This window comes from Wyeomyia smithii, chromosome 3 (assembly GCF_029784165.1).
Source record: "Wyeomyia smithii strain HCP4-BCI-WySm-NY-G18 chromosome 3, ASM2978416v1, whole genome shotgun sequence".
In the NCBI taxonomy this organism is placed as follows: domain Eukaryota; kingdom Metazoa; phylum Arthropoda; class Insecta; order Diptera; family Culicidae; genus Wyeomyia; species Wyeomyia smithii.
In genome coordinates, this window is record NC_073696.1 from 143251326 (window position 1) to 143323414 (window position 72089).

Sequence of the window (72089 nt, forward strand, 5' to 3'; positions counted from 1 at the left end):
TAGATTTAATAGAGAGAATGAAAAAAACTTTTGTTTTATATATACATGTCAGGGTAAAACACCAGTCACAAACTACGTAACACGTTAGTCTGCTCCTCAACATCCCCTTTCAGACCAAGCGTGGAACGATGCTCCATGAACTGACTTCTCGGGAGACTCTTCGTGAAGATGTCGGCAACTTGCTTCTCCGTAGGTATGTACTCAACTTTTACCAATCCACCTTGAATACACTCTCGAACGTAATGGTATCGTATATCCAAGTGCTTTAACCTCTTCTGATCGCGGGGTTCGTTGTCAATATGGATACAGGATTGGTTATCCTCATACAGCGTGGTGGGAGCACAGCAAACTATTCCGAAGTCTCCAAGTAGATTTCTGAGCCACACTGCATCGCAAGCTGCTAGGCTGAGTGACACATATTCTGCCTCAGTAGACGATAAAGAGACAGTCGATTGTTTTCTTGTTGTCCACAGTATCGTATTGCCGAGAGCAAGAAACACACTACCGGAAGTTGATCTGCGGTCATTGATGTCACTTCCCCAGTCGGCATCAGCATAGCCAACTAAAGATTCTGCATTTTTGTTGCGCCGGTATACAAGGCTATAGTGCTTCGTGCCCTGTAGATAGCGCATCACACGTTTTAAATGTGACCAGTGGGTATCCGTCGCTCCACTCTGGAAACGACTGAGAAAGTTTACTGCAGAACTAATATCAGGGCGTGACGAAAGCATCAGGTACGTTAGGCAACCTACAAGTTCTCGGTACGGTTGCTGCGTTGTGGTTCCTGACTCGCTTTTCTGTAGTTTCAAATTTACTTCCAACAGAGTAGCTACTGCCTTACAGTCCTGCATGCCAAATCGCTTCAACAGAGCACGGACGTATTGAGTTTGGTTAATCGCTAAAACTCCTTCATCCATGTTTCTGTCCACTTTCAAACCAAGAAAATATTTTAACTCTTGCATATCGCCCATTTCAAACTCTCGACTTAAACACTGTTTGATTCTTATTAGCTCTGCTAACGAATTGCACGACAAAATAATGTCGTCCACGTAGAGGATCAAACACACCACCACATCATTTGTTTTACGCACATACAAACAACTATCGTATTGCGAACGTCGGAAGCCAACCTTCAGCATGTAATCGTTAAAGCGTTCGTTCCAGCTACGAGGCGCCTGTTTCAACCCATATAAGGATTTGTTGAGTTTACATACACCATTTCCCCTCTCAAATCCTGGAGGTTGGTGCATATACACGGTTTCCGATAGACTTCCATTCAAAAAGGCGGTACGGACATCCATTTGATGGACGTGAAGATTCTGTTGAACAGCTATTGCTAATAACGTACGGACGGTACTGATGCGGGCCACGGGTGCGTATGTTTCCTGGTAATCGAAACCTTGGCGTTGGGAACATACCTTTGCAACAAGACGTGCTTTATACCTATCAACGCTTCCATCAGCTTTGTGTTTGATTTTGAAGACCCATTTACTTGATATTGCGCGCTTTCCAGGAGGAAGATTTACCAGATCCCAGGTACAATTGTAGAGTATATCCTACCAGGGACTTCTTTTTCTAGGTATCCCTGTACGCGCAGTCGGCGCGGAATTAAAACACCAGATTAGAGCTGATGATAATTAACTTTTATTTTGTACATCACTGCTTAAATATACCCTGCAGGTAACTCAGAGCGAAAGGCTTTTCCCCTTCGATCCGGTCACCACATACCTAGCTGTTCTATACTAGCCTATGGCATTTCTTGGCCAGTCTCTTTCTTGTGCTTTACATTTAGTACATTTTGTGCATTCCGATTGAGAGCGCCATAACATGTGTTTCCAAACACGTGCGCTAGCGTGAGCGCAAAGAACCCGCGCGTGAGCATGGGCGACGCTACCGTTTGTCGAGTTCTTTATTTTTGTTTATTCAATGCCTCGGTGGCTTAGTGACTATTCATCGCGGAAGGCAAAGTGTTTTCGCCAACGCTTGCATAGCAGAACCGTTGGCGGTCTTTCTTCTAGATTTTTCCTGTTTTCTTCACAAATGGTCTTGTTTTTGGTGGACAACGGCAGACGGCCGTGTCCCGCTTTTACACTCTACCTGTTTTTCATTTCTTTCAACGGAAGGCTTACTTTCTTTCGGACTAAGCTAAAACTGTACTTTCGGACTAAGCTAAAACTGTACCGTATGACAAAATCCTACGTGACGGAACATGAGATATTTCTGCGCAGGGTGTGACGTCACATCTGCCACCCCGCCTAGTTGGCCATTATCTAGAAGAGATAATGGTCACATGTTCCGTTCTGACGGCCGATAGGTGTGTTTTTCATAACAATTATTTTTCGCGTTTGATGCTACTATATACATATCCGTTTTCATAATATTCCTTCTTTTCTTTGCACGTAAAATTCAATTAATTACAATGGTGCTACATATCATTTCTATATAAATTAACGTTTTCAGACATGAATTTTCTTCATAACAAATTGACAAATGTTCGCTCGCCTGGTGCGCTGCGTCTTGAAGATATCTGCTGCTTGGCTGTCGTGTTCAAATGCCGGGTTACAGGGGGTTTGAAACGGGGAGGTGCGTCTGGTAGTAGAGGTTCTCATCGGTTGGTTGTGGTGTCATCCGCGCGAACTCATTCTTAAGGCTTCATCGGGTTATTTACAATAGTTACCATTGCACTTTAATTAAGGCTGCAGTTCAGCTGGTTGTTTTACGATTGTTCAGAGTGTGTTGTTGAACTTCAATGTTGGGTTAGCCGTGTCCCTTTGACATAGATCGGCTGTATTTTTGTTTAGCTTATAGCATTGTTACGCGCCGTGTGGCGAAAAGATTTGCGATTGCCACTGGCTCTGTTGCATAATGCAGTCACTTGGTTTATCATCTTTAACTGTCTGCGCGGGGTGTCCAATTACCCGCTAACATATGTGCTCACATTTTCAAATCGTAGTGCGGAAAGAATATAGTTGATTAAACGAGAGCAAAATTTTATAGCGTTATTTTGCTTGTTCGGCTTTGACCTCGAATCCTTATTTGTAGAAGTCAATAACTCTCAATGAGTAATATATATTTGGAACAAATTATTACGCCCTTCGCTGTGTAGTTTGCTGTATCCGTCTTCGCGCCGAAGTCTCGATTCTGGCTCGACCATGAGCCGCATTGATTGAGTTCTGTTGCACATCTGGCCTCTTCAGGGGTCAAAAACTGGATACTGCTCGTCTCCTCTTGGTAATATCGTTTGGCTCTACCTCCATCTCGACCATAGACACCCGCCGTTCAACTCCCCTCGCAACCGTCTGCTTTCCTTTTCGCGCCTTACTGGGCATCCTGGTATGCCCCATCTCACCATCCGTTGTAATATCCTCGGTCGTCTTCGATGATCGGGAACTCGTCTCGTTGTCAATTCTTAGATGCAAGCTGCCCTACTCAGCAAGTTGTGCATCATTTTTTTGCCATTATTTCATCAATTTTTTTGCGTTTCGTTATTTTTTCCGCTTGCTGTTTAAAATTACTGTTCACTCGCGTACGGGCTTCTTACATACTTACGCGTACGGGCTTACATCTAGGCCCGTAATTTTCTTATTTTCGGATGACATAATTCGGTTTTTCTTCCCCTACTAAGATGTACATCATTTTTTGTATAAGATTTATCCGTTTTTACATACATAGCCTTCAAATGTGCATTGTTTACTTTTTTTTTCACCATGCATTCTCTAACTTTTATATTTGATGTTTTTTTACATTAAAACTCATTCCGACACATATCAATCTGTTTAACTGTATTAGGCTTTTACTTTCCGCGTTAAAATATCAGTCTAACAAGTCTTGCCCATTATTAACCCCTTTTTCTCGAATAATTTTCTTCAATTTTATAAATGGCATTAATGCTTCTCTTTGGTAACATATTTTCTTTATCTCATTGCTTTTCCTCGTTAAATATCTTCTTTCATTTTTTTACAACTTTTCCGATTTCATGAAATGTAAATCTGTTTCGACATGATATATTATTCTTTAATTTCTTTATCTTTGTTTCATCATGTTTTCTTCAACAAACCACATCGGTTCAATCTTTTTTCCCTTTGTCAGGTATTTTCTGTCTGTTTCATAAATACATCTTTTCATTGTACAAACCGCGTTGATAAAATATTCATCGTTTTCTTCTGTCTTCATATACAATACCTGGCGTCTTCTTAACACCTCATATCATTTTCTATTTGCACTAAAAAGTCTCATCACTTTCTCTTCTGCTTTATTCTTTAATCTTTTGAACCTCTTTCTGAATCTGTAATTATTTAATTTTCGAATCGTCCCTTGCTACTGTCATACTTACATTACTTACACTTCACCTTAGTATGCAGTTGCCTGCATAATACCTCTCCTCCTTCCGTCCGAAGGTGCGACCGCCCGCTTTAGAGATTCCTGAAAGATAAGAAGGTTAGGAAATAAACGAAAACTCGCACACTCAATCATCCTGGGCTGGTTATTCCCTTGTTTTTCATTCACTTAATTTGCACTCCCGCCAATCATTCTGGGTAACCACCCCCGTTGTCTACATTCGCTCGTCCTTAACTAAAATTAGAATAGTCTGAATCTCCTAAAGTCAGCAGTCTCCTTGTCCGGTAGGTTTAGCCTTCTTGTCCAAAGTCTCTCCTAGTTTTATTGTCGTTATCTCCATCACAAAAAAAAAATCCCAATACTTCATTAATCGGTTTTCATTTCTTATTGGGCCATTAGCCATTTTTAATTAATCAAACCCCGTTCTCATGCGGTCTTTTGTGCACTATAATTTTTTTCTCATGTTAACATTTGCATTTAGCAAAAGAAAACAACTGATGTTCTAATTTCTTTAAACACTTTTTTTCCATTACAATCTTCCAGATCATTGTAGTAATTTAAAATCCCCAAGTTTTTTTGTTTATTTAACTCTTATCGGCAGGGTTTCTCGTCCCTCACGCCTCCATTCGTATTTTAATTCTTCCAACTGTGTCATACCATTATCCTCAAAGGCTGTATATCTCTTTCGACAGACTCTTCGTATTTTTTCACGTCATTTCCTTCTTTAAACTCTGTCAAGCCTTTTGATTCCTGTCATACTAAGGCTCTTGATATTTTCGGCGACTTTTTCTATATTTTTTTTCTATATTTTTTTTTTTTTGAAGCTTTTGGCCCGCACCAGTCGCTACGGCCTTCACTAATATTTGTTCACCCCACATGGGTTTGTAATCATTAGATGATCTGTCGTAAATTTGTTTGCGGTTCTCTTTACTCCTTTTCAGGTTGGCTTGGGCGTTTGCATGTAAATCGTAGAATATTTTCTTCATTTCATGTGTGTACGCGTCATATGTCATCTTTTCCACTCCGTTCCGCTTATAGATTGAAGTCGGGATGCGAGCTATCCGCCCGTACAATAATTCGAACGGCGTATATCCTGTGGACGAGTTTACTAATGTATTGTATTCGAACGTGAAAAACGGTAACAACTCGTCCCATGTGTGCGGCTTTCCGCCAATAAATTGTCTCAAATACCTTTTTTAAACTCGCGGTTCGATCTCTCTACCAGGTTAGCCTGTGGATGATACGGGCTAGTAGTAATTTTCTTGATCTTCAATATTTTGCACACCTCTTTCATCAGTGAGCTCACAAAATTTGCGCCGTTGTCTGTGACTAGTTCCAACGGGGCACCGAATTTACAAATATAATTTTCCACGAAGGTCTTGGCTACCGCCTGGCTTTCTTGATTCTCCATTGGAGCGACAATTAGGTATCTCGTCAAGTCATCCTGCATGACTAGACCATAACGGTTTCCCATATCGGACTCGGGTAACACCACGATATCCATGTATAATTTCTCAAATGGCTCCGATGCGGTCGTGGTGATCTGCATCGGTATCTTGTTTGATCTTCCAATTTTGTTCTTTTAGCAGGAATCACACTGCCGAACGTAGTTCTCGATATCCCGTTTCATCGTAGCCCACGTAAAAAGTGTGCCAATTCTCTGGCGCATTCGTCGCGCTCCTACGTGCCCTCCTAAGGGTGCATCGTGAAATTCCCTTAAAATTGTTTCCACTTGATCTGGCGCAATTACTGTACGCTCGCTATTAGCATTATATAATACTATTTGTTTTTCTAGCTTACCCGCTAGGAACTGAATCATCTGCAGAACTTCCTGTTGCTTGATTTTTCTGAATGATATTAGGTGAATGACCTCGGCTGCCTTTACCGCCGCGGGGCACTAATTAAAGCTATCTAAAAATTGTGAAAGAAATTTCCGGCAATCGATTAATGAATTTTCGCTGCCGTCTACTATGAAACCGCCTACTTTCTTGTCTTTAAATTTGAGTACACCATCCTCGACGTATTCTTTCAGTCCTTGTGACAGCTGATACAGTGTCTGAAGTTCTCTGTATGCTGTCCGACTGTTTAAAATGATAAGACGAGCTTCGATATTTCTCTCGTCCAATATTCTCTTCGAGACTTCCACCGTCTCGCTTGGTATCAGGCCATTTGATAATGCCTGTGAAAAGTCATCATATGAAATGTTGACGAGTTGTTGCTCATCCTCGTCCTCAGCGATGTCCGCAATGTCTATGGCACTCAAATCTTGTATTGTGCCGTTCAAATCATCTGAAGCGTTCTTCTGCTGCTCTAGCAGGCGTTTCTGCTGGCGCGTAATCATGGCTATCTGCCTACGGGGTGAACTTTCTTGCCCCTGACACGTCCCATCTGACAAACGTGATAAAAAATCTGCGACTACATTCTCGCTTCCTTGTTTATACCTGATGCTGCATTTCAAACCCTGCAACTTCAGTCTCAATCTTGTCAGCGTTGGAGATGTCTCTTTGAGCCTCCAAACCGCTATAAGTGGTCTGTGGTCCGTGTAAACGATAAACTTTTGACCAAAAATGTAATGTTTGAAATATTCTATGGCCCATACAATTACCAATATTTCCTTTTCTATGATATGATACCTGGTCTCTGCACCTAAAAGCGCACGACTCGCGAATGCGATCGGCCGGTGCATGGATTTTTCATTCGACAGGACGGCTCCAATAGCATAATTGCTAGCGTCTGTCGTAATAACAAAAGTGTCTTGATAATCTGGCCGGACCAAAACTGGCTCTGTAATCAGCGCGTTTCTAAGGAATTCGAACGCTTCCTGACATTCTTTCCCCCACACAAATTTAGCGTCTTTCTTCAACAAGTCATCAGCGGCTTGCGCTTCTCCGCAATGTTGGGAATAAACTTCCCGTAAAAATTTACTGTTCTCAAAAACGACCTTATACCTTTTACGTTTGTGGGTGGCTTAAGGCTCTGAATGGCCTTAATAATTGCATTGGTGGGTTTTATACCTTCTTCATTAACGACATGACCCAAATACCCTAGTTCCTTTTTCAAAAACTGACACTTGGACGGTTCTATTTTTAAGTTATGTTTACGCAAAGCTTGTAATACTTTTCGCAAGCTATCATTATGGTCGGTGATAGTGTCACCGAAAACTATAATATCATCGAGGTAGACAAATGCTTTCACGTCCCCTATCTCAAAAAGAACAGTATTCATAAGTTTTTGGAATGTTGAGGGACTGTTCTTTAACCCCATCGGCATTCGTGTAAATTCGAAGTGGCCTTTGGGAGTGGAAAACGCCGTTTTAGCCGCATCTCGGCGGTCGATCGGGACTTGATAAAAACCCGATTTTAAATCAATTGAGGAGAAATATTTTGCTCCTCCAACATTATCCAATATCTCATTTATAAGAGGTATTGGGTATACAAGCGGCTTGGTAACTTCGTTCAATTCGGTATCTCCACCACAATTCGGTATCTCTTATTACCGTCAGCATCCGGTTTCTTTGGTACACATAACACCGGTGCATTCCAGGGACTAGTGCTGGGTCTAATAATACCCTGCGCCCTCATTTCATCGATTTCTTTATTAATGTGCCGTTTTGTGGCCTCCGGGAATCTATATTGCCGTTTATTGATAGGCAGCTCCGATGAAGTTTCTATCGTGTGTACGGCGGCGTCAGTAGTGGTTAACCTGTCGCCTTCGAAAAAGAAAATATCTACATAGCTTTCAACCATATTCTTCACTGTCCTGAATTCTCTATCAGGCAAGAACGCCAGATTCAGCACTTGCCGCAGTTTTTCTATTCTTGCAATACCTTTTGACTCTGGTGTCAGCTTGTGCTCCAACAGGTCATAGTCAAGCCTCGAGTCTAGGTCTAACTCGGAGCATTATAATATTTTTCGAGTCAAGAAAATTGTTCTCCGTCTCTTTATTCCGATATGTTTGGTGCTCCCTATTCATTTCGTTTTTGTCTACGTCAGCCTCATTGCGGGCTGTGTTGCTAGTATCTCGCAACTCGTTCTGCACCATAACTCTATTTCTGGCTGCCACATAAACATGTCGACTAAGGACTTCCTCTTTGGGCATACTCCACGGACTCGAGTCCTCCGGACTTCTGCTTCCGTGTTTTTTGAACACTATGTAATCAAAATTATTTCCTATTTGAGGCGTATGCTTCTTTAAGAATTCTGCTCCGATTAATCCGTCGCTTGGCAAATTTTCTAATATATGAAATTGCGTCGGGATCAAAAAGTCTCCGACTATTAAATCCAATGTAATTGTACCTGAGGTTCGCACAATGTCTTGGCCGATACCTCCAAAAGTGGTTACATCCTGTGTATTTACCGGTACATTCAAAAGATTCACAATGCGTGCATCAATTATATTCGCACATGCACCTGTATCTAAGATCAGGTTCAACGTAAATTTGACATTCTGCTTAGCCAGTAGGGTTAACATTAAGTGCCCTCTGACATCGTAATATACTCGCTTAGCCACACAAGCACTGTTGTCTCTTATGTGATTGCATGCGGTCCTCCAATCGGCTATTTCTATGTTGCTGGGCTCATCGGTACATCTCCGCCAGTCAACATCTTCGCAAATTTCTGCTAAAACCTCGTTAAAATACTCCTGTGCAACAGGATACAAAATACCTTCTTTTTGAAAATTACTACTTCTTTCATTACTGTTGGCTACCATAAGCATTTTCTGAGGCACCCGGGTATACGAATTCTTGTACCTCTTATCAGTTGGTCGATTTTGACCATAGTAATTATATTTCCAACCATGGGCGTAGTCCCCTTGGCTCCGCCGGTATAAACGCGCTGTGCGATAATTGTATTTGGATCGATTACCGCCGCTAGATCCACATATATTGTTATGATTGTTCTGCTTGTAAATTATTCTATCCCTATTTTTATAATATTCATTTATTCCAAGACGACTGTTGCTATAATCAGCGTCTGTGTAATTTATTGTGAAAATATTTCTGTTACTGTCAAATTGTCTAAGCGCATTGCGCCGTTTTTCGACCCATTCTACTGCCGGTAACCACAAGTCAGTCCCATCTGTAAAAATGTTAAAACGAGAAAACAGCTTCGAAAGATATTTCATTCACGCTCAGTTATCACTTATTTAAGATGAATTATTTTGACAATATTCATGCTAAAATATAGTTTGCATACTAGCCTGCACTAATTACGTTGTAAAAACCATTGATATATTTGATTTTATGATAAAAACCTTGAGTGTGACTGACTTGCCATTACATTCTACACCGAAGAGATAAGTAACCGCAAGTCAGTCACATCGCCATGTTGAAACTATAGTGCGTGTTGACGTGTTGTTATTCGTTGCCGTGGAAAACTGTCAATCCTTCGCTGTTAGGAAGTGTATATCCATGAAAGTCCTTCTAAGAAATGTCGACGTTGGAAAATCTCATGATGTACGGAACCGATGAAAGCTTACCCGGTGAGGACTCGGATAAAGAAACTGAAGCCGGGACTGCAGTTGGCTCATCCGACAACAAATGTCAAGATAATCCAAATCCATTTGAGGTTCGAGCATCACCTTTGGAGATTTCTTGGAACGACTCCCTGGATTCTGATGGAAGTTTTTTCGATACTCAAGATTTTGCGGATAGATCCACGAAGAAATGAACCAAGAAAAAAAATTTACTTGAATTCGTATTAGCAGAAAATTGCTCCACATAAATTCATCACCAATTCAAACTAAAAAATAATCCCAATAATTGATAATTATTACTAGATAACTTATTTTCATCTAAACGGTCGTATCGAACTCTTTTTTACTCCCCATTCATTTCACTGTTGTATTATGCATGTTTTTTTTTGTGAATCGGGACTGACTTTCGGTTATTTTTCTTCTGGGACTGACTTGCGGTTACTTTGCCTAATGTGACAATTCGACTTGGTATTGATTTCCACTTTTGTTGAACAAACCACTATTTTTTATCGGTACATCTGAAAATATACTCAAAGCTAGGCCAAAATACGATGCTAACTCAAAAGTGACAAAATTACAGATGGGACTGACTTGCGGTTACCGGCAGTCTAGGCCCTGTATTCTATTTTCTATTTCCGAGATATGATTACGCTCATGGTAGTAATCCTCTAAGTCATCCAGCAGCTCTTCTAACTTCAATGTTCGTTTACCTTGAGCAGCTTCTTTCCATGCGGTGTCACACAAACCCGCCATAAAATGTAATCGAATACTAACTATCATGCATGACTTCGTACAGTTAATTTCGTAGGAGTCGATTTTCTCCTTAATTTTCAATATCCTCTTTTTATAATCAGGAAAGGTCTCATTCGCCTTCTGTTTCAATGTTTCTACTTGATTTATAACTGCCTCGATGTGTATAATATCCCCAAATTCCTTTAATAAATTCTGCTTAACCTGTGGCCAAGCGTTTGCGTTAATTCTATGTATTGCGGTAGCAGCTCTGCCTTTCAGTTTTAATAGAATGAGATAAACCAGTGGAGCGTGTGATACTCCTTCTGGTATCTCCCGAGCAAAATGCTCGATATGATAAACGAACGCTTCTAGTTCGTCTAGCGATCCATCAAATTCTGGGATGCAATGCATGGCATCTGCTTTTGGAAACGTGTACTCCATTATGAATATAAAATTTTATATATATTTCTTAAAAAACAATAAAAGGTACTGCGGAATAAATACTATATGACTATGATAGGCTTATGTAGCCTTCTTCCTCTTTTTCCTAGGTATCACTAACGATTCTGTCGACCAGATGTGATAACGTAGCGTGACCGACTCTAATTTCTTCGTCGCGCCATCAAAAAATCTGAGCGCCAAGGTTCGAACCATTTGGTATCAAAGCTTCAACGTTTATCTCTATTAATTAATTAATCTACTATTATTATAAAGTTTTTTCTTGATATTTCTGAGCTAAAATAATCATTTTCGTATAGTGTAATTGAACCAGTTTTAAAACTAATCAAAAATGGTAAATGTTCAAATTAGATGGCGTAGGTGCCCTTCTTATCCATAATATTGTAACTTCTGTCTCCTTACGACAACATTCATCATAACATATCTTTTCAATCTGTTAACATTCTCCCCCGGCGGATATTTAAATTTGTTGCTGCGCGCGTTGCGCTTATTGATCCACTTTATTCTTTGACCAACTTAACATTTCATCGCTACTGGATTCGTTTTGCTTATGCTAGCAGAACGTTCTACCATCGGCCATTAAAATAGATGCTTACAAAATACGACCTTGGCCGTGGCTGGCACAGCTGATTGCAATAACACTGCAAAATTCATAAACAGAGACAGTGTACCCGAAAATTAGTACAACTGACTAGCTTTTGCAAGCAACGTGTGTGCGCGCTATTCGTAGTTACGCTCTTTTTATATTTCTTTATTTTTGATAGCGATAACGTAGCCTCTAATTTCCGTACTTGCAGTATGACCACTCGTATGCTAGAACTCTCACTTTAAATAGATATGTGCGCAACTCTGCGAGTGTCCGTTTTCGTTCTATAATTCGTTTTGCCAGCGGTGTTGCCGTACGTTTGCTCCCCGCTTTGCCGCTTTTATTATTACGTAAAAAAAAAGTCTCTAGCGTGCGCTCAGGCGTGCCGAGAGCTTCAATGCTTGTCGTTAGTGAAATGAAATCTTCTCCAGCGCATCAGCGGCGCGATATGTTTTTTTTATGAAAATTGGCCTTTCGACCTAAGTAGACTTGATAGAACCAGTAAATCGAAATAATTATGAACCAATGAGGACCCCTGTTGTAATTATGGGGAATAATCTGACACGATGTATTTTACCTAATGTAGTGTCCGAGGTCACTTGTGCTTCTTAATGTGTGTCTTTCCGTCCGTTCTCTTCTATCGTCAATAGCTCCTGAATGGCTTAAACTTGGTTAAATTTATCGCTCCCTTCGTCTTAAATGTAAATTCCTAAATTTAACTGCGTCGAACGATATATCACTTGTGCATTGGACAGCTATTCAAGTCGAATATAGCACGTCACGTAAAAAAAATGATCCTGTTTGAAAATTATGTGCGATATTGTTTAAACCCAAATTTTTCTAATTATGTGTTTCTGAAAGAATTACACCCGCTTTTTTATGTAAAAAAACCTCAACTCCAGCTTTTGCAATGTGCTGGGTGTCAAAAAGGAAAAGACTCACTCACCCGAGTATCCTTGGAACAGAGGCGGTCATATTCGTTGACATCTCACCTTTAATTCTCACTATGTAATTTCGGTAATCCACAGTTGTCTGGCCGATCGTTCCAATTTGATTGTTGATAAGTCACTTACTGCCTGTATTTATATGTTTTCCTCGTGTTCTTTTTTTGAATTGCACAACTTTGAAAGTGTCTTCTAATGTACGATCTCACTCACTTCACAGCTGTTTAGCTAATTAATATTAAATTGCAAACTGCGGGTTCTTTCTTCTTTTTAATTTTTTCCACACCTCCGTGATCCTTTTTGAGGGGTCACGTGACACTACGACGGTTTATAAGTTCTGTAAATTCACTTAACTTTGAGTTCTACTTTTTTTCCCTTTTTTTAAACTTTTCACTGCATATACATAAAGTGACCAGACAGTTAGGGCTTAAGCGCGGGACACCAATTCAATTCTTAGACGAGGGGGAGAGGGTTGTGTGGTTTGGTTTGAATACTTTTCTTCGAGATGATCATTGGTGGATTTTAATGTCACTCGATCCGAGCGAAATTTTGGGGGAGGAACGGTTATGGCATGGGGAGGTGATGACATTCAAAATCGGAATAGTTTTGAAAGAAAAATCTATGAAAAACATGGTGCGTCTAAACGAACGCATGTCACTGTAGTAGGGTGGCAATGACTTGACTTGTATGGGAAAAATTTGATGTTTGAATTTCGTTGTGCAGTAAGATTCAAAAGATTCGTATGAACAATTTTCTTGAACAATTTTCTCATACAACACAATTGGACTTCGAAAAGTTATGACTCAAAGCGGCCCAAGTTTCTCTATTTTAACTGATAAAGTTCATAAAATATTCATTTCGATATCAAACTGTAACTGGGACGGTTGTCGGTATCGAATTTTTTAATGTCAAATGTTTTAAAAATGCAAAAACAGCAGGAACTGATGTTATCTAAAAAATCGAAAAATTGACATTCTGGGCTTTTTTCGAGGGAATATTTGGGCTGGAAAACTCTCCGTTGGCCCAACTCGGGAATTTCTAAGTCCCACGAAGTCTTTTTATCAGGATAACACCAGATCCCGACGTTTCATGTATTTTTAACACATTTGGCATTTAAAAGTTCGATACCGACAACCGTGCCACAGTGGAGCACTTTGAACATCAAACCTGGTCAGAATTATTTTGAAGGTTTTCGGACTAAAAATGTATCATGAATCGAAAATATTGTATAATTATTAGTTGTGACTGAAAATTCATGGAATAATTCATCTTTGATTAATTTGTTACTATTCAGATGATGTAGGGTAGGAAACGGCTTAAGCAGTAGCGCCTATTTTAATCAGTCGAAGTAAACAGGCCTCAAACTCTTGCATTTTAATCAATATCGACAATTTCAATTATGGAAACGAAAACTTTGATTGTCTAGCTGTCTTACGAATATGAGAAATACCGTTAATCACAAAGAAATCAGTGAATTTTTGCAATTGAAACAAATCGACCTATATTGCAGCCATTCAGGAGCCACTCGGGTGCTGAAAAAAACGCCTGCAAAACAGATGAAAACTGCTTAAAATAGGATCGGGGTGATTGGAATAGTGTCCCTCGAATGGTAACTTTGATTGATGATTGTTGAAGTTTGCTAACTTAGTTTTACAATCTGAAAACAAGTTCTGACAGAGAAAACGATAGAAAACAGATTGATATACTACTGTTTGAGTTTCACCCAACACATTTCGAGTATTTCGTCTGAATACACGAGCGGTTCCTAAAGCTGCTTAGAATATGTTCCCTACATAAACATAAAAAAAAAATAAACATACCCTAGTTCAGATTCAATGTATTTTTTTTTGTCGACAATAAATGACTGAACCATTATGAATGAAACATAACTATTATTCGTTCATTAATCAATCTGAGTACTCAAAAGAGTCTGAAGAGTCCCTAGTTTGATCATCATTGTCCGTGTACGAACATTTCACTCGCAACATTTGCATTGCTTCAGACGAAAAAGAATGGCCTTTTTTTTTGATTTTGGCCTAGAGCTCATAATCAAAGGATCCAAATCCATTAGCAACCTGTTGAAAATGTCTCAAACACTCATTTATAACATAAAACATAAAACACTACGTTGCACTTGATTGTTTTGAAAAACAGTGAACGGTACGGGAGCATCGAATGCATCAACAGACAACTAAAACTTTATCGATTTCAACCAGCTGTAGCAAAGGTTAACAATACTTCTGGACGCTCATGACCTTTCAAAAGATTCAGTACCTACTTATAATAAGACCATGCAGATCATGGTTAATAAACTTTTGCTTTTTTGACTTTTGATCAGGTTTTTACTTGAAGGACTCCTATATGCGTCTCATAGAAAACATGAGACATCTGGTGGTTCAATATTTTGAAACCGCGGAACTTTTCAAAGGCGCGTATTACACTTAAGATGAACGCGGGACATTTCGCGGGACGTTTTTCTACGCGGGACATTTTGTTAAAACGCGGGACTGTCCCGCGAAATGCGGGACGTCTGATCACTTTACATATACACAAACTTTCACTCGTTCTGGCTACTGGCCTATCAAACTTAATGGCGTAATTTCTTTTTTTTAACGCTGTCACCAATTAATGTCCTTGCAGGGTTCTTTTCCTGAACCGCCTGTCACCAAATATTGTAGAGTATATCCTACCAGGGACTTCTTTTTCTAGGTATCCCTGTACGCGCAGTCGGCGCGGAATTAAAACACCAGATTAAAGCTGATGATAATTAACTTTTATTTTGTACATCACTGCTTATATATACCCTGCAGGTAACTCAGAGCGAAAGGCTTTTCCCTTTCGATCCGGTCACCACATACCTAGCTGTTCTATACTAGCCTATGGCATTTCTTGGCCAGTCTCTTTCTTGTGCTTTTATAAATATTTCTTCGGAATAAATACTATATGACTATAAAAGGCTTATGTAGCCTTCTTCCTCTTTTTCCTAGGTTTCACTAACGATTCTGTTGACCAGATGTGATAACGTAGCGTGACCGCCTCTAATTTCTTCGTCGCGCCATCAAAAAATCTGAGCACCAAGGTTCGAACCATTTGGTGTCAAAGCTTCAACGTTTATCTCTATTAATTAATTAATCTACTATTATTATAAAGTTTTTTCTCGATATTTCTGAGCTAAAATAATCATTTTCGTATAGTGTAATTGAACCAGTTTTAAAACTAATCAAAAATGGTAAATGTTCAAATTAGATGGCGTAGGTGCCCTTCTTATCCATAATATTCTAACTTCTGTCTCCTTACGACTACATTCATCATAACATATCTTTTCAATCTGTTAACATTCTCCCCCGGCGGATATTTAAATTTGTTGCTGCGCGCGTTGCGCTTATTGATCCACTTTATTCTTTGACCAACTTAACATTTCATCGCTACTGGATTCGTTTTGCCGATCGTTCCAATTTGATTGTTGATAAGGCCTGTATTTATATGTTTTCCTCGTGTTCTTTTTTTGAATTGCACAACTTTGAAAGTGTCTTCTAATGTACGATCTCACTCACTTCACAGCTGTTTAGCTAATTAATATTGAATCGCAAATTGCGGGTTCTTTCTTCTTTTTAATTCTTTCCACACCTCCGTGATCCTTTTCGAGGGGTCACGTGACACTACGACGGTTTATAAGTTCTGTAAATTCACTTAACTTTGAGTTCTACTTTTTTCTCTTTTTTTAAAAACTTTTCACTGCATATACACAAACTTTCAATCGTTCTTGCTACTGGTCTATCAAACTTAATGGCGTAAGTTCTTTTTTTTTACGCTGTCACCAATTAATGTCCTTGCAGGGTTCTTTTCCTGAACCGCCTGTCACCAAATAATGTAGAGTATATCCTACCAGGGACTTCTTTTTCTAGGTATCCCTGTACGCGCAGTCGGCGCGGAATTAAAACACCAGATTAAAGCTGATGATAATTAACTTTTATTTTGTTCATCACTGCTTAAATATACCCTGCAGGTAACTCAGAGCGAAAGGCTTTTCCCCTTCGATCCGGTCACCACATACCTAGCTGTTCTATACTAGCCTATGGCATTTCTTGGCCTGTCTCTTTCCTGTGCTTAACATTTAGTACATTTTGTGCATTTCGATTGAGAGCGCCATAACATGTGTTTCCAAACACGTGCGCTAGCGTGAGCGCGAGGAACCCGCGCGTAAGCATGGGCGACGCTGAGCGACGCTACCGTTTGTCGAGTTCTTTATTTTTGTTTATTCAATGCCTCGGTGGCTTAGTGACTATTCATCGCGGAAGGCAAAGTGTTTTCGCCAACGCTTGCATTGCAGAACCGTTGGCGGTCTTTCTTCAAGATTTTTCCTGTTTTCTTCACAAATGGTCTTGTTTTTGGTGGACAACGGCAGACGGCCGTGTCCCGCTTTTACACTCTACCTGTTTTTCATTTCTTTTAACGGAAGGCTTACTTTCTTTCGGACTAAGCTAAAACTGTACTTTCGGACTAAGCTAAAACTGTACCGTATGACAAAATCCTACGTGACGGAACATGAGGTATTTCTGCGCGGGGTGTGGCGTCACACAATTTTTTTTCAACGACTGCAATTCATCCTCGATCGCCTTCTCCCACTGTGGCCAGTCCTCTCGACGTTGTAGCTCCTTCACGTTATCCGGTAGCTCTTCGACGTAGTTTTCTGCATTCAATGCATACGCCATACAGACTTCGTAATCCGCAAGATGTTACGGAAACTTTCGCTTTCGTTCGCTTCTTCTTAACGGTGCACTATCGTCTTCGGCACTTTCATAATTTTCGATTAGATCTTCTGCATCCTCTTCATCTTTTGTTGAAGACTCAATATCTTGAGCATCTCTGATTGGAACACACACATTCGGTTCTGGCAGACGGTCTGAAACTACATGATTGTTTGTATATACTTCCCGATGAATAGTTTTCTTCACAGGAAGTTCTTCGATTATCACGTCACGACAGATAATAACTTTCCGCTTTTCAGGACTCCAAACGCGGTAACCATTAATACCATAGCCGACCAGATAGCATACGGTACTCTTTACATCCAATTTGGACCTTTTCTCTATAGGAACATGACAAAACACTTTACTCCCAAATACACGTAATCTCGATACGTTTGGTTTTCGATCGTACCACATTTCGTACGGTGTTTTCGCAATTAACAAAGCGTTCGTGGGGCTTCGAATAATTACATGAACCGCTGCTTGTATTGCTTCTGTCCACAGAGTTCGGTTTACACCCGATTCATCGAGCATTGCTCGTGCACGGTCTAGGATTGTTTTGTTCATACGCTCTGCGACTCCGTTCTGTTGCGGAGTATATGGCACACTGGGCTCCATAACGATTCTCGATTCACTACAGTACGTCATTAATTCATCGTTCATAAATTCACTTCCCTTATCACTACGTAATCTCACAATTTTTCGTTCAAAATGCGAGGTAGCCATTGCAGTATACTTTTTAAATGCTTTCACAACATCACTTTTTGCTTCCAAGGTATACACAGCCGTGAAGTGTGTGTAATCGTCGACAAAAATTACAAAAACTCTCTTTCCGTCCCAAGGATCCGGTTTAAACGGACCACACACGTCCGTGTGTACTAATTCCAATGGACGCGATGAACGGGGTTTCGAACATTCTTCGAAAGACAACTTCGTTTGTTTGCCCATTATACATGGTTCACATATACTTTGAGCACTGGTGAGACGAAAATTGTTATCGATTCCTTCGACCATATCACTTCTAATTAGTTTCAGCATACCAGCATTTCCTATATGGCCAAAACGACGATGCCATAGTGACAGCTTAGTTTCTGATTCACCAATCAAAGCAGACGGTACTTCAGTGACACTGACGTTCAGTTCGTACAACCGATTTTTGCGATCTGCGGTGCACACAATATTTCCGTTTCTAGTAATCCGCGCACAGTTGTTTCCAAAAACCACTTCCATTCCGCGTTCCGCTACTCGTTTGACGGAAAACAAATTTGCATACAAACCGGGTACAAACAGAACATTATAAACGGTACAGTTAAGTTTCTTGCCATTCACCATAGCTCTCATTTTCACATCACCAGCATATTTACTAACTAGCGATACACCCGATTTCGCCACATTAATTACCGTCGGTACATCAAGTTTTCGAACGTTCATGAGGCAGTTTCTTGTGTTTACCATATGCTCCGAAGCACCACTGTCAAGTACCCATCGAAAATCACTACTACCACTATACATAGCATCTCTCTCGGTGTTTACACTGAAAGCAAAATCATCACTGTCTGCTTCAGCATTGTGTGCTCCAGATCTGTTCTTCTTTGTTTTCTTCCGTTCTTCAGTTGAACGATTTGACCACTTGTTCGTTGGGCATTCTGCTCGTTTATGCCCTAATTTACCACAACTATGACACTTATAGAGAAATTTGCCACTCTTTCCAGCAAATGCCGTTCCCGGTTCTAGACCAGAATTTCCGCTATACTTGCGCTTTATGTCTTCACTAAGCAGTCGTGATTTTACAAATTCCATGGAGCACTGCTACACTGGAAGCGTTTCCAAAACGGTAATAAGATGTTCGTACGACTTTGGCATAGATTGCAATAAGAAAAACACTATCACTGGCTCGTCGAACTTCATTCCTGCCGACTCGAGCTCCCGAACAATCTTCTCAAACGATAGAATGTGCTCCTCTAACAAAGAAGAATCGCTATACTTTATTCCAGTTAGTTGTTTGAGCAGAAAAAATACACCAGAAACACCTTTCTGTTCAAAAGAATGCTGTAGTACTGTCAAAATTGCTTTTGGTGGCGTTTTACCACGGATATACTCGAGCTGAGAATCCGCCATCTTATGTATTGGGACAGATTTGCACTTCGCATCTTCCTGCTTTCGCCACTTTCGTTTCTCCTCTTTTACAAGTTTCATTTCTGCTGAATCCGTAATAAATTCCGGAAAGAAATCTTCCTCTTCAAGCGATTTTTCAATACAGTGCATCAAACCCAATTCTTCCAAGTATGCGTGCATACGAAAGCTCCACGTCGAGTAATTCTTTCCGTCGAACAAATAGACGCGCTGCGTGCGATCGTCCTCCATTGTTACATGCGGCACGTTCTATCCTATCTTTTTTTTTCCCGCGACAATTTTCTTGGCACAAACGACCGAACTTTATTTATTGCGTCGCTTGATCACTTGGCGCATATCGAGAACTCTTATTCCGAATAAAACAAATTTTTATAGCTATGCAAAAAAAGGCATGACTGAGCCAATAACCTGATAAAATAAAAAGCCGAACACGTCCGATATACACGCAGTCATAGATTTAATCAGACTTCCTGAAATCTCGCTCGCACAAAGAAGAGACAGTGTGCTTTGCGCTACAAGTCTCGTTTCTCATTCAGTCGCTTCGTGCTGTGTGCAGCGTGCGAGCGAGAAAACTTACCATTCGTACGAGCCATGTCTCGTCGCATGGGAATTTTTATTGCGACGTACACGAAGATATCTCGTCTCTCAACTTAACGAGTGCGGTGCATGGGCGTCGCGTACTTGAGACAGCTTGCGTGCAAATTCTCGTGAGCTCGTCTCGCGAGCTTGCCTCGCATGTTGCTTTGCGCTAATGGTGCGAGAAGGAAATTGATTTTGCGCAGAAGGAAACAGGCAGGGGATTTTATGTTGTTTTTCATTTACGGTGTTATAGCAGCATGCATCAAAACACCGTTAGAATTATCAATGATATAACCTAGTTTATTTATTTATCAATTCAAAATTCTGTGATTAATTCATCCGACTTTTGTTAACATGAATTAAGAACGTTTTGTTACTATACTTATTATGCTAACGGTACGAAAATGCACCGGATGCAGAGTGTTACGTTGGTTAACAGAAGTGTTCCTTTCGTCGGTTTAGATGTCATTGACTATCTTATGATAGAACTCTGTTTTGTAGTTCTAAGGATAAAAAATGTGGTTTGAAATTACAACATAAGTTTTTCGGGAGTTAAAAATAGTAAAACCATTGAAATTGTTTATATTTTCTAGTACATGTTGATGTTGGATAGAATTTTCGAATTGAGTACACTAAAGTCGCTTTTTATGCGGGGATACATGCCGCGTAAAAAACCGCGTAAATTCCGGAATCCGCGTAAAAAAAACCGCGTAAATTCTGCAATCCGAGTGAAGAGGAACCGAAATCCGCAAGAAAAAAAAAATACCGCGTAAATTCCGGAATCCACGTAAAAAAACCGCGTAAAAGCGACCTTAGTGTATAGATATTGCAAATCAAGTTCTGAAGGTTCGTGATAATCTGATCGTAGTAATATAGTTTTGTGAATTCTTCCGATTAATACACCTTCAGAAGGGTCTGACGGCATATATCGTATGTAGGTACGGTAGGCAGCCTATACACCAGAGAGACGCAGAGACACTCACCGTTAAGGTAACTGTCAACATCAAAACGGATAACGGCAATGCAAAATTATACAGCTCGCCCGTTTTGATGTTAACAGTTTCCTCAACGGTGAGTGCTTTGTCATTTCTCTAATATACAGTTTCACTAAGGTACAGTACGGGCGTCTCGCTCAGTTCGTAAAGCGATAAGACAACGTGTGGTGCGCCGCAGTCTCTTACCGAAGAAAAAGAAGAAAAGAAACCTCTCGTCGTTTCAGCGCGCGTACAGGAAGTCTGTGTACACGAGAAAGTCTCACGAGCTGTAGCGCACGAGCTGTATCAAGTATGTACAGTACGGGCGTCTCGCTCAGTTCGTAGTGCGATGAAACATCGCCTTGCGCATCGCAATCCGAACCGAAAGAGAAGCGAAAGAGCAACCTGCAAATTGCATGTGACGTGTCTCGTCTCGTCGCACATGCATGGAAATTCTACGAGCGAGAGAAAGATTTCTCTCGTCGCTTAAAAAAAAAGCGCGTGCACGGGAAGTCTGGATTTAATAGAGAGAATAAAAAAAACTTTTGTTTTATATATACATGTCAGGGTTAAACACCAGTCACAAACTACGTTACACGTTAGTCTGCTCCTCAACACATAGTCGTGATAGATTTCTACTGTCGTTTTCGTTTTTGCGGTGTAGCTACACCGCGGATTACACTTTTTCCTATAACTGTTTTTTTTTTCCTGGACAGTCGGCGGAAGAAACAGAGTGCAATTTTGAAGACACGAACACATTCACACGTATGTGTCAAACAGGGTTGATATTTGTTGACACTCTTGCGTGAAAGTGAAAAAAAAGCATCCATAAACGTTATTATTTTACAATCCTTTCAGAGTTCTCCCTTCCCGCTTTTTGCATGAAAGTGAACTGTCAAAACACCTCATTATATTTCATGCGATGGAAGCAAGACAACAAAATCAGTTTATCAGTTTACGAAGATTGTCAAGGGTTGAGTGGACTGTTTGTTTTTCTTTCTCGCTTTGAAGTGAAGATCATTTGGTTGGATTTGTCGTCAAATTCTATTCCGTAACCGTGAACGATGCGCGCGATCTATTTCATCTGAGTATAACAGCACGTTACTAGGACGAAAATCTAGTGTATATGAAAGAGTGCTGCGATCATTGGAAGTGAAAATTGAAAATGATTGGCTGTAATTTTCGAAGAATTTTGCTGGGGAAAATGACTTTTATCAGCACTGGTGTCAAAATCAAAAACAAATGTTTCAAAATCGGTTTGCTTTTGATTATTGTTCTTCGCGTGTCAAACATCAAGTTGGATTTCATTTTGTCAAAACATTTGCGAAATAGAGGAAATTTTTAAGCTTTTGGAATCAATTTCAAATTTTTCGTACGATAGCACAAACGCGACAAAAAGACAATGGCGATAATGACCAAAACAAACAAAGTGACAACTACCTCTAGTATTACGCACACCATTGCAACTGCTCGGAAAGTGATTTTTTTTCAGCTGCAAAGTGTAGTCGGGGACGGTATAGTCCTGCCGTAAAAACGAATTCGACATATGTTATAGTTCTATGAGATTTGGGAAACAATATTTAAAAAGTCGAAGGTATAACGTTATAAAAGCTATATAATAGATAGCTATGAAGTAGGCGCTACGAAGTAGAATCTTCCATCGTCCATACGAGTGAATTAAATTGTGGAGTTTAGCTCGCAGCAATTAAACAATCGCCGAAGTTTCGTCGTCTAAGAAAAATTGTTACAACTAGTTTGCAACTTAGGAAGAAAAAAATCGCGGCAGCTGTAGCGTACATCATATTAAAAAAAAAAAGAACCAAGAGAACCCGTAAATGTTGGGTGAAATCTTGGATTGTGCGGCTTGAGTGTTTCGGGATCCAGAAAAATCTTCTCCAGGAATTGGGAGATGAAGATCCGAAGTTTTTCCATAATTTACTGCGAATGAGCGAAACAGACTTCCGATATGAGCCGTTGCGGACCAGAGTGGTCTATGTGCAGGGCCGGATTTACGATTGTGGGGGCCCGGGGCCCAGTTATAGTGGGGGGCCCAAAATAAAACGAAACTGTTTTTTATCGTACGAGTTAAAAGCATTTATTTGCTATTGAAAAATTACCAAAAATTTATTAGAATTTTTTCTTAAGCTCTATTTAGAGTTCCAAGCGAAGTGAAAATCTCATACAACATGTTCATTTTTTCACGCTCGTGAAAAATGCAACCTGCAAAAAATTTCACTTCGCTTGGAACTGTAAACAAATTCGATCCAGCGAAATCGATGGTTGTGGATCTCATCTTTTTCACTTGGGTTTATTTCTTTCACGCATGCAAGCGCTAGTGAAAAAAGGAGCAGCAAGCGAAAACTTGCGTGCGTTTCTATTCTGTCAGTTGCAGCCAATTTTCACTTCGCTCGGAGTGTAAACTCGTGAGTTTCACTTCACTTAAACTGTTACCTGCAGGGTGGTGAATTACCTGCGTGTTCCACAAACGGGTTTTCACGACAGATTTCGCAAGCGAAAATTTACGCTTTTTCACTTGTCAAATTTTTCACTTCGCTTGGAACTGTAAACTATGCTTTACGAGTTTTTTTGCAGAAAACTTATTAATTAAATAATCAACATTCAACTTCTTCAGTATACTCGTACTCGAAACTTAATAATGCTAAGTTTGACTGCCTTTCATTCTTCACAGTCGCACGCAACCTATTTATAATAAGTTTCATCTTCAAGTTTTTTTCTTGTTCCCTGAAAAAAAAACTACCGCAATTTGAAAAAAAATGCTATCCACAGGCAAAAATTTGCACACAATTTGAGAAAGACGGCGCAAATATAAGACGACTCTGACAATAATAGAAACTAGGAAAAAACTACACACATCTGCAGGTCAATAAAATCTGCACAAGAGCTCAGAAAATCTGCATTTTGAAAAGCACATCTGGTATCCCTGATTCGGACAAGTAAGCAAAAGCAATGCATTAAAAAAACTTGTGGGTTATTTTCTTTCTTTGCTTTACCTCCCATGCGCGCTAAACCTCTAGAGTTAAAGTTTGGCCGACTGTCACTGAAAAGTTCCAATCAAACAGTCAACAGTTTTTTCATCATAGTTTTAACATTGCTGATGTTCGATTGGAACGAGTTTTGACAGTTCGATTGGCGCTTTTAGTGACAGTCGGCTAAACTTTAACTCTAGGCGTTTAATGCGCGCTGGTCCGATTCAAATGGTGTGTTAATGTGTGTCATTCCAAGAGAATCCAAGGTGAACTCTTATGGATGTAGTTGTGATATTGGCGCTCGCGAAAAAATAACACTGAAGGAAAGTGTCAGATTGAAATGGTCTGTTCAGATTTTCTTACTGTAAATCGAACTTTTGATTAAATCTCATTTTAAAGAGAAAAATCTTTTTGTCGATTTGTGGGGGCCCTAAAAATGTGGGGCCCCGGGGCCCCCCCATAAATCCGGCTCTGTCTATGTGCCATCGAGAAAATTGTTTAGGAGAAGCAATTTCGAAAAATCTCTGAATAAAATTGTGTTCAACGGATTCTTTCAAACAAAATGTTCTAATATAAAGGTTATGAAGTGGTTTGACATTGGGATACATAAAATTACCAGTTTCTTTGCGAAATCGGTGATTTTATCTCACTAATGTACATAGACCACTCTGACTTCATATATATTTTCCCTGGAATCCTCGAATCGTTTCGTAACAGAGTGGTCCATGTACACAAACCCGGTAAATGACAAAGAGAATGACGGTAAATCGTATAAAATGGCTAGTGTCACATGTTATATGATACATATAGTATGTCACATGTAAGATGTCACGTGTTACATTACATGTACCACAAGATATTACATATTACATAATATTTTACATGTTACATTTTTCGTGTTACATTACGTGTAACATGTTACATATCACGTGTGACATGTACAAAACAAGTGGCATGTTCCTTATCACATGTAATATGCTACATGTTACGTGTTACATTATAGTATTACATCGATCTATGTACATAGACCACTCTGTTCCGAAACAAAACGGCCATTCTGTTTCGGACGAATTTTCAACATGGAATGAATCAGCTTTAAAATTCGATTTTCCGAAATTTTCTTATTCTCCCAACTTCAGCTTCTTTAGTAGATGCGGTTTATGCAAAAAACTAATTTTTGAAAACAATGGTCCTTAGACCACTCTGTTCCGCAACGGCTCAAAAACAACTTGTCAATTGCAGGAGATAGCTACACATTTTTTATATATTTATTCCGGTTGGGTAGATCAACTGTGAGCAAAATAATAGCTGAAACCGTCGATGCAATTTATGCAACACTGAAGTAGGGACGTTGCGATACCACCGATACTAATACAGAATCGATCTTTCTACTTCCGTTTTACCAACGATACTTCATCAATATCGATACACACCTCTCAGTATCGAAAAGACTCAAAACAACACTGTAAAGAAGAACGAAGGAAGCAGAAACCTAGCTGTTACCTGTGCCATTTTGATGCATCGTATGCATGCATGCCATCTCATCGGTAATGCCAATTTAACAGAAATTTCTGTAGATTAACCTACGGGAACAATCCTTTTTACAGTCATGCAGATCCGAAGGTAAAATCAACAGAGCCATGCAAGCGGCTCTTTTCGAAAACAGGAACAATTATTAAGGAAAAGAGTAATCGACTTTCGACTAAGTTTCTGCAGAAGCTGGTGTTTCTAGATTCAGTAAATTTATAGACCATTTCACGAACTGACAGGTGTCACGTATTCTGCTGTTGATGTTGCTTTTACGTGCGTTATGTCAGCGGTTCCGAGCTTTCTGTCAAAATTTCATTCATAGATTGAGTTCAGAAACGTCTCGTGAAATGGTCTCTTTAAAGGGTTTCATTGAATTAAACGTTTTATCTTGAGGAATAAATAATAAAAAAGAATTATGACTTATAATTTGAATGAACTGGTATCGCACAACGATACACTTAGGTATCGATACGTTAGCCTCGATACTATCGGAATATCAGTACTTGCTTTCGATACAGGTATCGATCCTAAGTATCGATGTTCAATGGTATCGCAACGTCCCTACACTGAAGGACGAGTTCTTGAAGGTAATGATGGTGATGTGTTCTTGACATTTTCCAGTTATTGATATTTTTTATTTCTTTATGTGTGAATGAATTTTTTTTCGGATTTTGTAAAAAAAAATCAAGAATTCATTGTTTTCAGATGCCAACAACAGATGGAAAGCATGTTAACGTAAAAGCTCTAGCCAGAAGTGCAAGTGACTACTTCAACTACAAAAAGCAATTTAGCATTGTGCTCATGGCTCTAGTAGTTGCAAATTATGAATTCATTTATGTCAACATTGGTGCCGAAGGTGAGCAGAGCAATTCCACAAAAAAGGCATAATATTAATTTTTTTTTTAATTGCATTTTTATTAGCCTGAAACTTTGCAAAGATGTACCTATGGGCTAAAAAAGTCATAACGATATTCCGTGATTACGTTTTTTTAGGATTCAGAACGATTTGTTCTACAGGTGTCATGTTTTCGGCAAAATTGTAGGTAATAATTTTGACTTTCCAAAGAAAATCTACACCGCGAAAAAAATGTTGTCAAAGAAAAGAATCAAAAATTTTTAAAAATTCATTGTCTTAAAAAGCTTTTTTCCTAATAATTTATTGTGTTTCCCAAAATCTGCAACAGTTTAACCTAACAGTGATAGTTGTGCGATAGTGGAAAAACAGTGTTGAGCTAACCTTTTGTAGGAAAAAAATTATAAAATTAAAACAAGATCTCTCTATAATAATTAGTTTTAAATGTTATTTTCATTTTTTTGCCGAAAAGAAAATCTTTTTTCACGGTGTATATATCTTCGAAAAGTCAAAATGATTGTCTAAAACTTTGCCGGAAACATTACACCGATCAAACAAACCGTTCTGGTTCTCAAAAAATTTATAATCATCTATACCATTCCTACATAACTGAAATCTATAGCCTATAGGATGAAGTGACCAGACAGTCCTGCGTTAAAAATATCCCGCTTCGAAATGCGTCCCGCGGTCATCTAAAGTGTCCCACTCGCCTTCGAAAATTCCCGCGGTTTCAACAAAATTGAACTGGGACAGCATGCCAAATTGAAAATGGTCGATTAAAATGCTTGTTCGTTTTTTCATGGAATTGCACAGGTAGGATTAGCGATGGTGGTGTTTTCGCGGGCTGCTCTTTTGCCAGACCAATGTATAGAGACGAACTCCATCTACCATCACCGAGACCGCTTAATCTGAGAACGACACCATTCGTCATTCTGGCAGACAACGCATTTCCCCTACATAAACATATCATGAAACAGTATTCATTTAAAAATCAAACCGCCAAGGAGAGAATATTTAATTACAGGTTATTCCGAGGACGGAGAAGTGTGGAAAACGCCTTTGGCATTGCTTCGGCACGTTTCCGTATCCTGCAACGTACATCGGAATTTACTTCAAAAAGAGCGTCGAAAATTGTGAGCGTGGTGTGTGTTCTACACAATTTCTTGCTTTCCCGAGAAAGTTGCCATTTGTACGCCCCTATAGGAACTCACGATTCATTGGCTGGAACTGATGGAAGCTGGCGAAGAGAATCTGGAGAGAGCATTCTTGACGCAGAAGATCTGAACCTTATCGAAACACGGTGCTCCCACAGACCGTTATTATAAAAAACTGCACCAAAGAATCTGAGTACACCATTCGATTCGTTATGACGTCCAGAATCTCTGGTCAAAATTTCAAAATCGTCGTACGGTACAATTTTTAGTAATGCCCTTTTGAAGGTCGTAAAGTACAAAAAAGTGATATTAATACGACGAAATACTCAATGTCAAGCACGTTTTTCAGCCACAATGTTATGAAACAACTTCCAAAATAGTTTTTACACATTCCAAGTATTATATTTCAAGACATTAACAATTGGAGGAAAGATTTATTCGAAAACCCACAGTGCACAGTGGTCTAAATACGAAAAATCGTGATCGTTCTAGATTTGCCTATAAAAAATTGATTTTATGTACTCAATGTCTTCAGCAAAACTGTTTCATAGAACAAGGCCTTACTTTTGGCGTTTTTGGTTTTTCGATCAATCCACCTAACAGTTAGATAAAAAATATATTTTTTCTAATTTTCAATATACCGGAATGCTGTCTTCAGCAAAGTTGTGGAAAATTTTGAAAGAAAAACAATTGCTGATGTCCTATCTGTACGTTGAACACGACAAAATAGAGTTTTTTGTGGAACAACCCTTCTTAAAATCAGTTTTTTGTCTATAATTTCGTCTGTAATGGTCAAAACAAAGCAAAATGTTCTAAGAATTTATGCATTCAACTAATCTTCCCTCAAGACTTTGTAAAATTTATTGTATATATAGTAAGTTAAGTATAGTTAAGTATTAAACATTGAAATTTAGGTTTTTTAAAAACTAAGAATGAAAAACGGACTGTTCAACCTCGACTCCAGTCTAAGACTGATTTATTTAAAAGTAATTCACCTACAATAGACCCTAGCTTCTGAAGGAACTGCTGATCTAAGCTGTCTATCCAAGCGCGTGTTTCCAGGTACTTATGGTGCTCCGGAATGCGATGCGTCTGCTGATGGTGTTGTTGCTGTAGTTGTTGTTGCCGCCGGTGTGGGAAAAGCACATTCTGCATATTTGAGTTGCAGCGCCTTCAACTTAACGTGCCCTTCCTTATGAAATGAATCGTCCCGATTTATATGCTGGCTCGATTTTAATTTTTCGTCCTTAAACTGGTTATTTGGTGTCTTGTCAGTTTGAATCCTGATTGTTTGCTGAATATTTCGTGATTTTTTTTTGAGAATGACGGCCAGAATAACAAGTATTCCAATGCCAATACTTATGCTTGACGTTGTGATCGACGTATATGTCACAATATTGTTTCGGTTGGTGAAATCTTCTATCGTTTGACGATTGATGATGTGGATTTCATCTAGCTTATTAATTGGTTCAAAATGCAGCTCGTTTATAACGAGTCCATCTAGAGGCAAAACAATCATTGGCTCTGTTCTGACAAGTTCGATATTTTGGTATAATGAACCGTTTATATTGACAGAGCAATTATGATATTCAATCAGAAATGTTCCGGAGATATTTCTATTGTTGAGCCCGCAGGTTGACGATATTTTGAGAGAATCGGCTTGTTTGATCAAAGTATGATTACCGGTAAGTTGCACAATTTTAGTTAAACTGGCTTGTTCTCCAAAGGTACAATTCCCCGATAAACCTTGCAACAACTTTGAAAAGCAATCATCTCCAGTGTAATTCATCAGATTGCTGTGAGCACAGAGGTAATTTTGCTGTACGCGCTGGCATTCCGTGTTTATGAAATAGGTGGCTTCCGTGTTGAAAATGTGTGTTGGTGTTGGTAACTTCAAACTTTTGTTCCCTACTAGCAGTGGTTCTACAAAAACATGATTATAAACTGTGTTTTCAATTGAAGGGATTGATACAATAAAAATTATTTTTGTTATGAAATGCTGTTAACTGTAAAAAATCGTAAACTTCATCCGCACTGTCCAACACTAAACCTCTAGTTTTTTGATAGCAAACCCTTATTCGTCGGATGATAAGATATGTTTTGAAATTAACTTGAGCTTCGCTAGTTTTACGGATTCGAAAATTTCTTGTATATGGGATGTTAAATGATCAAGACTGAGATTAATTCTAAAAACCTCACTTATCAAAGAAAAGCTTCTTCTTGAGTCGATTTCGTTCTTTGCTGCCAATAACCTATCGGAAATTTGCTCCTGCTGTTGCTTTAGTTGGTTGATAATCAAATTGATTCTGTCTTGGAATAGATCATTAATTTTGATTTGCTCATTATTCTGGGTAATTAACATTTTGTTATTAATTTGAAGGTTGTGAATATGATGCGATATGAGAACGAGATCATTATTATCAAGATTTCCGGTGATTCTTTTGATTCCCCTTCCGACGAAGTTTAGCAGTCCTCGCTTTGACCTTTTCATGGGCAACATTTCTTGAACTAAATTGCGAGAACGGCGAAGCTTCGTTTTTAATAGTTCTGTGATTCCAGTGAGATTCCCGATCACCTCAGTTTTTTTGATATTCAAAAGTAACTTTTCAAAAATAGGCTCGTACCGATCGAGATCAATAATATGAAATATTTTATGCTCGCCCATTTCTAAAAAGCCACTACCATCTTGGTGGATGAAAAGACCTGGATTGAGATTAAGATTGGTTAGTTGTTTAGTCTGAGGAGTAATGCAAGCAATGGAGAAGAAAGCGATGAGAGCCAATAAAATTGCTGTTCGTGTCCTCATCTGAAGAGGAGAGAAGAACAATGTTAGATTTTTTTTTTTGATAAATTATTTTCGAATGCGGCGTAGTTTTGTTTTATGTTATGTCCGATTGTTGTGGTCGATGTAGGTCTGATTTTTGTTCTGGGTGACTTGCACAGGTGAAAATTGATCCTTGGTCTTGGCTCTGATACCTTGTATTCGGTTAAAAACGGTTTCACCAGGTTCTAATATTGGGGGAGTTTCTTTATCTTTGTTGTGGTATTGATGCTGTTGAGTTTGTGTCTTACTGATTTGTAATACTACTTTATCGTACAGCTTATTTCTAAGCTGTATGATAGCGGCCTCTCCTGACCATCTTGAATGCCGAAAAACACTTCTCTAGGCTTCAGATTCATCGAACTGTGTATGCTGTTGTTATACAATGTGCACGCTATTAAAAATATTTCTTTGGTAGGTAAGTCCTCGTATCTATGCTTGTTGCACCGGAATATCTCGCTCAGGATGGAATGGAACCGTTCCACTAAACCATTAGTTTGACTGTAATTTGAGGGTGTGAAATATTGTTGAATGTTCAGATCGTTTAGCATTCCTCTGATCTCTATTGATTTTAGTGCTGGTTCGTTATCTGAGACAATCAATTTTGGGGTGCCAAAAGTCGAGATATATATTAAAATTGCTTTTCGTAGGTCTGGAATAGATCTTGATTTGATTGGAATGAGAGGAGCGAACCTGGATAATTTGTCTATTACTGACAGAAATAAATTTGGCTGTGCTATGTAAATGTCCATGTGAGCAATGTCCAGCGGTTGTTTGGGAGTTGGTGTTTCTCCTAGCAGAATTTTATACGGCTTCCTTTCGTATTTTGATTTATTGCACACCTGGCACGTTATAACAAATTTTCTTATTTTCTGTTTCATTTTTGGGAAGAAGTATTGTCTTGAAATTTCGGCTTTATTTTCGCGAATTCCCCTGTGTGCTAGATCGTAAGTTTCCTATACGATGTCATTTTGCTCTTCAGATTTTTATAAGTCAGTTAATAGTTTTTGGGTTATTTTTATTTTAAATGTTTTGCATCTGCTGAAGTAATTCTTATAAACCACTGGCAGAGAAGGGATCAATTGTTCGGGACAAAGTATGCAATTTGTCTCATTCGGACTCATGTGTTCTCTAAAGATTCTAATCAAAGTTGGTACACCAAATATTGATTTGGTTATTGTTCTTCTGTGAACTCCAGGAAAAACTTCTTCATGTTCCTCCGAATCAGGACTGCCAATTTTCAAAATTATCTGATTGTGGAAATTATTTAGAGGTAACTCGGTGCATGCCACGAACTCCGAATCATCGATGTCTGCTGAATGAACCGAGTCTGCGTCAGAGCTGTCCTCATTAATATTAATTTCATTAATTCTTGATAAGGCGTCGGCAACGACATTTTGTTTGTCGGGACGGTGCCTTATATCAAAATCATATTCGGTTAATTGTAGGCACCATTTCACCAGCTTTGAGTTTGGTGTTTTCAAGTTAAGCGCGTACGTTAGAGGCTGGTGATCGGTGTAGAGCGTAAAGCGTCTACCAAATAGATAATAGAAAGTATTGTGTGGCCCAAACAATGGACAACAGTTCCTTTTCGATCGCTGAATAGTTTTCCTCGGACTTTGTTAATGTCCTTGAGGCGTAGCCAACGGGTCTGTCTTTTCCGTGAGAGCACGGTACCGAGTGCAAAGTTACTTGCGTCGGTAGTTAAAACAAAAGGTTTTTCGAAATCTGGGTATTGTAAGATATCACTTTGAGTGAGAATATTTTTGCAGATTTCGAATGCTTTCAAAAAGGTCGGTGTATGCTCCACTGTCTCTCCTTTACGTAATTGGGATGTAAGTGGTTTTGTGATTTTTGCAAAATCACGCACAAACCGCCTGTAATATCCTAGTATGCCCAAAAAACCTTTAAGTTGTTTTTGGTTTTTCGGTATTGGCCAGTTTCGAATCACGATGATCTTGTCTGGGTTTGGTTTAGCTCCTTTGTCAGTTACAATATGTTCTAATAACGCAACATCATTTTTCTAAAATTCACTTTTATCAAGTTGGATTTTTAAATTGACCCTTGTGAGAGCTTCAAAGATTTTATTGAGGTTATCAATATGCTCTTGCAATGAGGTCGAAAACACGATTATGTCGTCCATGTAAACTAGACAACATTTACCATTAAATTTCTAAGTACGTTATCCATCACTCGCTGGAAAGTGGCGGGTGCATTCTTAAGACCAAATGGCATTCGCAAATACTCATATAGTCCATGTTCAACTGAAAACGCGGTTTTCTGCACGTCATTTGGATGTACCTCGATCTGGTGAAATCCAGAAGCGAGATCCATTGTCGTGAAATATTGGCACCTGCCAAGCTTGTCAAGAATTTCTGTTATATTTGGGAGAGGGTATTTGTCAGCTGTGGTTTTTTCATTCAGCTTCTTATAGTCTACTACCAACCTCAACTTTTGTTCACCCGAGGCATCTGCCTTTTTTGGTACAATCCAAATCGGTGAGCACCAAGGTGATATACTGGGGCGAATAATACCCTGTGAAAGCATTTCTGATATCTGTCGTTGCACTTCTTGTTTGTGACAGTAGGGGTATCTGTAACTTTTGGCGTGAACTGGTAGCTCGTCGCTAGTTTCAATTCGGTGTTTGATCACATTTGCAAAACTCAGATCATTACCTTTGAGATAAAATACATTCTGATTTTTAGATATGATTTTGAGGAGGCCTTTCCTCTCTTCACTATTTAAATGATCAAGACGAAGCTGATTATACAGTTTCTGGTTAATGCTTGGATTGAAATCGTGACAATGACTATCACTATTTAAATCATAGCTTTCAAAATTATTCAAATCAACTGAAACTTCATCTGTGGAATTTATTTGGACATCCGTTTTACTTGTTTTTTTTTTTTAATAACAACGGTTGTATTATTGTGTTTTGAAGTATACAATCTTGGAATTATGTCGTCCGTTAAAGTAATAGGTGTGTCGACATAATAGTCACCATCATTAGCGTTAGTAATTAATTTTATTGTTTTATCTTCATATGGGGTTAGTTTTATTGAATTGTTGGGATATTTTTTCTGCATGATGATAATTTCGTTGCCAATCTGTAGCCTATTTTCTGATGTATTTGAAATAACATTTAAATTTCTCAACGTTTCGTAGCCAATAAGACCGTCGAAGAAATCATGAAATTTAAAAATATAAAAAACTTGTTTCGGCATCTGGTTCTAAGGAGAACTTCGAATGGATTCCATTTCACATATTCGTTAATTTTGAAAGCACCAGCCATATTTCTAACATTAAGTGCCTTCGTCGAAATTCTAAATTTTTCTTGTACGAGTATTGGAGAAATATAGTTTTTATTTGCTCCAGTATCAATAAGCAGGCGAACTATTCCTTTGATGGTGAGAATTTCGATGTACGGCAGGAAATTGTTTGTCAAATTTCTTGGTTGAACCTGGAAGCTAGTGAAAAATTTATATCTTCACATTCTGTTTCCGGTTCTTCAGTATTGGATTTTTCACTATTTTCCGTTTCGCAATTGTCATTGGAAGCCGTTTCATTGAATTCCGGGTAGTAAAAATTATTAAATAACAGGAGGGTTGTGTGCAAAGCCACGACCGCAAGGTTGAAGTAGAATACTTTTACGTGTCAGTCATTTTTTCTTGTAAATAAACGTTGACTAATCAGATCAATCGAATTCGCGAAAGATAATTGAGTACGTTTCGAGACACGGAGATTAAGTAAAATTTATAACTTTTACAAATATAAAAATGTGAATTAACTTATTAGAAAATATTAACTCTTCAATCAAGTTTTTATTTCATCCTGAAAAGGATAATTTGTTGTTCATTTTAGTATCACTGACAGTGTGAATGAAATATTCCTTGTGATAAAATAAATAGTGAAAAGCTGATTTAACACTCAAAACTAGACGGCTCACGTGTTGTCAAAATGAGTCAACTTTTCATTGAATGCATTTACTAGTGCTCACTATCGCACAGAGACTGCATTTCACTAAAGTGCCTCACTGCATCAGTCGCTATCGATGCTGAGATCCGCTGCAACTAGTGCACTCTTCATTGCTACGCCACAGCTGTGGCCGCTTTCCGCCATCGCTGTTATCCACTGCACTGTTAGTGCTGCTGCTAAGGAAGGACGACTGCTGTTGTCGCTGTCTAGAACTATTATGGGCGGCTTCGGCTGAAACAGACTCTTATATATGCCAAATATCATGTTTTAAATGGCAAGGTATCTGATTCTGTCGACCGTGCTTGGGAAGCAATCATATAACGACCAATCAGAGGTCGAATTTTTCGTTTTGACAAGGCTTGACTATTTTCAATAGTACAACAGTTTGAATAATAAAATTACAATTATCTTCTTTTGGGAAGAATCTTAGAAGATTTTCCAATCTATTACTGCAAGAACGAAGGAAATCCATCGAATAATAACCGATATATTAGCATTTGAAATTGGACATATTTTTCACTTTTTTCGGTTTTAGTTTTTTTATTTCACATCCCTATGTAGCCGAACTTCCTGAGAGAAGTATCCTACTTCAAAAAATCGTTTTGGTATGCATCTGGTGGTAGCATTTGCTGAAATTGTGTTAAAAGGTTGCCTGATGTAGATTGTTCGTGTACGTTAGGTCTGTATCTGCTCGCATTTTGCGGAGTTATCCTAATTCCAGAGTTTGATTTCGGCTCTTGTTTGATTGCAGGTGATGGATTTTGGAAATTTGGCCGTGGATGATTATATCTCATAAAATTGTTAGGCGGTTGACTATTGAATGGTGGGAATCTTGCAGGCTGCCTTTGAAATGGCCTTGGTTAGGCTATTGGAGATGAATAATTTTGAGTTTTTGCAGACGTAGTTGCTACTACGGGTTTCGTTTGCTCTTTACGTCTGTTAATAGCAGCTTCCTGCTCTAGCGCACTTTGATAGGCGGATGTTAGGTTTTTGGCTTTGCTAGTTCTAGTGAGTGCTGATAAGGAATCGTCTAATCCATCAACAAATGCGTTAGTCATAAGAGTTTCATACGTTCCCATGATTTGCTTTGCGCTAATGTTATCTTAGCGTTTATGTCAGCCAACAGGGACTGACACTGATGATAAAACATTGTTACATTTTGTGATCCCTGTTTCAAAGTCGGGATGGTAGAAAATAGGGTTGACAAATCCCGTTTATCTCCAAAGTATTCGATTAACGTTTTTTCATTTTATCCCATTTCAAAGGAGTGTGACTTGCACTAAGTGCATTGTCTGCTTTATCCGTTATTTTATCACGAATAATTCCTAACCAAACCGGTAACATTCGGAACCGATCGTCTAATGAAAGACAGCTTTTTGCTGCTTCTAATTTTTGCTCGACAGATGTAATCCATCGTGGCAAGGTTTTGGATTTCCATTATATTCTGGGATAAGTCTAATTAAATCTGGAATTCTAATACTATCGCCTCTAGCAGCTACTGCCACGTCATCGAGAGCGGGTGAATTTTGCAAAGCGACTACTGCTTGTACGGCAGCAAGTTCGCTGTTAGCGGCCTCAATTTGTTGAGTTTGCCTCTCTACGACGGCAATCAACGCATCTAATTGACGCTAAAGCTCCGCTGTGTTTCTGGTTTCCATTGCAATTATTGAAAATATAAGAATTCCTTGGACTCCACACGAACCACTGATATTCCTTCAGCGGCGGTTGCAAGCGCGAACAACTATTTCACTGAAACTTCACTATCCGGCACCGACTGCGCCAGTTAAGTATTAAACATTGAAATTTAGGTTTTTAAAATACTAAGAATGAAAAAAAAAGTAGGAGGGTGGTATTCAAGACACGACCGCATGACGTTGACTACCGTATTCTTATAAAAAAAAAATATTCCATTGAAGCCAATAGTAGAGGGAATTGCAACGCTTCTTTTACAAAACTTCTGTAACAAAATTTCGAGGCACCAAAAGGTACCAGTTGCCGATTATTCTCGTTTACTGGTTAGTCCGTCCAGAATTCCAGCCATTTTAGTATTTTGCAGTAGCCATTTATTACTAACAGCCACCAGCATAACGGGTGAAACCGGCACGAGATGACCGGTACTATTTTGTCTTTCCTCCTTTCAGCTACTAACACCTAGCGCTATCGTGAAATTAACATCAACACAAACATGCATTTTTGCAAGGTTTTTTCCGCTATCAGCAGCATTTGGTAAAACAGAAAATTCAATTAGCCGCTTCTGTAACAAAATTTCGAGGCACCAAAAGGGGCCAGGTGCCGAATATATTTTTGTTTTTGGTTAGTCCGTCCAGAATTCCAGCCATTTTAGTATTTTGCAGTGCCATTTATTACTAACAGCCACCAGCATAACGAGTAAAACCGGCACGAGATGACCGGTACTCTTGTCTATCCTCCTTTCAGCTGCTATCACCTAGCGACCGCATGTCGCTGGTGCAGTTTTGGAATCAAAATGATGGGGCGCCGGCCGCTGTCGTAAAATCAACACCAACAAACAGATGCATATTTGCAAGGTTTTATCCGCTAGCAGCAGCATTTTGTAATAAAACAGAAAATTCAATTAGCCGCTTCTGTAACAAAATTTCGAGGCACCAAAAGGGGCCAGGTGCCGAATATATCCATGTTTTTGGTCAGTCCGTCCAGAATTCTTTCAAGATAGCGTCCGTATGTAGCCGGTACGGTTTAGTAATGAAACTGATGGGGTGAAATGTTCGAACGGTACGTTTTATACCAAGGCTTCGTCAGATAAATAAAAAGAAGGAGGGACTACATTGGTGATGGAATGGTAAGGAAAAATTTTTCTTGAAAGCTGCGCCGGCCGCTGTCGTAATATTAACACCAACACAAACATGCATTTATGCAAGGTTTTTTCCGCTTGCAGCAGCATTTGGTAAAACAGAAAATTCAATTAGCCGCTTCTGTAACAAAATTTCAAGGCACCAAAAGGTGCCAGTTGCCGATTATAGTTTCCTTGTTAGTCCGTCCAGAATTCCAGCCATTTAAGTGTTTTGCAGTAGCCATTTACTACTAAAGCCACCAGCATAACGGGTGAAACCGGCACGAGATGACCGGTACTATTTTGTCTTTCCTCCTTTCAGCTGCTAACACCTAGCGCTGTTGTGAAATTAACATCAACATAAACATGCATTTTTGCAAGGTTTTTTTCGCTAACAGCAGCAATTGTAAAACATAAAATTCAACTAACCGCTTCTATTATAAAACTGCGAGGCACCAAAAGGTGCCAGTTGCCGATTTCTTGTTTACTGGTTTCCGTCCAGAATTCCAGCCATTTTAGTATTTTGCAGTAGCCACCAGCATCACGGGTCAAACCGGCACGAGATGACCGTTACTATTTTGTTTTTCCTCCTTTTAGCTGCTAACACCGAGCGTCCGTATGTATCCGGTACGGTTTAGTAGTGAAACTGATGGGGTGAAATGTTCGAACGATACGTTTTATACCAAGGCTTCGTCAGATAATTAGAAAGAAGGCGGGGCTACATAGATGATGGAATGGTAGAGACAATTGTTTCTTGAAAGCTGCGCCGGCCGCTGTCGTAATATTAACACCAACACAAACATGCATTTTTGCAAAGTTTTTTCCGCTAGCAGCAGCATTTGGTAAAACAGAAAATTCAATTAGCCGCTTCTGTACCAAAATTTTGAGGCAACAAAAGATGCCAGTTGCCGATTATAGTTTCCTGGTTAGTCCGTCCAGAATTCCAGCCATTCAAGTGTTTTGCAGTAGCCATTTACTACTAAAGCCACCAGCATAACGGGTGAAACCGGCACGAGATGACCGGTACTATTTTGTATTTCCTCCTTTCAGCTGCTATCACCTAGCGTCCGCATGTCACTGGTGCGGTTTTGGAATCAGAATTATGGGGCGCCGGCCGCTGTCGTAATATTAACACCAACAAAAAAATGCATATTTGCAAGGTTTTTTCCGCTAGCAGCAGCATAAACATCGGAAACAGAAAGTGACAACAACAATAACAACAAAGTCAGATCGATTGTATCCGTTAGTGTCGACTGTGCTTGGGAAGAGAGGTAGTGATTGGCTGCGCGGTATGATTTAGACAATCGATATTAATTACCAATTTTTCAATAGTGTATCTCAAACAAAAGTTTGTTTTTGTTACATAAATTTAACCGTAAAAGAATTTCTGATCGATTGATGCCAAAACCTCGGAAACCTAATTATAGATGACTGCAAAATAAGCGCTCAAAACCTGACCACTTTTCTCTGGTTTTCCCTGGTTGAATTACTAGATTTTCAAATTCAGGGGCCTAACTTCGATATAGACGTTAGTCAACGTCAAAACGGACTATTCAACCTCGACTCCAGTCTAAGACTGATTTATTTAAAAGTGATTCACCTACACTGGACCCTAGCTCCTGAACGAACTGCTGATCTAAGCTGTCTGTCCAAGCGCGTGTTTCCAGGTACTTATGGTGCTCCGGAATGCGATGCGTCTGCTGATGGTGTTGTTGTAGTAGTTGATGTTGCCGCCGGGGTGGGAAAAGCACATTTTTTTCCGTGTGGACTCATCACTGCGACCAGTGCTTAGATCTATTGTGATATTGCCCAGGTGTTTTCTGTACTCCGCATTTCATACTATTAGCAGTAACACTTTTGAAGTAAGTGATACGCTTATCATTCATATCAGTGCTTGTGTGTAATTACCTTTCCGTTTCAAGCTTACTGCTCTACTATACCGAGCCTCTGTCCATCCTAACAATATTTATTTATTTATTTATCGCCTAGTTACAATTCCCTGGAGAGAACTTTCATATGTTACTCACACCAGTTTTATTATAATATAGGGACTATGTTATGTTTAAAAATGTGAAATCCAGCTATGAAAAGGAACATATTCCGAAGACTGCTTGGACTCATTCACTTTTCTCAGAGATGAATAACTCGATTTCCACAAAATTAGTGTCAAATGAAAGGTCTAGCGGCCTCATAACACCCTATTGAATTTTACTTTAATCGAACTGTAACTTCGTCTGTAATGTACCGAAATGTGAAAATCACGAAACTTCATTATCTCAGAAACTACACAACCGATTTGATCAATATTATTATCAGATGAGCGGGCTAGTTAAGGGTCAACTGATAAATTATGATTGAACACGTGGTTTCAAAGTTTGGCTGCCCTATACGTTCCCATTTCATTTGATTATACTCGAACTTAAGCAACCGTTATGTATTAAATTGTTAATAAAACAACGCAAGTCTATTATCTCGAAGATTACATGACTTATGTGAACATAACTAGTGTCATACGAACGAGTCATCTCTCAAACTTACAAATAACAAACTACATAACAATTTGATATGTGGCTCAAAAGTTATGGAAAGAAAAGAAATTCTAAGACTATTGAAAACTATACCTGCTTTTATCGATATATGTGGCCTCAACATAATTTTAAGGTGGTATCGTACTATTTGAACGTTACAAATGCGTTGATTCCATGCGATGTATTTAAAATCTGCAAATGCACGACGAATCGGCCATAGGATATGATCAAAGACAAATAACAAATCGATTAAAATGCTCGACTTTTGGCTTCTGTACATCGCCTTAATTCTGAATATATTCATATTGGGTGGTATTCGGTCATTTTCAGCAGACTTTCTGGCATCAATCTGACACCGGAAATACCAATATTGGGAAGTATTTAGTTATTTTGGTTGTTTCCCAGGAACTAAAAGTGGTCGTCTTTAAATTCAAAATGATGTCCAGGGTCATTGTTTGGTTTCATTGCATCATCTCGATTACGGAAATATCCATTTTGAGTATTATTCGGTCATTTTTGACTGTTTCCTAGAAGTTGCCATTTAGCAATTTAAAATGATGTTTGAGGTCAATTGTTAGCTCCTTGGATCATTCGGGTTCCAGAGATACTCATATTGGATAGTATTTGTTTATTTTAGGCTGTTTTTTTTTCAAACCGGTAGTCGCCATCTTGGATTTCAAAATGGTATTTAAGATAATTTCTGGCCTATGAGCGTCAATTTGGTTGAAGAAACACCCATGTTAGGTGTTATTCGATCATTTTCGGCTGTTTCCCAGGAACCGTAAGTCGCCCGAGAATCTAAAATGGGGTTTGTGGTCGATTTCAGCTGCTGTGTATCATTCTAGATCCGTAGATACTCACGTTAGACAGAAATCGGCCATATTTGGCTTTTTCCAGAAACCATTGCCATCCTACAATTAATAATAGTGCCTGAGGTCAATTTTAAGTTTCTTGCAACATTCTGGCACCGGAGATACTCATATTGAGTGGTATTTGGTCACTTCGGGCTGCTTTTCAGAAACCGAAAGTCGTCATTTTGGACTTTGAAATTGTATGTGAAATCGATTTCTGTCAACTGGGCGTAATTTTAGTTACGAAAACATCCACACCGGAAGTCACCATCTTAAGATTCAAGATTGTGTCTGTGATCAATACTCATATTTAATTGGAATCGTCCATTTCAGGCCGTTTTCCAGAAACCGGAAGTTGCCATCTTACCATTCAAAATGTTGTCTGGAGTCGATTTGTGGCTCCAGTGCATTATTACTGTTCCGGAAATACCCATGTTGGGTGGTATTTGGTCGTTTTCCGCTGTTTTTCCGAAACCGGAAGTCGCCATTTTGGATTTCATAATGGCATTTGAAGAAAATTTCAATCGATTTTAGCTCCTGTGTATCATACTAGATCCGGATATTATTATATTGTGTGGAAATCAGCCATTTTTGGCTGTTTTCCAGAAACCGGAAGTTGCCATCTTAAAATCCAAAATGTTATCTGAGGTCGATTATGGAACACATTTGTTACCACTAAAAACATTTGACTGCCAAATATGGTTCCATTTAGTTGATTAGTTCTCGAGGTGTGCAGGAATTTGTGTTTCATTTGAATGAACATATTTGTTACCCCTTAAAACATCCACATGCCAAATTCGGTTTCATTTGCTTGGTTTGTTCTTGAGTTGTGCAGAAATTTATGTTTCATTTGTATGGGACCCCTCTCTGTCAAAAGAGTGTGAGGTCTCAAACTATCATAGGTACCTTTATCGGCATCAAAAACCCCTACATACAAATTTTCACGTCGATCGGTTCGGTAGTTTTCGAGCCTATTTTAATCAGACAGATAGACAGACAGACCGGATTGCATTTAAATATGTATAGATTACAACATCAATATTCTAGAGCCTAAAGAGTGAATATACATTTATTGGATTGAAGCATTCATGTAAATCTATTTAAACAAATAAAAGTTTGAATGAGAAAGGCTGGGTCTGACCGCTAGGTGGATTGATTTAGGTTTTGCCTTTCTCCTAGAAAGGTATAGCAATCACTTGCAAAACCGAAAGTATAAAAAGGCTCCAAAGGGCCGAATGGCATATATCACTCGACTCAGCTCGACGAGCTGAGCCTTTTTTGTATGTATGTGTGTGTGTATGTGCAGATTTTCATTCTCACTCACTTTTCTCAGAGATGGCTGGACCGATTTTCATGAAATTAATTGCAAATGAAAGGTCTAGTTGCCCCATAAGACCCTATAAAATTTCATTATAATCGGATTTTTAGCTTAGAGGTTATGTTTAAAAATGTAAAAATAATGAAACATCATTATCTCAAAAAGTACACAACCGATTTGAACAAAATTGATTTCAAATGAACGGGCTACCTTAAAAACCCTCAACTTCTGAATTTTATGAAGATTGAACATGTGGTTCAAAAGTTATGGAAAGAAACGTGTTCTGAAGACTGTTTATTCTCACTCATGTTTCTCAGAGATGGCTGGACCGATTTTCATAAAATCAGTGTCAAACGGAAGGTCTAGTTGCCCCATAAGACCCTATCGATTTGTTTTGCAATCGGACTGTTACTTTTCCTGTTATGTTTAAAAATGTGAAATTCAGCTATGAAAAGGAACATATTCCGAAGACTACTTAAACTCGGCCATTTTTGGCTGTTTTTTCTGCCAAAAATGGCCAATTTCCGTCTAACATGAGTATCTCCGGATCTGGAATGATACACTGCAGCTGAAATCGACCACAGACCCAATTTTGGATTCTAGGTTGGCGACCTCCGGTTCTTTGGAAACAGCCGAAAATGATCGAATAACACCCAATATGGTTGTTTCTCCAACCAGAAACCAGAAGTTGCCATCCTGCAACTCATGATGGTGTCTGAGGTCAATTTTTAGCTTCTTGCAACATTCTGGCTCCGAAGATACACATGTTGGGTGGTATTTGGTCACTTTGGGCTGTTTTTCAGAAACCGAAAGTCGTGATTTTGGACTTTAAAATTGCCTGTGAAAATTTCTATCATCTGGGAGTTATTCTGGTTCCGAAAACATTCATATTGCATGCTATTTGGTCATTTCCGGACGTTTGCAGACATCGGAAGCCACCATCTTAAAATTCACGATTGTGTCTGTCATCAATTTTTAGCTTCTGTGCATCTTGCTGGTACCGCAGATACATCATATAACTTCATTATCTCAGAAACTACACAACCGATTTGATCAATATTATTATCAGATGAGCGGGCTAGTTAAGGGTCAACTGATAAATTATGATTGAACACGTGGTTTCAAAGTTTGGCTGCCCTATACGTTCCCATTTCATTTGATTATACTCGAACTTAAGCAACCGTTATGTATTAAATTGTTAATAAAACAACGCAAGTCTATTATCTCGAAGATTACATGACTTATGTGAACATAACTAGTGTCATACGAACGAGTCATCTCTCAAACTTACAAATAACAAACTACATAACAATTTGATATGTGGCTCAAAAGTTATGGAAAGAAAAGAAATTCTAAGACTATTGAAAACTATACCTGCTTTTATCGATATATGTGGCCTCAACATAATTTTAAGGTGGTATCGTACTATTTGAACGTTACAAATGCGTTGATTCCATGCGATGTATTTAAAATCTGCAAATGCACGACGAATCGGCCATAGGATATGATCAAAGACAAATAACAAATCGATTAAAATGCTCGACTTTTGGCTTCTGTACATCGCCTTAATTCTGAATATATTCATATTGGGTGGTATTCGGTCATTTTCAGCAGACTTTCTGGCATCAATCTGACACCGGAAATACCAATATTGGGAAGTATTTAGTTATTTTGGTTGTTTCCCAGGAACTAAAAGTGGTCGTCTTTAAATTCAAAATGATGTCCAGGGTCATTGTTTGGTTTCATTGCATCATCTCGATTACGGAAATATCCATTTTGAGTATTATTCGGTCATTTTTGACTGTTTCCTAGAAGTTGCCATTTAGCAATTTAAAATGATGTTTGAGGTCAATTGTTAGCTCCTTGGATCATTCGGGTTCCAGAGATACTCATATTGGATAGTATTTGTTTATTTTAGGCTGTTTTTTTTCAAACCGGTAGTCGCCATCTTGGATTTCAAAATGGTATTTAAGATAATTTCTGGCCTATGAGCGTCAATTTGGTTGAAGAAACACCCATGTTAGGTGTTATTCGATCATTTTCGGCTGTTTCCCAGGAACCGTAAGTCGCCCGAGAATCTAAAATGGGGTTTGTGGTCGATTTCAGCTGCTGTGTATCATTCTAGATCCGTAGATACTCACGTTAGACAGAAATCGGCCATATTTGGCTTTTTCCAGAAACCATTGCCATCCTACAATTAATAATAGTGCCTGAGGTCAATTTTAAGTTTCTTGCAACATTCTGGCACCGGAGATACTCATATTGAGTGGTATTTGGTCACTTCGGGCTGCTTTTCAGAAACCGAAAGTCGTCATTTTGGACTTTGAAATTGTATGTGAAATCGATTTCTGTCAACTGGGCGTAATTTTAGTTACGAAAACATCCACACCGGAAGTCACCATCTTAAGATTCAAGATTGTGTCTGTGATCAATACTCATATTTAATTGGAATCGTCCATTTCAGGCCGTTTTCCAGAAACCGGAAGTTGCCATCTTACCATTCAAAATGTTGTCTGGAGTCGATTTGTGGCTCCAGTGCATTATTACTGTTCCGGAAATACCCATGTTGGGTGGTATTTGGTCGTTTTCCGCTGTTTTTCCGAAACCGGAAGTCGCCATTTTGGATTTCATAATGGCATTTGAAGAAAATTTCAATCGATTTTAGCTCCTGTGTATCATACTAGATCCGGATATTATTATATTGTGTGGAAATCAGCCATTTTTGGCTGTTTTCCAGAAACCGGAAGTTGCCATCTTAAAATCCAAAATGTTATCTGAGGTCGATTATGGAACACATTTGTTACCACTAAAAACATTTGACTGCCAAATATGGTTCCATTTAGTTGATTAGTTCTCGAGGTGTGCAGGAATTTGTGTTTCATTTGAATGAACATATTTGTTACCCCTTAAAACATCCACATGCCAAATTCGGTTTCATTTGCTTGGTTTGTTCTTGAGTTGTGCAGAAATTTATGTTTCATTTGTATGGGACCCCTCTCTGTCAAAAGAGTGTGAGGTCTCAAACTATCATAGGTACCTTTATCGGCATCAAAAACCCCTACATACAAATTTTCACGTCGATCGGTTCGGTAGTTTTCGAGCCTATTTTAATCAGACAGATAGACAGACAGACCGGATTGCATTTAAATATGTATAGATTACAACATCAATATTCTAGAGCCTAAAGAGTGAATATACATTTATTGGATTGAGGCATTCATGTAAATCTATTTAAACAAATAAAAGTTTGAATGAGAAAGGCTGGGTCTGACCGCTAGGTGGATTGATTTAGGTTTTGCCTTTCTCCTAGAAAGGTATAGCAATCACTTGCAAAACCGAAAGTATAAAAAGGCTCCAAAGGGCCGAATGGCATATATCACTCGACTCAGCTCGACGAGCTGAGCCTTTTTTGTATGTATGTGTGTGTGTATGTGCAGATTTTCATTCTCACTCACTTTTCTCAGAGATGGCTGGACCGATTTTCATGAAATTAATTGCAAATGAAAGGTCTAGTTGCCCCATAAGACCCTATAAAATTTCATTATAATCGGATTTTTAGCTTAGAGGTTATGTTTAAAAATGTAAAAATAATGAAACATCATTACCTCAAAAAGTACACAACCGATTTGAACAAAATTGATTTCAAATGAACGGGCTACCTTAAAAACCCTCAACTTCTGAATTTTATGAAGATTGAACATGTGGTTCAAAAGTTATGGAAAGAAACGTGTTCTGAAGACTGTTTATTCTCACTCATGTTTCTCAGAGATGGCTGGACCGATTTTCATAAAATCAGTGTCAAACGGAAGGTCTAGTTGCCCCATAAGACCCTATCGATTTGTTTTGCAATCGGACTGTTACTTTTCCTGTTATGTTTAAAAATGTGAAATTCAGCTATGAAAAGGAACATATTCCGAAGACTACTTAAACTCGGCCATTTTTGGCTGTTTTTTCTGCCAAAAATGGCCAATTTCCGTCTAACATGAGTATCTCCGGATCTGGAATGATACACTGCAGCTGAAATCGACCACAGACCCAATTTTGGATTCTAGGTTGGCGACCTCCGGTTCTTTGGAAACAGCCGAAAATGATCGAATAACACCCAATATGGTTGTTTCTCCAACCAGAAACCAGAAGTTGCCATCCTGCAACTCATGATGGTGTCTGAGGTCAATTTTTAGCTTCTTGCAACATTCTGGCTCCGAAGATACACATGTTGGGTGGTATTTGGTCACTTTGGGCTGTTTTTCAGAAACCGAAAGTCGTGATTTTGGACTTTAAAATTGCCTGTGAAAATTTCTATCATCTGGGAGTTATTCTGGTTCCGAAAACATTCATATTGCATGCTATTTGGTCATTTCCGGACGTTTGCCAGACATCGGAAGCCACCATCTTAAAATTCACGATTGTGTCTGTCATCAATTTTTAGCTTCTGTGCATCTTGCTGGTACCGCAGATACTCATATTTAACGGGAATCGTCCATTTCAGGCTGTTTTTCAGAAACTGGAAGTTGCAATCTTACAATTCAAAATGTTGTCTGAAGTCGATTTGTAGTTCCAGTGCATCATTCCGATTTCGGAAATACCCATATTGAGTGGTATTTGGTCGTTTTCCGCTGTTTTTCCGAAACCGGAAATTGCCATTTTGGATTACATAATGGCATTTGGAGACAATTTCTGGATTGAACGTCATACTGGTTAAAGAAACACTCATATTGGGTGGTATTTGGTCATTTTCAGCTGTTTTTTCAGAAAAAAATGTTGCCTGAGGTCGATTATGGAACATATTTATTACCACTAAAACATTCACCTGCCAAATATGGTTCCATTTAGTTGATTAGTTCGCGAGATGTGCAGAAATTTGTGCACCACTATGGACAGATTTGTATTTTCTTGATTGGTTATTGAGCTGTGCGAAATTTGCGTTTCATTTGTATGGGACCCCTCACTTATAGAAGAGGGAGGGGTGTCAAACCATTATGCACATATTTGTTACTTCTAAAAACATTTACCTGCCAAATTTGGTTTAATTTAGTTGGTTAACTTTCGAGATGTGCAGCAATTTGTGTTTTACTTGTATGGCACCCGCCCTTCAAAAAGAAGTAGGGGTGTCAAAACATTATGGACATTTTTTTTGCCACTTAAAAAATTTACCTGCCAAATTTGGTTCCATTTAGTTGATTAGTTCTTGAGGTGTGCAGAAATTTGTGTTTCATTTGTATGGAACCCCTCCTTTCCAGAAAAGGGAGGGGCGTCCAACTATTATGGACATATTTTTTACCCCCCACATGCCAAATTCAATTTCACTTGCTTGGTTTGTTCTTGAGTTGTGCAGAAATTTATGTTTCATTTGTATGGGACTCCTTTCCTTCCAGAAGAGGGAGGGGTCTCAAACTATCATAAGAACCTTTATCGGCACCAAAAACCCCTACACACAAATTTTCACGTCGATCGGTTCGGTAGTTTTCAAGCCTATATGGATCAAACAGACAGACAGACCGGACTGCATTTTTATATGTCTAGATTACAGCATCAATTTTTTAGGACCTAAAGAGTGAATATACATTTACTGAATTGAAGCGTTCATGAAAATCTATTTTCACAAATAATAAGTTTAAATGAGAAAGGCTGGGTCTGACCGCTAGGTGGATTAATTTAGGTTTTTTTTCTTTATAATTCAAATGTTTTATTTTAAAACATTAACACTTAGCATTTTTGGGTCATCTTCTGAACTAGAATATCTTTGAACTGCTGTTTGATTATTACTTAAAGGTACAAAACTATGAAATTTCTGTGTTCCAGGTATAGGTTTTACTTGACTGCATAGTTCTTCTAGTTCCTCTGACATTTTTGTGTACTGTTCTTTGCATATGCAGCGGAAATTTCATTTAGTTATACATTTGTCTGTTTGTTGAACTGCCCAGTCGTAAAGTTCTCTTGGAGTTTTAATAGTATTTCCGTAATCTCGGGCAAGACTTGCTCTCTTTGCCATTCGTTTGAGAGTACCTCCGATTGCGTCACAGGGACCTTTCCCATGTGATGTTGCGAAAAAGTGCCACTCTACTTTTAATTTATGCCTTAATTTGAAATCACACAGGCTCGCAAAATTTTTTTTGTTTTTATAATAAGCAGCTGCTCCATCTGGCATAAAAATAACTTTTGAGAAAATAATTTTCTGTTTCATGAAATCAATTAATTTTGATATGAATGCAGCCACAGTATTTCGCGTCATAACTTCTGATATTACAATGAAACTTACATTTTCTTATTTACCATCCCTCTTATAATAAATTTCAAATGGATGAATTGTTGCTTGAGAATTATTCCAATGATAACCCTGAGCTGCATTTTGGATAACAAATGAATAATTTCCCGAAAAGTCGCAAATCACAAGAATTTCACCTTCAGCCAACGAATCTTTTCTGTCCTTAAGATATGAAGACTGTTTTTGCCTTTCTCCTGGAAGGGTATAGCAATCACTTGCAAAACCGAAAGTATAAAAGTGCTCCAAAGGGCCGAATGGCATATATCACTCGACTCAGCTCGATGAGCTGAGCATTTTCTGTATGTGTGTGTGTATGTGCAGATTTTTATTCTCACTCACTTTTCTCAGAGATGGCTGGACCGATTTCCATGGAATTAATTGCAAATGAAAGGTCTTGTTGTCCCATATGACCCCATTCAATTTTATTGTAATCGGATGTTTAGTTTAGAGCTTATGGTTCAAAATGTAAAAATCATGGAACATCATTATCTCGAAAACTGCACAACCGATTTGAACAAAATTGATTTCAAATGAACGGGCTACCTTAAAAACCCTCAACTTCTGAATTTTATGAAGATTGAACATGTGGTTCAAAAGTTATGGAAAGAAACGTGTTCTGAAGACTGTTTATTCTCACTCATGTTTCTCAGAGATGGCTGGACCGATTTTCATAAAATTAGTGTCAAACGGAAGGTCTAGTTGCCCCATAAGACCCTATTGATTTGTTTTGCAATCGGATAATTACTTTGCCTGTTATGTTTAAAAATGTGGAATCCAACTATGAAACGGAACATATTCCGAAGAATACTTGGACTCATTCACTTTTCTCAGAGATGGCTGACCCGATTTCCACAAAATTAGTGTTAAATAATAAGTCTAGCTGCCTCATAATACCCTATTGAATTTTACTGTAATCGAACTGTATCTTCGTCTGTAATGTACCGAAATATGAAAATCACGAAACTTCATTATCTCAGAAACTACACAACCGATTTGAACAACATTGATATAAGATGAACGGGCTTATTAAGGGTTAACTGATGAATTATGATTGAACACGTGGTTTCAAAGTTTGGCTGCCCTGTACGTTCCAATTCCATTTGATAATAATCGAACTTAAGCAACCGTTATGTATTAAATTGTTTAAAAAACAACGAAAGTCTATTATCTCAAAGATTACATGACTTATTTGAACATAACTAGTGTCATACGAACGAGTCGTTTGAACTTACAAATGACTAACTTCATAACAATTTGCTATGTGGCTCAAAAGTTATGGAAAGAAAGGAAATTCAAAGACTTTTCAAAACTATACCTGCTTTGATCGATATATATGGCCTCAACATTATTTAAATGTAGTATCGTACTATCCGGGGATACTCATATTGGGTGGTATTTGGTCATTTTGGGCTGTTCTTCAGAAACCGAAAGTCGTAATTTTGAACTTTAAACTTGCCTGTGAAATCAATTTCTGTCATCTGGGTGTAATTCTGGTTCCGAAAACATTCATATTGAATGGTATTTGGTCATTTCCGGTTGTTTGCCAGACACCGGAATACACCATCTTGAAATTCAAGATTTTTTTCAATTAAATTTTTAGCTTCTGTGCATCTTTCTGGTTCCGGAGATACTCATATTTAATGAAAACCGTCCATTTCAGGCTATTTTCCAGGAACCGGAAACCATCTTACAATCCAAAATGTTGCCTGAGGTCGATTATGGAACATATTTGTTACCACTAAAAACATTTAACTGCCAAATATGGTTCCATTTAAATGATTAGTTCTCGAGATGTTCAGAAATCTGTGTTTCATTCGTATGGAACCGCTCCCTTTCAGAAATGGGAGGGGCGTCAAACTGTTATGGAGATATTTATTACCCCTTAAAACATCCACATGCCAAATTCGGTTTCATTTGCTTGGTTTGTTATTGAGTTGTGCAGAAATTTATGTTTCATTTGTATGGGACCCTCCCTTCCAGGGAAGGAGGGGTCTCAAACTATCATAGGAACCTTTATCGGCACCAGAAAACCCCTACATACAAATTTTCACGAAGATCGGTTTGGTAGTTTTCGAGCCTATGTGGATCAGACAGACAGACAGACCGGATTGCATTTTTATATGTATAGATTACAACATCAATATTTCAGAACCTGAAGAGTACATATACATTTATTGGATTGAAGCATTCATGTGACCTCTTGCCTTTCTCCTAGAAAGGTATAGCAATCACTTGCAAAACCGAAAGTATAAAAGTGCTCCAAGGGGCCGAATGGCATATATCACTCGACTCAGCTCGACGAGCTGAGCATTTTCTATATGTGTGTGTATGTGTGTGTGTGTGTGTGTGTGTGTGTGTGTGTGTGTGTATGTGCAGATTTTTATTCTCACTCACTTTTCTCAGAGATGGCTGGACCGATTTTCATGAAATCAATTGCAAATGAAAGGTCTTGTTGCCTTATAAGACCCTATTGAATTTTATTGTAATCGGATGTTTAGTTTAGATGTTATGTTTAAAAATGTGAAAATCACAAAACAACAATATCTCAGAAACTACACAACCGATTTGAACCAAATTGGTCTCAAAAGAACGGGCTACCTGAAAAACCTTAACTTTTGAATTTTATAAAGATTGAACTTGTGGTTCAAAAGTTATGAGAAGAAACGTGTTCTGAAGACTGTTTAATCTCACTCATGTTTCTCAGAGATGGCTGTACTGATTTTCATAAAATCAGTGTCAAATGGAAGGTCTAGTTGCCCCATAAGACCCTATTGATTTGTTTTGCAATCGGACTATTACTTTGCCTGTTATGTTTAAAAATGTGAAATCCAGCTATGCAAAGGAACATATTCCGAAGACTACTTGGACTCACTCACTTATCTCAGAGATGGCCGACCTGATATCCACAAAACTAGTGTCAAATAATAAGTCTAGTTGCCTCAGAAGACCATATTGAATTTTACTGTAATCGAACTGTAACTTCATTTGTAATGTACCGACTTGTGAAAATCACGAAACTTCATTATCTCAGAAACTACACAACCGATTTGATTATTATTATCAGATGAGAGGGCTAGTTAAGGGTTAACTGATGAATTATGATTGAACACGTGGTTTCAAAGTTTGGCTGCCCTACACGTTCCCATTTCATTTGATTATAATCGAACTTAAGCAACCGTTATGTAATAAATTGTTAATAAAACAACGAAAGTCTATTATCTCAAAGATTACATGACTTATTTGAACATAACTAGTGTCATACGAACGAGTCATCTCTCAAACTTACAAATAACAAACTTCATAACAATTTGCTATGTGGCTCAAAAGTTATGGAAAGAAGAGAAATTCAAAGACTATTTAAAACTATACCTGCTTTGATCGATATATGTGGCCTCAACATAATTTCAAGGTGGTATCGTACTATTTGAACGTTCCAAATTCATTGATTCCTTGCAATGTGTTTAAAGTCTGCAAATGCACGACGAATCGTTCATAGGATATGATCAAAGTCAAATAACAAACCGTTTGAAATGATTGGTTTTATCGAAATGACAATATCCTCAACTTTTGGCTTCTGTACATCGCCTTAATTCTGAATATATTCATATTGGGTGGTATTTTGTCATTTTCAGCAGACTTTCTGGCATCAATCTGACACCGGAAATACCAATATTGGGAGGTATTTTTGGTTATTTTTCAGAAACTAAAAGTGGTCGTCTTTAAATTCAAAATGGTGTCCAGGGTCAATGTCTGGTTTCTATGCATCATCACGTTTACGGAAATATCCATATTGAGTATTATTCGGTCATTTCCGACTGTTGCCTATAAGATGCCATTTAGCAATTCAAAATTGGGCCTGACGTCAATTGTTAGCTCCTTGCATCATTGTGGTTCCAGAGATACTCATATTGGATAGTATTTGTTTATTTTAGGCTGTTTTTCACAAACCGGTAGTCGCCATCTTGGATTTCAAAATTGTATTTAGGATACTGTTTAAAGAAAAACTCATATTGGGTGATATTTTGTTACTCTGGACTGTTTTTCAGAAGCCCAAAGTCGTCATTTTGGACTTTAAAATTGCCTGTGAAATCAATTTCTGTCATCTGGGCGTAATTCTGGTTCCGAAAACATTCATATTGAATGCTATTTGGTCATTTCCGGCTGTTTGCCAGACACCGGAAGTCACCATCTTAAAATTCAAGATTGTGTCTGTGATCAATTTTTAGCTTCTGTGCATTTTTCTGGTTTCAGAAATACTAATATTTAATGGGAATCGTCCATTCCAGGCTGTTTTCCAGAAACCGGAAGTTGCCATCTTACAATTCAAAATGTTGTCTGAAGTCGATTTGTGGCTCCAGTGCATCATTACGGTTCCGGAAATACCCATATTGGGTGGTATTTGGTCATTTGCCGCTGTTTTTCCGACACCGGAAGTCGCCATTTTGGATTTCATAATGGCATTTGGAGACATATTCTGGATTTTGAACGTCATACTGGTTAAAGAAAAGCTAATATTGGGTGGTATTTGGTCATTTTCAGCTGTTTTCAGAAACCAGAAGTCGCCATATTAGAATTTAAAATGCTATCTGTGGTCGATTTTAGCTCCTGTGTATTATTCTAGATCCGGATATTATTATATTGGGTGGAAATCGGCCATTTTTGGCTGTTTTCCAGAAACCGGAAGTTGCCATCTTACAATCCAAAATGTTGTCTGAGGTCTATTATGGGACATATCTGTTACCACTAAAAACATTCACCTGCCAATATGGTTCCATTTAGTTGATTAGTTCGCGAGATGTGCAGAAATTTGTGAAGAAACGTGTACTTCCAGAAGAGGGAGGGGTGTAAACCATTATGGACATATTTGTTACCTCTAAAAACATTCACATACCAAATTTGGTTGTATTTTCTTGATTGGTTCTTGACCTGTGCGAAATTTGTGTTTCATTTTCATGGGATCCCTCCCTTATAAAAGAGGGAGTCGGGTGTCAAACCATTATGTACATATTAGTTACCACTAAAAACATTTACCTGCCAAATTTTGTTCCATTTGGTTGATTAGTTCTCGAGATGTGCACAAATTTGTGTTTCATCCAACTATTATGGACGTATTAGTTACCCCTTAAAACATCCACATGCCAAATTCGGTTTCATTTGCTTGGTTTGTTCTTGAGTTGTGCAGAAATTTATGTTTCATTTGTATGGGATTCCTCCCTTCCAGAAGAGGGAGGGGTCTCAAACTATCATAGGAACCTTTATCGGCACCAAAAACCCCTACACACAAATTTTCACGTCGATCGGTTCGGTAGTTTTCGGGCCTATATGAATCAGACAGACAGACAGACTTGACTGCATTTTATATGTGAAGATTACAACATCAATATTTTAGAACCTAAAGAGTGAATATACATTTATTGGATCATGTAAATCTATTTTTACAAATAAAAAATTGAATGAGAAAGGCTGGGTCTGACCGCTAGGTGGATTAATTTAGGTTTTTCTACAAAAAAAAGTTTGAATGAGAAAGGCTGGGTCTGACCGCCAGGTGGATTAATTTAGGTTTTGTAAATGAAGTCATGAGTTATAAGCTTATCAATTTACTCAACGAATTACGAAATAAATTCGTCAACAGGCTTTATAATGGTTTCCAAGTTGCAACGATCAGTGGTCACCCACTGCTGAAAAATAATATCTTCGTCAATATTTTCCTCTAATAGTGAAAGGAGTGCTTCTTCGACAGTTTGTTTGGAGAAACATTGCTTGCAAAAACGCAAATAACAATCTGATGTCCTAATAGAAATATTACACAACATTTTTTCCATTATTTCTGCCTGTGATACTACTTTTAAAGTTAAAATGTAAGTCAATATGACAAAAAATGAAATTAGTTCGTAAAGTAAAATTAGCACAACGGAGCTTTTCCGTGATACGCCTTCCATGGGAGTTGGCCACCAACTGACGTGTCTCATCGCTTGCGCCGCTGTAGATATAATAAGTCATTATACATAGTGTGCGTAAAGAGACCACTCTCTCAGTTGACAGAAATAAACTTCCACAGGGCAGTGTGTGCAGTTTCATCGCGGCGTGCTGAGATGCGGGAACACAATAGTAGAGGGTGATTCGACATTGGTCTTAGGAAGAGTTACCCTTACCCAGTAGTTTAATTGGCCAAAACACCTTGCCGGAGACAACGGAGATTGCGGGTTCGAGTCCCGTCTGGACGAGGGAAAATTTTTTCTAATTCTAGTCACACCTTCTATTCCCGTTCATCTTCGCATTCCCGCGAAACTACATACATTGCCCGCTTTACTAAACTTAAAAACTTTTAAAGTGTTAGACATTAATTTAACATTTTCGTGTATTGTGCATACACACACGTCATGAGTCCCGGTACTATCAAGAAGTATGCAATGTTTGGGCCGCATCTGTGTAAATAAAGTGTAACCAATTTCAATACCACAACATGTCTCTTGAAAAATCATGTACGCCTCTTTGAGAGAAATCATTAAAAGACGTTTTTGAACATGTTCTTTTTTGCCATTTCAAAGTTCAGACACAAAATCGTTAGTTCCTGGCATAGGTCTACTAATGTCATCATTGTCAAAAAAATCTATTACCGATTTTTTATCAATTTCACTGATTCCACGCCCACATTTCGAATTAGGGGTACAAAGTATACCCTGATCGTTAACAAGTGTTTTCATCTGTTTCACTATATATGGCGACGCTTCAAATTCCTTCACTATTTTAGCGATGGACCACGATGTTGGTAGTACTGACAATATTTTTACTTGGTCATTCCTGCTTGTAGTAGGAGCTTTTAGTTTCTCCAATAATTTCATAATCATTTCATCATATGCTTCCTGCTTAGCCATGTCCGTTGAATCTATGCCGAATATGTTTCGTCGCACTGACTGCGTGATCTCCGTAGATTTTTTAACACGATAACACGGTACTTCTAATGCTACTGGTCGAAATTGGGGAAACTTCCAGTGTTTGACGATGCTATTAATTTTTTCCACATTGTACGAACCTTGCAGCTGATCCACTGACGCGATTGACTGTAATGATGGAACTGACGGTACTGCTTCTGAAAAAAAAAAGTTTAAAAAATATTTATATAATAATACGTGCATATTATGGTGCGTTAAAAATTAACTTATTGCTTTTGTTATTATTTCTTTAAAAGTAATAACGTTCTTACCTAGCATGTCATTAATCTCTTCACAACTTGTTGGTTGTTCAGCATCAATTGTTGGTGGTTGCGGATTTTCACATGTTGATTCTTGCGGACTTTTACTTGTTGATGGTTGTGGATCTTCGAAATCTTGCGTTGCTTCGTATTCATCCGTTCGTCGCTTTTTTGTGGAACACTTCTGCTATGCGATATTACAGCTTGACAAGAAACACAAATGGTCATAACCCATGGACCGTATTTTTTCTATTATCGTTGAAGATAAACTGCGTGAACCCTTACGGCTGCACTTCTTATTGCCAACAGCTGCACAGCATTTCGAATATTTCAGCCGTGATATATCCTTTTGATCCATGATAACAAAACTTAGTCGAACTTTTCTTTCTTTCTCTTCACAATTGCTATAAGTTGATTGAGTAGCATTGTTATTTTATCAAGCTTCCATACAGGTTCGTAACGTGCATACATATCACAACAGATACAATAAATAAAAGATACGTACGTAGAATAAACATATATTCTGCAGGTAGAATAAACATGTATTGTAGCAGTCAAAACACCAGCAGCAGCACTCCTCTCGGGAGAAAATTACCTACCGCGTTTGGATTACCTATATTCTACAGTGGCTACAGGACTTGATATATATTTTTTTCCATATTTTTTATGAACATTCAGACAATTTCCTGAAAGTTACTTATAGAACACTTTTTTGTAGAATTTACCGTTTTTGAATTATATTGATTTACAAAAAAATCGGCAAAATAGTTTCGCCCTTTTCAGAAGACAGTCTAGACTAATTTTGGAAAAAGTAAGTATGCAGAGATGCTTAATTAGGTGATGTCTTCACACCCAAAAAGTTTCAACCAATTCGGAAAGGGTGCGGGTTCATTTGGCGCGAAATCCGTCTATTGCATTTTGGATGGCTTCTATCTCTTCTTCGATCAGGTCTAAGTTTACAATGACCTTTATTAGCTCTATTTCTTTGGAGAAATTATAATGGTTAGATGAGTCGACGGATATAAGATCGTTCAGAGTGTGGGTCATGTTATTCATTGTTTCTATCAGGTTATCGTTAATTAAAGTTTGTTCATTGTTGTTACTAACTAATTTGTTCACGAAGGTATCAATTGTTCTGAGATCGTCCGCATCTGGAGATCCTGCTTACCATTTCCAGGCTTTCCCTAATGCGTCCCATCTTCTAAATCTTTTATGGTTCGGTATAATCTGTGCTAGATTTTTTTAATTTTACTTAGTTTATGCTCGATCAGTTTATTAGATACAAAATTATTATCTTGTAAAATGGATTCTTCAATGAACGAAATCGAGGATTCTATTGCGCTAATATTTATCTTGTGAATGATGTTTCTGGTTCCTTTTATGATTTTTGCTTGACCTATTGCTACGGTGGCTATCGGGATTTGGTTAAGGTTGTGGATTATCATGGAGTGGTGGTCTGCAAAAGTATGAAATTTGGTAGGGTTGCGTAAGTTTATATTTCTTACATTTGTTTTGTGAAGGTTAGAATTATTATTGTTTCTAAATGTGACTTCATTGCTATTTTAAACAAAATGTTTTTTGAATTTATTTTTGTGTTTTGCCCTGATGATTTTATCTTTTACAAAAATTTGATGATTTTATCTTTTACTAAAACAAATAAAATTAGAGTTCTATTATGGTTGAATGAAATCTTTCAACAAGTCCATTGACTTCAGATTTGTTACTAGGGGTTAGATATACTTTGATATTCAAATCCAATAGTTTGCCGCGTATGTCTGCGGTTTGGAGACCTTTCTCGTTGTGCGTTACTAATGATTCAGGAACAACGTGAGAGGTGTCTATTTCCCACAGTGCTTTTTTCTAAATTGACGCATGTCTCGATTTAATCGGGATCATTCTGCCGTATTTACTAAACTTATCTAGGCTGGCCATGAAGTATTGGTTTTGAATTTGGAAGATATCGATGTAGACTATATGGAAAGGGTAGTTAGGGATAGGTGTATTTTGAAGAGGGATCACTAAAGGTTTTTTGTCATACTTTGTTTGGTTCCAAATATCGCAAACACGAATATACTCGCGAATACTTTGCGTGAGCTTTGGAAAGTAAAACTCTCGCAAGATTTGTTCTTTATTCTCGTTTATACCGCGATGCGCTCTTAAATGTGTTTCGCGTATGATTTTGGTTTGTTCTTCCGGATCTGTAATGTCCTTTAAAATATTTTGGGTAAAGCGGAAATAATATTCCGACTCGGTTGGAAAACTGCTTGTAGACCTCTTGAAGTTTTCCTAAGATTTCTTCTGAGGTGTGCAAGCCGTTCAGTTTTGTTGGATCAAAGAACTCTTTTAGAATTGCTGTTAAAATTGGATCGGAAAGGTTTGTTCTTTTTACAATTATGCGTCGTATGCCGGGAAAAGGATGGGTGATACTGATAACTGTATCGGATTGATCAGTCACTTTTTCAATTATGACTTGGTTTCGAAAGGCATTAAGTGTAGCTTCTGTGGATAGGATGTGATTGGAATCGTCTTCTTCTGCCGAATGTTGCGTAGGGGTAAGGGGATGAATTTGAATTCGACTGAGGGCATCGGCTACTACATTTGCTTTTCCAGGCTTGTAGTAGATTTCGTAATCATGCTCCTCTAAAAATGATTTCCAACGCTTTAATTTAGCTTTTGTGTTTTTCGGAGCAAAGCTAAATGTCAATGGCTGATGATCAGTCATAATTATGAACTTTTGACCATACAGATAATTTCGGAATATTTTTAAGGACCAAATAATCAGAGGCGACGCGTCACCAAGTGGTCTACCTCTTCAATCAACATTTGCAACACTGAAACAACAGTATCGTGATAACAGTTTCGAAAACTTTTATCTCTCTACATTTATCTATATGGCAGAGAAATTTTACGGTCTATTATGACCGCGAGTTTTCCGATAATTTTCTCGTTGAATAATGATATCTGCATCATTTCATAGAGGAAATCTTCATCCACATTTATCACATCATGATTCTCAATGATCGGTTTTAGTCGTGAATAACTCTTGATCCGTCGAAGAACTAGAAAAGCTCGCTCGACGGATGGCAATGTCAGTATCATTCAGGTTTTGTCCAACGATAATTAAAATTATGTTTATAATCTTTTTGCCTCTAAACTTTTCGCATGAGTTTTTACTCAAAAAAACTATCTTTGTTTATCAAATCTTAGTTCAATGCTAAAGCGTTTCCTTGGACGATGTTAAAATTTTAAACTAAAAAGAAAGCAGCGCGTAAGAAGACAAACGTATACTATGCGGGCTATGCGAGGTTCAAGTTTTCGAATGAACAAAATGGGTGTAGAGGTTTGAATGAAACTATACATCGACGGAAGAATTCCACCACATTGACAGAAATAATGAATGAATTTGCTCGTTTTTCATTTGCACTACGCAAGCTCTGAAGATGGATCTGCGAACTCTCGCGGCCACGTGGTCTCTCTCAAATTTCAATGACGTCGAGAGAAGAAACAGAAAGGCATAACGAAACAGAATACCAGACACTGAAGAGAGGTGGTGTGTAATGAATGTTTTCTCTCGCTGACATCGGTTTTGTTCAGCAGAAAGTTTGAACCAAAAATGTCGCAGAGAAGTGTTGAACGACGGTTAGTTCAGATGAAAGTTCTGAACAAACGGTAGTCATTATTGCGTGTGGCCGTGTGGGTTGCGTTGCGTGTGAGTTGTATGGCGTAGTCTGAAGTGTAGCCCATCAGGTTACATTCTTCACGGTGCATAAATTTCCACTATGTAGAAAATAAAATATAACGGGATAACATTGAAATTACAAATAAATTACCTTCGATGATTTTTTTATCCATTTTACAAATGTGAAAAAATTACTTTTTTTCTAAGATTGTCTACCTGTCCTATGAACAGGTTGAACAGGTGGACGAGACGCCTCTGCGAATTATTGCAAGAAACTCTTTTTCTGATGCCGAATAAGATTCTTCTGATTTGTTTAATGTTCTCGATGCAAAATGTATTGGGCAATCTTTTCCAATTTCATCTTGGCTCAGTACAGCTCCGATTGCAAAATCAGAGGCGTCTGTCATCAATAAAAGTGGCTTGGAAAAGTCTGGATAAATCAAAGTGTCACTGCTGGTTAGAATTTTCTTCATGTGATTGAAACATTCTCTCTCACTGGCATTAAATTGATTTTTTTTCTTGAATTGTGTGTTTCCGTCCCCTCTCAGAAGCTTTGTCGAGGGTTTAGCGATTTTCGCAAAATCCTTGACGAATCTTCGATAGTATCCCATTAGTCCAAGAAAACCTCTTAGCTCTTTGAGATTAGATGGTTCCGGATATTTTTCTATTGCTTCAATTTTTTTGGATTTGGTTTTATACCTTCTTCGGTTACGATATAGCCTAAAAAGTCTATTGATCGATGTAAAAATTCTGATTTATCTAACTGTACTATTAGATTTGCTTCCTGAAGTGTTTGAAGCACAATTTTCTGAGTGCTCTTGCAAGGTTTTGCCAAATACAACGACGTCGTCCATGTACACGTAACATAGTTTGTCGTTGTGTTGACGTAAGACGTCGTCCATCGCTCTTTGGAAAACAGAAGGTGCATTTCTCAGTTCAAATGGCATTCTGGGAAATTCATATTTGCCATGAATAACTGAAAATGCCGTTTTTTTTCGATGTCTCTTTGATTCATCTGTACTTGATGGAAGCCTGGAGCTAAATCTAATGTGGTAAAATATTTATTTCCACCAAGCTGATCCAAAATGTTCGAGATTTCTGGCATGGGGTAACGATCCGAAATAGTCTTCTGGTTTAAATTTCTGTAGTCTATCACTAGCCTGAATTTTTTCTCTCCAGACGCGTCCGCTTTTTTCGGAACGATCCAAAAGAGAATTCCATGCAGATCTAGACGGTCTAATAATGCCATCTTGTAAAAGTTCCGAAATTTGTTTATCTACTTCCTCTTTATAAGCTTGCGGGTATGGGTATGATTTTTGATAGACGGGAATATCATCTTCTGTGTTAATTGAGCATTCTACGTTTGCTGTACATGATAATTTAGTATCGGGACGGTGAAAAACACTCACTTGTTTTTATTATTGGCAGAAAAGCGTTTTTCTCTTCGATAGAAAGATGGTCGATTCTGATAAGGTTTTAGGCTTCTATGCAATTTATAACGTTTTCTTGAATATGTTTTCACGGAATAGGGTTTAGACTATGGAAATGAAGTGGTATTTGGAAAATTTTAAGTTCATCTGTTACCACACACAATTGATTTGAGTTGCTAATCAGATTAAATCGGTCACCGAACAATATTTCAGTACCGAGAATTCTATCGAAATATGGGTGGAAATCGAATACTAAAAATTCAAAGTCTTTGTTAATCGAGGGGTGCAATGGGTTTGATTTTATTTTCGCGTTGGTTACACCTCTAACACTTCTGCCGGAAATTTGTAAATTTGTTTGCCAGAGCTGAAAGCCCATTTTTTTTTAAATAATATTGATGTTCGCACCGGTGTCTAGTAGTAATTTGAGATCACCTTTGGATGTAGGCACTTTTATAAACGGGAGTTTGTTCATTTTTTCCACTTGCTCTCCCAGTTGGTTTTTTCGAACGTTAAATTGGTTTTTCCTAAAAAATTAGCTTCTGCCGTTTCCTCAGGGATAGTTATAATTTTCTTCTAACAACTTGTCGTACTGCTCTTCTTCTAGGTTTCCATTAGAGATGGTCGGGTATGGGAAATTTGTTACCCGTACCCGACCCGTACCCGACTCAACGAAAATTTTCAAACCCGTACCCGACCCGAACCCGAAGTCTGGTTTGTTTAAAATACCCGTACCCGACCCGAACCCGAAAAATATCTATTCCAACTACCCGTACCCGACCCGTACCCGATAGAAAAAAACGCCGAAATTGCCGGTACCCGACCCGTACCCGACCCGTCCTAGATTTTTTTTTTTAATTTTTTATTTCAAAATGCCTGGGTACCTCGCGTATTTTTAGGCTAGAACCGAGTGTGCGTGTGAACGAATGATAATGAACCCAGAGTTTCAGGCGGGTGGTCCACTATAAGGAATCGGTCCACTATGAAAAGTGCATGTCTGGTAAAGTTTAAAATAAACGACGAGTTTTATAAACACATTAAAGGGAAAAATTTGATAATTCACTGCATTTGCCAAAAACCTGTAATTTTGAGTATAGATTCGGTGTCATCGATAAATTCTAAAAATCGGTAAATAACAGATATTTCTGCACATGCAGCATCCTTGGTCACAGTACAAACCAAGACTATGCAATCGCTGTCAAACCTCATATATTTGTTTCGTACTAAACATCTCAATGCACAGTGGGAAAGCGCTGGCCATCAAAACAAATGTTTAAACGTCAGCTGTTTCATAATATTATTCCATTATTGATATAACATATAAGTGCTTAAGTCCAAAATTTGGGTGCAATATCATAAAATTTGATTTTTTTATAACTTTTCAAAGCTCGGCATACTAACGTTTTTGACATATTTAAAAAAAATATATCTTAACAGGTCGGACTCCATTATCCGGAACATCAAAAAAATTTTCATTTCATTTTCCGGATAATCGAATTTTCCGGATAATCGAATCACACAAAAAATACTGAAATTTTGCGATTAACGAACATAAAATAAATATTTCTTTTCTTTATTTTACTTGTATGATGCAGTGGCGTAACCAGAAGTTATTTCTAAGGCGAAAAGGGGAAAAATCTTGAGAAGCAAAAAGAAAATAAATTGGACATTGATTATTGTCACTTAATTCGGACATGTCCCAAACATGCCGGAAGTGGTTTAAATGGTAACAAATATGCCAGAAGGGATGGTAAAGGCAAAATTTCGGAATAAAAATTTAAAATGGACACCAAAAAAATGAAATTCCGGATAATCGAGTCTAAAATTCCGGATAATCGAATTCCGGATAATCGAGTTTCCGGATAATCGAGTCTCCGGTTATTCGAGTCTCCGGATAATCGAGTCCGACCTGTACTTTCGAAGAAAAAGTTGATTTGTATTTAGTTTTTATCTGAGAGAGAGATGTATATTTTTGATGTAGCGAAAGTAGATTCATGGATTCAGTTTCCATCCGTGCAATTAAGATTTAGTAGTTCTGATAATCTTCTGTGAATTAAGGTTGAATTCAATGGGATTTGTCTACATTTTTTCATCGACATTCGATTGATCCATTATTTTTAACGCGGTAGATAGAATTCAGCGACGTGGGAGGCGGTTCGAAACGGACAAATGCATTGAAGGTATGCAACGTATGTTAACCAGCTCAAAATAATAACCAATCCAGTCGATGTGTCGCTTCCCCGCAATGCTCTTCAGGCAAATAAATGTTACGAATTCAAAAGAATTTCAATTTCACATTGACAGGCACCAGCAACGTGTTATTGTTTTTGGGTGGTTGATGCAAGTGCTTTTAAGCAGTGTCTTCAAGGTAAAAATAAAAGTTTAGGCAGATTGTTTCCGATATCAACTGTGCCATCATTGCCTAGTAAGATCCCGCCTATATGAGTTTGTCATCTATACTGTGGGTGTCATTATTATTGATTGCTATACCTTTCTAGGAGAAAGAAAAAACCCAAGACAGATAATTGATTTTTTTTATATATATTATTAGTAAATAATGAGTATGTGTGTCCAATCACAAATGGTGACTTCTCAACACTGTTAGTAATTTGTAATTTTAATTGTTAGGATTTGTTTGCTTTCGCAATTAGGACTTATCATTCGTAGGGATTTAAACCTACCTCAAAAAAAAGGGAAGTAAACTTACAACTAACTGAATTGCTAACTTATTGGTTATAAAGACAGCTTATCGTAGCAATTGAGGATTGCAATGATTTTTGTCAAAAATTGTTAATAATTTTATTTGACATAGCTTCTAATGGTTCAACACCAGTAAGTCTATGTAATTCGAGTGTGCGGAACCAAGGAGGACGCTTAAAAATCATTTTCAGAATTTTATTCTGAATCCTTTGAAGCGTTTTCTTCCTTGTTAAACAACAACTTGACCAGATCGGTACAGCATGAAGTATTGCTGGACTAAAAATTTGTTTGTAAATCAGAAGTTTATTCTTTAAACAAAGTTTGGAATTTCTATTAATGAAAAGGTTTAAACATCTCGTATATTTGATGCACTTGGCTTGTATACTTTCAATGTGCTCTTTGAAAATAAGTTTTTTATCGTAAATTAGTCCCAAGTACTTAACGTGTCATTATTATTATTGTTCTTACTTTGGGCTTATTCCAATTTCTACATCATATTAGGAGATGGTTATATATTATTTTACTAAAAAAAACTCCAACATATTTTACAATATATGTGAAGAGATATCAACTTCACCGTCAATTTCAAATAATAAATAGAAATACAGTAAATATTGATTGCATAGTGAAAGTTCATATTTACTTGTAAATTAAAAATTAACTATACAGTATTTTAATTCTAAATTTATGGTTGAGCGACGTTTTTTTTAAAATATTGATATGCAGGGTTTTGATAAAGTGAGAGCTTTCGTAAATACGCTTAAATCTCCATAGCAAAAAAATGAGCACATTTACAAGTAAATTAGACTGCAAATAAACCAAGGCGAAAAATAGAACAGAAATAATTTATCTTTCAGAAATATTTATTTCAAAAATTATCTTGAAAAAATAAATGCTGGATTAATTTACATCGACTACGATACTCTCCATATTTTATTTCATCAGGCCTACCGGTTCCCAATTACATTTCTTGCCTGGTTCACGATGACATTCGTTAGCATAAAAACAAAGCCAGCTGGCGCCTCTCTCTCAGGTTTTTATTACCTATTATAATATATAATATTGTTTTAATTTTTATAGAAATAATTTTTTTTTCGCGAAATTTGGTTGATTTGAGGAGTTGTGCAAAAACTACGTAATCTGTTTTTGTAAAAAGGACGCCCTGTGGCGTTGCTTGTGGTTGAAGATCATAAAATTCTGTTTAATAAAAAAGTGAGGGGAAAAGTGCTAAAAAATCATGAGAAATTTAGTCGCGTGCTTTGTGAACGTCCCCAAATAAAAAGTGGAATGGAGATTCGTGTTCAGCACCCCAAAATTAAGTAAATACCATATTTTTGTCGTATTTATCGACACTTTTTACTTGACAAGCATTTGTGTTAAGTCGCCTCACTGTGCAATGCTCCGTAGTTTTCCTGACAGTGTCAGAATATGTATTGGGCGATCCCTTGTTGAGTGAGGATGTGCAATTTTTTCTCCGATCTTACCGATTATCGACATTAGGAAAACACCCAGGCTTGAAATGATAAAAATTAAATTCTCATAATGCACGAAAATTGAATTACCCGTACCCGACCCGTACCCGACCAATTGAGAATTTTTCAAACCCGTACCCGACCCGAACCCGAAGCCTTGGTTTTTTTATTACCCGTACCCGACCCGAACCCGTAAAATATTTTTTGGCGTTACCCGAAACCCGACCCGAACCCGTCGGGTACGGGTCGGGTACGGGTTTCGGGTAGAAATACCCGTACCCGACCATCTCTAGTTTCCATCTAATAAACTTGCGAAACGTTTTGGTAGCGGAATATATGCTTGCATCGAGTTTGATGCTGGTCTTGTCATTTTTAATTGTGGCGGATTGCCGTAATTTACTTGCCTCGAACGAATGAAATTATCTACTTCCATAGGTTCTGAATCGTTTTGACGGGGGTAAAACGTTCTATTTGGTGCGAATACGTTTTTTGAGGGTAAATAAATGGTTGCTGATAATGTCGTGGAGCGGGATTTGGAAAGTGGTTTCTAGGTGCATGATTCTGGAAGTAAGGTCGAGGTGGTGGATTTGGTGGGTTGTTCTGACTAGTTAGGAGCGGTTTGTATACCGCTGAAAGGTGCATTTCTTGCGCCGACATTCAAATAGTCGACACAGTAATGATAAGCCTCGGCAAGGCTTTTTGGTTTGAAATTTCTGTAGAAAAGAGATAGTGGTTCACCTACGCCTCTGGTGAACCTATCTAAAGATATTTTATTATACAATTTGATCAATGCAGTTTCATGACCGCGCCATTAATCATCCATTGTGATGGATGCACTTATTAGCGTTACTATCTCGCGGATCCTACTGTAGTACGTTTCAATCGATTCGGCTCGGCCCCGAATCATATCCTTCAAATGGTTGTCTTTGTCTGCATAGTACAGACGTAAAACTTTTTTGATATTCTCCCAGTTGGTGGGAGTATTGTTTGCAATCAATATATCGTTTGCCTCATCTTTGATTTTTCTACGGATGGTTTTTAAAATTAATTGGATAATTTTTAAAATTAATTGATAGTCTCGGAGGTCATCATACAACTCCAAGATATCTTCCACGTCTAAAATCCATTGCGACAGGTTTCTCGCGTTACCACGAAAATCTGGCAAGTCAGTAACAATTGTCGGTATTCGACCGCGATCATGGAAACTAATGGTCGGGTCGATAGCAAACTGAGGAGACGGTGCTGGTGCTGGTGGTGCCGGTTTCATTCTGAGCGATAGACGTTGAAACGGCCTTCTAATGCCTCAATTTTCAATTGTTGGTACTAAAAGTTTACTTTCTTAGGAATAATTTGTTAACTTAATCATTAGGAGTGAATGTTTAACTAATTTTTTTTCGATTCGCGAGTTAGCGGTTGATAACTTTATGTTAGTACACTCGCGCACTTTTGTGATACAGGTCGGACTATTTTTTTTTTTTTTAATAGGGGGGGAATGTTTGTAATGATTTATTTATGTACTAATATCTATTCAGAATTAATATTGTGTGTTCTGCCACAAATGGTGACATTTCAACACTATTATACATATTTGTACGCTTTTTTATATTATTGAATGTTATCAGCTTTCGCAGTTAAGTTAATGTAATTGTAGGAAAATTATTAAACCTACTTGTCAAGGAAAAAAAAGGAATAAAACAAAACTTAAAATAAACTTAAAACTATCTTACTGACTATAAAGTGAGCTAATCGTTGCAATTGAGGATTGCAACGATTTTTGTCGGAATTTGTTGATAATTTGGCTTGACATATTTTCTAATGTTTCTACATTAGTGAGCCTATGTAGCTCGTTTGTGCTAAACCAGGGAGGACGCTTCAAAATCATTTTCAAAAGTTTATTCTGAATCCTTTGAAGTGTCTTCTTCCTAGTTGTACAACAACTTGTCCAGATGGGAGCTGCATATAACATTGCTGGCCTAAAAATTTGTTTGTAAATTAACAGTTTATTCTTGAGACAAAGTCTAGAATTCCTGTTGATAAGAGGATATAAACATTTCATATACTTATTGCACTTTGACTGGATATTTTCAATGTGCTCCTTGAAAGTAAGATTCTTATCAGAAATTAGCTCTAAGTATTTAACTTGATCAGACCAATTTAAGACCACACCGTTCATCCTTATAACGTGGTTATGGGTGGGTTTGAGAAATGGCTTATGAGGAAAAATAATTAACTTTGCTAATTTCTGCAAGTATGAAGAAAATATATCTAAACTTTTTTGTAGCCGACTGCATATAACACGAAGGCTTTTTCCTTTTACGGAAATGCTTGTATCGTCACAAAACAGAGATTTCTCACAACCTGGTGGTAAATCAGGAAGATCAGAAGTAATAATGTTATATAAGATTGGGCCCAAGATACTCCCCTGAGGCACACCGGCTCTAACAGGCAATCTATTAGATTTACCATTTAGATAGTTAACCTGAAGAGTGCGGTCAGTTAAATAACTTTGTATCATTTTTGTAAGGTAAAGCGGAAAACTGAAATTTGACATTTTAGCTATTAAACCTTTATGCCAAACACTGTCGAATGCCTTTTCTATATCTAGTAGAGCTGCTCCAGTCAAATAGCCTTCAGATTTATTAGTTCGAATCATATTTGTTACTCTAAGTAACTGATGAGTAGTGGAATGCCCATGGCGAAAACAAAACTGCTTATTTGCAAAAATTGAGTTCTCATTAATATGTGTTATCATTCTATTGAGAATTATTCTTTCAAAAAGTTTGCTAACAGAGGAAAGTAAACTAATTGGTCGATACCTTGATGCCTCAGCTGGATTCTTTTCGGGTTTTAAAATTGGAGTGACTTTGGCATTTTTCCATTTCGTAGGAAAATGTGCTAGTACAAAGCATCTGTTAAAAATTTTTACCTAGAAATTTAAAGAGTTTTCGGGAAGTCTTTTGATGAGGATATAGAAAATCCCATCATCTCCTGGTGCTTTCATGTTTTTGAATTTTTTGAGAATAGTTCGCACCTCATTCAAGTTTGTTTCCAATACCTCTTCAGAAAGAAATTCTTGGGTGGTGATCTGATCATACTTTTGGTTTACTTCATTTCCAATAGGTCTTACTACGTTTAAATTGAAGTTATGAACACTCTCAAACTGCTGAGCAAGTTTTTGAGATTTTTGTTCATTCGTTAGAAAAATGCAATCACCATCTTTAGGGACTGGAATTGGCTTCGAAGGTTTCTTAAGAACCTTCGAAAGCTTCCAGAAAGGTTTTGAATAAGGTTTTAGTTGTTCAACCTCTCTCATGAAATTCTCATTTCGCAAGAGAGTGAATCTATGTTTAATTTCCTTTTGTAATTCTTGAAAAATAATTTTCAAAGCAGGATCACGAGATTTTTGGTATTGACGTCTCCGTATGTTCTTCAAACGTATAAGAAGTTGAAGTTCACTGTCAATAATTGGTGCATCAAATTTCACTCGAGCCTTAGGAACTGATAAATTCCGGGCATTGAGTATTAAGCTGCTAAAATTTTCTAATGCTCTGTCAATGTCAGCACTTTTTGTAAAATAATATCATCATTCAAATTTTCTTCGATCGTAGAACGATATCTATCCCAATTAGTCTTGTGATAATTTAACACAGATCTAGTGGGATTTAAAATAGTTTCATGGGAAATAGAAAATGTTATGGGAAGATGATCAGAATCAAAGTCAGCATGAGTTAATAAATCACTGCATGAATGACTTTGATTTGTTAGTACCAAATCAATTGTAGATGGATTCCTAATAGAAGAATAACATGTAGGACCATTTGGAAATAAAACTGAATAAAATCCAGCCGAGCAATCATTAAACAATATTTTTCCATTGGAATTGCTTTGAGCATTATTCCAAGATCGATGTTTCGCATTAAAATCACCAATGATTAAAAATTTAGATTTATTTCTTGTGAGTTTTTGCAAATCTCTCTTGAAATAATTTTTTCGCTCACCAGTGCATTGAAAAGGCAAATACACTGCGGCTATAAATAAAATGCCAATACTTGTTTCAATTTCAATTCCCAAACTCTCGATAACTTTGGTTTCAAGATGGGGTAAAACACGATGTTTTATCCGACGGTGGATAACTATTGCAACTCCACCACCGGCAACATCAATTCTATCAAACCTATGAACCATGTAATTTGGGTTCTTTTTTAGTTTAATATTTGGCTTTAATAGCGTTTCAGTCACAACTGCAATATGCACATCGTGGACTGTTAAAAAATTGAAAAATTCATCCTCTTTCGCTTTTAAAGAGCGAGCATTCCAATTTAGAAAATTTACAGCATTATTTAAAACCATTGCTGAATTTCAATTTCATAACAATATTAGTTGTAAATTTTATACCTTCTTGAACAGCCTCGTACATCGAGTTACAGTTCAACAAAACGGACATTAGCTGCAGCATGGATTGTTGTAGGTATTCAATCTTTTCTGGAGTTGGACTACCTAAATCAATACTGGCTGACTTTTCAGCACCAAACACGAATGGTTTGTTACTGTTTGAATTTGAAATATTACCTGTAAGGACACTGGCATATGAACAGCCTGGTGTTGCCTGAACAGGATTTTTTGTCTGAAATTTGTTAGCTGAATTTAAATTGTTACCTACAGGCACACCTGCTAATGAAAGTGCTGGTGATGCCTGAACAGTATTGAATGTCTTTTGTATACCCACATTGACAACAGGTTGCTTAGAATTCCTACGTAGTCTGGAAGCAATAATTTTTGACCTTACAGGACAATTAAAGAAATTGGATTTGTGATTTCCCCCACAATTTACACATTTGAAACTATTAGTGGTCTCTTTCACGGGGCAGATATCTTTCGTGTGACCAGTGTCACCACAAATCATACATTTTGCTGCCATATGGCAGTTTCGAGTTCCATGCCCATAGGCTTGACAATTCCGACATTGAGTAAGATTATGGATTTTTCCATGTCTCTTGAAATTTTCCCACTTTATTCGCACGTTAAATAAAACACGTGCTTTTTCCAAACATTTCAAATTATTTACTTTGGTACGATCAAAATGTACTAAGTAATTTTCCTGGTGTATTCCAGTTTGATTAGTTTTGGCATGTGCCTTTCGTTTCATCACAATTACTTGGTTGGGAGCAAAACCAAGTGATTCTGACAAACATTCTTTGATTTCCTCAATAGTTTGGTCATTTGAAAGACCTTTCAAAACAGCCTTAAACGGTCTCTCGTTTTTGGCATCAAAAGAATAAAATTTATACATCTTTTCAGTCAAATACTGTAAAAGATGTTTATGGCCATCAAGAGATTCGGCCAAAATGCGAATTTCGCCTTGGCGGCCAATTTGAAAATTAACTTTCACATCCGACAGAAATGATGAAAGTTCTAATCGAAATGCTTTTAAATTTGCTACAAATATCACAATAGGTGGAACTTTAACCTTCCTCATAACGGCTTTATGCTCAGTATGAGAAGTTTGAATTTCTTGATCCCCAACGGAAGAAAGAATATCATACCTGTTAGTCGAAATTTCAGTGTCACTTGGAGGAGATGCCTCACGTTTCCATGAAGCCGCATCAAGGCGAGCTTTTTTATTTTTTCCAGGCATAACTGGAAAACTTCACTACACTTTCACTTCACTATAGAATTTAAGTAGAAATATCTCAAACCAAATTTACTCACTAAACACTCGTTAACATTAAAAACAAATTTATTACTTTGCGTTTCAACAGGTAGTCTTTCAAGAAGATTGCCTGTTGAAAGCGAAAAACAAAATTTCAATATCTCTCGGTAGTCTAAGACTTAGCCTCGAGCTGTTGGTAAAATGCGACCGTACTGTAGGACAGTTCAAGTCGATCTGAACAGGTCGGACTCGATTATCCGGAGACTCGATATCCATATATATATATATATATATATATATATATATATATATATATATATATATATATATATATATATATATATATATATATATATATATATATATATATATATATATATATATAATATATATATATATATATATATATATATATATATATATATATATATATCTATATACATATATATAATATATATATATATATATATATATATATATATATATATATATATATATATATATATATATATATATATATATATATATAAATATATATATATATATATATATATATATATATATATATATATATATATATCTATATACATATATATATATATATATATATATATATATAATATATATATATATATATATATATATATATATATATATATATATATAATATATATATATATATATATATATATATATGGATATCGAGTCTCCGGATAATCGAGTCCGACCTGTTCAGATCGACTTGAACTGTCCTACAGTACGGTCGCATTTTACCAACAGCTCGAGGCTAAGTCTTAGACTACCGAGAGATATTGAAATTTTGTTTTTCGCTTTCAACAGGCAATCTTCTTGAAAGACTACCTGTTGAAACGCAAAGTAATAAATTTGTTTTTAATGTTAACGAGTGTTTAGTGAGTAAATTTGGTTTGAGATATTTCTACTTAAATTCTATAGTGAAGTGAAAGTGTAGTGAAGTTTTCCAGTTATGCCTGGAAAAAATAAAAAAGCTCGCCTTGATGCGGCTTCATGGAAACGTGAGGCATCTCCTCCAAGTGACACTGAAATTTCGACTAACAGGTATGATATTCTTTCTTCCGTTGGGGATCAAGAAATTCAAACTTCTCATACTGAGCATAAAGCCGTTATGAGGAAGGTTAAAGTTCCACCTATTGTGATATTTGTAGCAAATTTAAAAGCATTTCGATTAGAACTTTCATCATTTCTGTCGGATGTGAAAGTAATTTTCAAATTGGCCGCCAAGGCGAAATTCGCATTTTGGCCGAATCTCTTGATGGCCATAAACATCTTTTACAGTATTTGACTGAAAAGATGTATAAATTTTATTCTTTTGATGCCAAAAACGAGAGACCGTTTAAGGCTGTTTTGAAAGGTCTTTCAATGACCAAACTATTGAGGAAATCAAAGAATGTTTGTCAGAATCACTTGGTTTTGCTCCCAACCAAGTAATTGTGATGAAACGAAAGGCACATGCCAAAACTAATCAAACTGGAATACACCAGGAAAATTACTTAGTACATTTTGATCGTACCAAAGTAAATAATTTGAAATGTTTGGAAAAAGCACGTGTTTTATTTAACGTGCGAATAAAGTGGGAAAATTTCAAGAGACATGGAAAAATCCATAATCTTACTCAATGTCGGAATTGTCAAGCCTATGGGCATGGAACTCGAAACTGCCATATGGCAGCAAAATGTATGATTTGTGGTGACACTGGTCACACGAAAGATATCTGCCCCGTGAAAGAGACCACTAATAGTTTCAAATGTGTAAATTGTGGGGGAAATCACAAATCCAATTTCATTAATTGTCCTGTAAGGTCAAAAATTATTGCTTCCAGACTACGTAGGAATTCTAAGCAACCTGTTGTCAATGTGGGTATACAAAAGACA

General features: G+C 37.7%; 1 protein-coding gene across 1 annotated transcript; it reads left to right on the forward strand.

Moving 5' to 3' along the window:
* Positions 1-26139: 26139 nt before the first annotated feature.
* On the forward strand, positions 26140-28450 carry LOC129728629 (uncharacterized). The gene is made up of 2 exons (XM_055687081.1): positions 26140-26341; positions 27086-28450. Exons 1-2 carry the CDS (start codon positions 26191-26193, stop codon positions 27661-27663), a joined length of 729 nt encoding a protein of 242 aa, XP_055543056.1. The 5' UTR covers positions 26140-26190; the 3' UTR covers positions 27664-28450.
* The last annotated feature ends 43639 nt before the right edge of the window (positions 28451-72089 follow it).

Coding starts and splice junctions, on each gene's coding strand:
- LOC129728629 (XM_055687081.1), top strand. CDS start 26,191: ATGCCAACAACAGATGGAAAGCATGTTAACGTAAAAGCTCTAGCCAGA. Junction 26,342..27,085: donor TGTCAACATTGGTGCCGAAG/GTGAGCAGAGCA, acceptor AAAATTGAACTG/GGACAGCATGCCAAATTGAA.